Raw genomic sequence first — 72,089 nt, 5'->3', positions numbered from 1 at the left:
TCCCTGGGTTATAGTTTGATTAACCTAGGTATAGAACTGTTCAGCTATGCTGATGATATCACAATTGTCATACCTTGTGCTACAGTATTATCTCATATCTCTCATAAAATTGAGTCTGTGTTGAAATTGATGAACTCTTGGATTCAGGATTTCAAACTCAAGCTTAACCCTGATAAGACAAAGTTCTTTGTTGTGTCACCACATAAGATTATTCACGAGCCATTGATTAGTATAAATTCTACCTTGTATATAATTCACTTGGATTTCTGTGATGGGTTTGAATTCTTCCATATTAAGAAACTACTGAGAAGAGTGAAACTAGACCCACCAACCCTCAACATCTGCCTGATTCAACTGATAAGAGAGTTCGAAGGCCCAGGACTCTCTTACCTTATGGACTCATCAACAACTCATTACTGTCCGGACAAGTTTCACTTAAATGGAAACTCTCAGTCATCAAACCCATTCTGAAGAGGAAAAAGACCTAGAAAATCTCTCTAACTGCAGACCGGTAGCTAACCAGCCATGGATATCCAAACTAGTAGACAAACTAGCATGCCAACAAATATCAGACTTCCTGAAAACTCATCGAAGCTGGACCAAGCCCAATCAGGATTCAGAAGACACCTGAGCATGGATACCATTCTAATAGCAGTCCTTAAATGCCAGGCTAATGGAGAAAACGTGCTTCCGGGCTTCCTAGACCTCTCAGCAGCTTTCAACTTAGTCCAACACACACTGCTAAAATCACAATGCAGAGAAGTAGGCTTAAAAGGAAAAGCCATGGCATGGCAGGGGGATACCAGCAACTGGAAAGAAACAGACCTAGGGATACCACAAGGATCTGCTAAGTCACCCTTGCTGTTCAACATCTTCCTCCAACCACTGGGAAAATTCATCAGAAAACTGGGAAAGTTATATGTACGCAGATTATGTCTAACTGTTTATCCCACTGAAGAGACAGGATATGAAGAGTAAACAGACGATCAAGACAAGTCTAGAGAAAATCTATGGATGGTTTCAAGCAAACAGACTGGTTGCTAACAAAGAAACACAGAACTACTCAAAAATAAAAGGGGCGGAAACAGACACAGTTTCCAACTAACACTAAATGGCAATGCCATAGAATCAGCCAAGAATGGGGTAAGAAGCCTAGGAGTATGGCCTAGACATGACAACACAGATCCAACGCATTGTGAAAAATGATTATGGCAGAGAGTGGGGGTAAATGGACAATACTCGGACTGGAAAAGCATCACTAGTGGAGTGCTGCAGGGTTCAGTGCTTGGACCCGTGCTCTTCAACATATTTATAAACGATCTGGAAATTGGTACGACGAGTGAGGTGATTAAATTTGCAGACAACACAAAGTTATTCAGAGTAGGAGTAGTTATTCAGGAGGAATGCAAAGACCTGCAACGTGACATAAACACGCTAGAGAAATGGGCCACGACATAGCAAATAAGGTTCAACGTGGATAAGTGTAAGGTGATGCATGTCGGTAACAAAAATCATATACACGAATATAGGATGTCCGGTGCGGTACTTGGAGAGACCACCCCAGGAAAGAGACTTGGGAGTACTGGTCGACAAGTCGATGAAGCCATCCACACAATGTGCGGTGGCAGCAAAAAGGGTAAACAGAATGCTAGGAATGATTAAGAAGGGGATCACGAACAGATCGGAGAAGGTTATCATGCCGATATACTGGGCCATGGTACGCCCTCACATGAAATACTGCATCCAGCACTGGTCGCCATTCATGAAGACGGACATAGTACTACTCGAAAGGGTCCAGAGAAGAGTGACTAAAATGGTTAAGGGGCTGGAGGAGTTGCCGTACAGTGAGAGATTAAAGAAACTGGGCCTCTTCTCCCTTGAAAAGAGGAGACTGAGAGGGGACATGATTGAAACATTCAGAAACCTGAACGTAAGGCTAATCTCAGTTAGGGCACTGATCTTTGACCTAAGGGCCGCCGCGTGAGCGGACTGCTGGGCATGATGGACCACTGGTCTGACCCAGCAGCGGCAATTCTTATGTTCTTATTAAATACAAAAGCACAAGGGCAAGAATGTTCTCTGTAATGGCTCTAATATGGTGGAATGCCCTACCAAAGGAATTAAAGTTAGAAAAGGATTCCAGAAAATTCAAGAAAGAGATAAAGATTATCATTTCCTCAGACTACTTCAATTGAAAATGTGAATTAGAGAATGATACGGGGAAACATTCTGTCCCCGTCACTGCCTCGTCCCCGGACCACCATCCTCTTCACCGCCCAATCCCCGCCGTCCCCTTCACCACCCCGTCCCCGTCTCCACCGTCCCCTTCACTGCCCCGTCCCCGTCCTCGCAGCATTCATACAAGCCTCAGTACTGCAATATTTAGCTTATTCCTTCCTTATAAATCAAAGTTCTGGCTGCTGAACTAGAGAAAGAGATGTTCAGCTGGCAGGGCTTTGTTTATAAATTTTTATAAGCACAATATACTACTTTATCCTATAGCAAAATAAATAAATACAAATTTTTTTTTCTACCTTTGTTGTCTGGTTTCTGCTTCCCTCATCTTCTCATTTAATTCCTTCCATCTACTGTCTGCCGTCTCTTTACATCTTCCATTTGCTCTGTTACTGTGCCTCTCCCTTCACCCCCCCCCCCCCAAATTGGTCTGGCACCCATCTTCTTCCCTACACTCCCCCATAGTCTGGCATCTCTGTCTTTTTCCCTTCCAGTGTCTTCTCCCCACTCTCTGTTCCCCATTTCCCTTTAGTGTCTTCTCCCCAATCTCTCTTCCCCATTTCCCTGCGTCTTCTCCCTACTCTCTCTTCCCCATTTCCCAGCGTCTTCTCCCCCTCTCTTTTCCCCATTTCCCAGCGTCTTCTCCCCTCTCTTTCTTCCCCAGTTCCCTTCAAGCTGCTTCAACGTCTTTTCCTCTCCATCCCCCCCCTCCCACACTCTTTGCGCGGTCCATCAGCTCCCTCTCGCCGGCCAGCCATGCATCTCCCTCCCTCCCTTTCCCTTACCTTCTCTTGGTGGAGAAACTGGTAATTTCTATAAGGCTATGCGCTGTATTACAGCTGGAGCCGTGAAGTCACGTCGCGTTACCTGCTGGAAAAGTCTCCTCCGATGCAACCGGAAACAGGAAGTTGCGTCAGAGGAGACTTTTCCAGCAGGCAACATGACGTGACTTCAAGGCTCCGGCTGTAATACAGTGCATAGCCTTATAGAAATTGCCAGTTTCACCACAAAGAGAAGGTAAGAAAAAGGGAGGGAGGGAGATGCAAGGCCGGCCGGTCGGCAGGAGAGAGGAGGCTGCCAGACCGCACACTCGTTCACCGCACTTGCTCACCATTCACCGCTCCACGGGGCGGTGAATGGCCTTGTCCCCGATCTCGCTGTGACCTAGTCTTTTTTTTGGTCACCATTTCGGCGGGTTACCACCGTGTCATTCTCTAATGTGAATCAACAGAGGGAGAAAGCAATATAGAGGAAAATAGCAGGCTCCCCGCCCCCCTCTCACTAGGAACACGATAGGAGGATAGGATAGGACAAGTATGCATATAGTATATCTTTCCAGAAATGTTTAAGATATGATAAATATAGTAAATTGAGCTAAAATAAATTAGGATGAGTGTAACTAGAATTATCTAGGAAAAGAGTAAATAAGATGAATATAGTACACATTGCTAGAGCTATATAGGATGCATGTAAATATAGATTACTTAGTTGTAATGGTCAACCTATTTAGGAGGGTGTAAATATAGCATACTTAGAATGGTCAACTGTAATCTTGTGTAAACATAGTATACATATATAATAGTGTAATAATGCAAATGCAAACATGATACCCTAGCCATGCAGCTAGGAGGCTGACAGCTATCACAGTGGAATCCATCTGAATCTGTATTTAAAATCCATTACAGATGTCTTTGAAAATCACTCTGAATTGACTCCCCAGTCATTAGTAGTGGTATAGAAGCTTCCAATAAAGATATGAGCACAGTTTGCACATAAAAAGTAAAATATAAGAGAGTCTGGGGATGTTATTGAACTTAGCTTGGAATACCCACAACATTTGTGGAGTGCTCTAATAAGTGAGGCTATTGTTATAAGGTACCTAGGCATTGAGGGAGATATGCCGGGCATCAATGACTGAAGCCACTCTTATTTCTAGAAATTTATTGCAAAGTATCCATCAAGGTTTTTTCATAGGAAATGAATTAATAAGTATAGCATAAGCATATCATTTAGCATTTTTGTGCTGCATATTGATTTTCAGAAAGGTTTTTGAATGCACACTATTTGAGATTCAAGCACATTTAAGTAAATACTTTTTAAACTTAAATGAGCTTCATTTTCACATTAATGTGAGGGAAAATTGAAGTGAGATATGAACTGCATTTATGATTTTATATGTGAACATATTGAATAATTGTTATCACACAGTAACAGTTGCTATTCATTTATGTACCTCTAAAAATCTGGAAAGCAGAACTATCCTGCCAGGATTTGAAACTAGAAGGAACTCCAGATCTACAGAGCTGTTGTAAGCAAGTACCTTGGAGAAATTAAACTGCCCTTCAAGGTTATAAGAATAAATGCTGAAGGCCAGCTTCCAGTAATAGTGGGTAAAAAAATCCCCAAGAGGACATGAATTATTGTTATGAGGTGGTAAGGTCAGAAAGCATGTGAAAAAAATTACCTCACATGTAAGACTGTGGAATAAATGACCAGGTAGTGTGGAAAAGGATGGCAGTTTTAATGGATTCAATAATGGAGTGGATAAGTAGAGTACTTCGAGAGAACATTAGGCCTGGATATGACTCCTGAGATAGCAGGAAGATGGACGGTAAGGGCTGTATAGTCTTCATCCATCTAAAACATTTCATGTCTCTATAAATAAAGTTCTGTATTTTTCAAGATACTATTTACATTAATGTGTGTTGATATGAAGATAATAGATACCTTATGTAGATATTGACAATTTATCATGTAACAGCAATAAACGTGAGATGTGGTAAAATGATTAAATCAAGTTACCGTCAGATAAAGAGTGAAGATCAAAGATCTTAAGGGCCATTTAAACAGTTTTCAAGAATATCTGGCAGCAGTGATTTAGCAGTTTGAACAGAGATAATTAGGCAGACTGGATGTTGAAGGTTGATCTTTTTCTGCTGTCATCCTCCATATAACTATGTAACGAGGGGGTTAATATTTAGGTGATTTAAACAGTCAGGAGAGGTCCTGGCCTTTTAAATTGCTTGTGTAGGGATATCCTTGGATATTTGGCGGTACTTAACTAGATAGTGCTGCTGAATATCCCCTCAAACCACCAATGCTAAAACAGCCTGATTTGTGGAAGATTCATGGGTAGATCTTTCCAAAAATACTGGGACTAGGGGCCATGTAATGAAGCTATTAAGTAGTAGATATAAAACTGGAGAAAATATTTCTTCACTCAATGTATAATTAAACTCAATATTTGTTGCCAGAAAATGTGGTAAAAACAGCTTAGCAGGGTTTAAAAAAAAGGTCTGGATAAATTCCTATAAAAGAAGTCCATAACCCATTATTAAGATGGATTTGGGATGGATTTGCTTGTTCCTAGAATAATCAGCATAAAATATGTTTTACTATTTAGGATCTTGCCAGATACTTGTGTTCTGGGTTAGCCACTGTTGGAAGCAGTATGGCAGCTCTCATGTTTTTATGGTGTCGGCGCGGATGCAGTTACTGGTTTCAATTTCTCTGGAAGGTTTATACACCAAACAGAGCTCTGAGATCAGAAGGTGGCATGAGACTAATAGCAAAACATAAGAACATAACAATTGCCGCTGCTGGGTCAGACCAGTGGTCCATCATGCCCAGCAGTCCGCTAACGCGGCGGCCCTCTGGTCAAAGACCAGGGCCCTGAGACCAACCCTACCTGCGCACATTTTTGCTTCCAGCATATCTCAAACTAAAGAAGGTGTGAGATATGTGACCACAAAATCAAAAATATTTTCAATTGCTGGAGTGTCTCTCTGGAATAAGCTGTGCCCCTCTCTCCTTTTTACATGATTCATTCCAGTTTCACTGCTCTCTTCATCTTTATCTCTCCTATACCAGATCTAGCATCTTTGTCCCTCTCTCCTTATTTCTCTGCTGACCCCCCTTCCCAGCATCAATCTCTCCCTACTTTCTCATTCCCCTTTCCCTCATCTATCTCTCCAATCCACCCTGATTCCTTCCCCTCCTCTAATCTCCCTGTTTCCTTCCTTTTATCCTCCTCCCCTGTCCAGAAGTAACTCTCTTCCCTTCCCTGTCCCTCTTCCCCTCCCAGCAGCATCTCTCCTTCTCCCTCCCTCCATGTCTAGTAGCAGCTTTCCCTTTAATTTCCCTTGTCCAACAGCTTCCCAGGCTCCAACAGTGGCTTTCTCCCCTTCCCTCCGCTCTCATCCCAGCAGCTCTCAGTACATGCATGTAGCACCGATTCACTAAGGCAGCCTTGGGTCCTTTGATGGGTCGCGCTGCCTCTGAGGAAAGAGGAAGTTGCATCATCAGAGGTGGGCCGTGACTCAGCAAAAGCCTCAAGGCTGCCAAAGTGAATTGCTGCGCTGCTGCACCAATCTCGCTGGCCCTGCACGGACTAGCAGGAAATTTCTGCGGACCAGCGCTTGAAGAACATTGATATATGTTATAAATAGATTGTTTGTAGGATTTTTTAATGTTGTGAATTGGTTGTCTGTGGAGAGTGAGTGAAGTTTGTAATTTTAGTTAGTAGTGACTGGAAGTCTGTCAATTTTATGTTCTGAATTTATAATTATGCATGTCTATTTTATGGACACCGCTTAGATTGGCGGCATATACATTTTTTTAAATAAATAAATAATATATTCAGCACTTAGGATCCTTTTGCTAAGGTGCACTGGCCCTTTTTAGTGCACACTGCATTGCTGCGTGCGCTAACCCTGCGCTATGTGCCAAGAACTAATGCCAGCTAAATGCTGGCATTAGCATCTAGTGTGCACAACTTAGTAAAAGCACAGCTTAGTGGTCATTTTACTAAGCTGTGATAAACAGTGGCCTTAGCACACCCTTACATGGGTTTTTCCTGCATGCTATGGCCATTTATTTGTACTGTAGGCATAAAATGACGGACTTTTTTGTATTAATATCTATATGCTAATGTTGACATTAATGAGCGGCTCTACTGGGGGTCTATCTTATCTCCCCTAATCTTTAATATCTTCCTTGCTCCTCTGATTACTCTTCGACAATCGATTGGCTTTACTGTCTTCACTTATGCTGATGATATTCAGCTCTCTCTAAATCACTAACTATTCTCTGTACTCTTTTAAATCTCTAATCTAATAAAGCTATATGGTGCCTATTTACATATTGCGGCCCCATATACACTGTAATTAGAAGGGCTTGAGCATGCGCAGATGCATGCTCAAAGCCGGCAGAGACTGGGAAGAAGAAGATCTTCAAGCGGCACCGGCACTTGTGGGCTGTGTGCCGGTGCCAAACGGGGGGTGAGTTAAAGTTGGTCGGGCGGGGGGTTCCTGTTCTTGCGGTGGGGTGCCGATTCGAGCGGGGGGGGGGCCTTTGCGAGCGGGGGGGAGCGGTTCCCGTGCTGGTGCCAGACGGGGGGGTGAGTTAAAGTTGGTTGGGAGAGGGGTGCCTGTTCTTGCGGTGGGGTGCCGATTCGAGCAGGGGGGGGGCCTTTGCGAGCGGGGGGGAGCAGTTCCCGTGCTGGTGCCAGACGGGGGGGTGAGTTAAAGTTGGTTGGGAGGGGGATGCCTGTTCTCACGGGGGGTGCCGGATCACGCGGGGGGAGGGACTTTGCGAGCAGGGGGGGAGCAGCGCCCTGGCCTCAGGGGGGGGGATGTATCAAAGCGAGTTTCCATTATTTCCTATGGGGAAACTCGCTTTGATAAACGAGCATTTTGGATTACGAGCATGCTCCTGGAACGGATTATGCTCGTAATCCAAGGTAGCACTGTATATAAATTCTTCCTTTTTTCATTTGTATGGACCTTCGGATATTAACTGGATCATGAGTAATGCCCAGCAATCTCTTGTCTTCATCAGTCCACTTTATTGTTTATTTAATCAAAACTCTAAAATTCATTTAGTTTCATACTTATTCTTAATTTCATAACTCCATAACTATTTCTTCATTATATTTCGTTTTAGTTCACTTCATTTCCTTACTTAATGTCTTTTTCTTCTAATTTAATCTTATTAATTAGCTACTTAGCTTCGAGGTTAGCTTTCAAACGTTCATCAATGCCACCTCTCCCGACATGCATGTTTCAAACAACATTTTTCTTCAGGGAAGAGGGGAACTGAAAAACATACAAACTTTTTTAAAAATCCAACTTTCTACTTAGTTTTTGCTTTTTTTTAAGAAATCATTCACACCTTGCAAACGCTAGTGAAGATTTATCAAGATGATATTCAGCTAACACATCCAATCGATTTGAATAACCCCGATGACATATCAGCTATCAACCAAAAGTTGGAAAAAATAAGTAGGTGGCTTAAGTCCAACATGCTTTCACATAATATATAAAAAAACTAAATCCATGGTCTTTCCATTCAAAAAGGGTCAAGCATTGCTTTCACCTATAGAATTCAGATCCATACCCTGTAAGAACTATTAAACAATCTGTAAGAACTATTAAACTTCTGGGAATTATCCCAGACAATACACTCTCATTTCATGATCAAATCAGTTCAGTGGTACAAAAATGTTTCTTCCGTCTATGAATGATACATTCACTCGATAAATTTCTAGATCAATTATCTCTCAACATGGTTATTCACTCACTAGTCATCTCCTGTCTAGACTACGGAAACACCCTGTACAACAGAATTACAAAAAAGAAGTCAGACGCTTACAGTTAATTCAGAACACAGCCATCAAAATAATCTATACTGCAAAAAAATTTGATCATGTAACACCTTTACTGATTAAGTCCCATTGGCTCCCAATCTCACATCGTATCACTTATAAAATAATATTGTTGACATTTAAAACTAGACAAACCGGGCAGCCAGAATTCATTAATAGACTCCTTATATCCCACTCCATCCAACGTACACTCCGTTCAACTTACCAGAATTTACACCGTAATCCCATCATTTAAGGTTATTAATACTATGAGAAATTGCATTTTCTCCGTCACTGCCCCCACACTATGGAACTCAGCACCAGCTTATATTCGAGAAATTAATTCATTAGACAAATTTAAATCCAGCTTAAAAACTAATCAAAAAATAAAAACGTCTAAAAAGTGTCCTAAATGGCTACATGGACGATCAAAAAGCCTGATCGTCCAAGTACCCATAACCAAAGCTGGTTTTTAGACGTATCTAAAACCAACTTAGGCCTTTCCCCTGCCACTAAATGCACAGAGAGAAAAGAGGCGTGTTTGGAGGAGGGGAAAGGGCGGGAGGTGGGCCGACCTACACCTAGGCGTGCAGCAGGTAAAATCAAAATCTTAGGCAGGTTGCCTAGTTGGCACTTATACGTTTTTGACTTAGACCAAGTCAAAACAGGTCTAAGTGCCGAAAAAGGGGCCGCTGAGCTCATCGTGGCTGCTGCGATCAGCTCAGCGGCCCCACAGCAATGATCGCGGCAAGAGAGATGCCTCATCTCCCCTACCGCGATGCCATCACTCCTCTACCTGAACTGCTGCGACTCCTGCCGCAATCCATCACCCCCCCCACACACACACACAACATCAAGGCAAGAGGGAGCCCAAGCCCTCTTGCCCCGCGGCACATATCCCCCCCTGATTACATTCGGGGCAAGAGGGAGCCCAAGCCCTGTTGCCCCACGGCACCCCCCGACCTCCCTGATGACATCGGGGCAAGAGTAAGCCCAAGCCCTCCTGCCCCGCGCCACCGACGACCCCCCCCTGCAGCACCGACGGCCCCAGCAACCTGCCTACCCCCTACAGCAATGATTGCGGCAGGAGAGATGCCTCATCTCCCCTACCGCGATGCCATCACTCCTCTATCTGAACTGCTGTGACTCCTGCCGCGATCCATCACCCCCCCACACACAACATCGGGGCATGAGGGAGCCCAACCCCTCCTGCCCCATGGCACCGACGACCCCCATGACGATATCGGGACAGGAGGGAGCCCAACCCCTCTTGCCCAGGCGGACGCCCTACCCCCCACTCCCCACTACAATACGGGCAGGAGGGATCCCAGGCCCTCCTGCCCTCGACACAACTCTCCCCCCAACGACCGCCCCTCCTATTCTGTTTTAAAGTTTAGATTTTTTGCTGTTGTTGCTTTTTAAAACTTTGATTTTTTTTTTTTTTTTATATTTGATGTCATTCTGTTATTCTGTCTTAATTGTCTTTACCCTACTCAAATGTAATATGAATGTTAGCCGCTTAGAAACTTTGAAAAGGCGGAATAACAAAATTTAAATAAACTTGAAACTTGATGCCCTCTATTTTGTTAAGGTGTTAAGGTCTCATGTGGTATTATTGCATTAACCAGTATGCATGCACTAATGTAGATGCACTCTCTGACCTCTGGATATGCCCCCTAAAAAAAAATAAAAAAATAAAAATAAAATTAGTACATGCTTAGTGAGCACACATTTGACAATTACTATAGGATGTCAGAGCACATCCTATGGTACGCTATTATAAGCTTTGGGGATCTTTTACTAAGGCACGCTAACCGATTTAGCACATGCTAAATGCTAATGCGTCCATTGAATGCAATGGGTGTGTTAGCGTTTAGCATGTGCTAACCATTAGCGTGCGCTACATCGGCGAGCACTCCTTGGTAAAATAGGAGGTTTGTTAGGTATGCATTGCACAGCTTAGAAAAATGACTCCTTAACCACCTAAGTCAGCCAGATAAACTGGACTGCATAAATCACAATTCTATCTTTATCCAGTTTCATTTAGGCGGGACTGTAAGTGTTGACTATGACATTTAACCATATAACTCGTTCTTCCCACAGATGGTCTCAAAATGTTTTATAACATCTACACTCGGATGATAGTACATACATTAATTCTTCATCAAACATCCGAGTCCCTCTACTCAACTCAATCTGGTTTAGCTCAATTCTTATTCATAAATTTTTATGTATTTAGGAAAGGCCTCAGAAACACCTCCTCTGCCCTTGATAATTAATGCTATCCGGCAGGGACTACTGAGTCATGTATTCCTCACCGGCCTTGGCTTCTCACTTTTTATATATATTATTTAATTTGTTTATTTATCCATTCTTATTAAGGTACTGGAATATAAATATCTAATCGATTAATTTTATACTTAGCTTAATTCATCTCAACTCAGATTCAACCTGGGAGCTGCGGATCCAACATGTTTGACAGCGAGGGATTGTCTGGGGCCTGCCGTCTCCCTTTGGCCTGCTCCCTCTGCCCAAAGAAAGCACACTACTACACATTGTTCTTTGATGCTGTAATCTTGCAATGGAGCATTCAGGTTTCTGATCTCATGGCTGCCACACGACTAGAGGCCAAGCGCTACACTGCATGGGCAAACTATCCAACAGGCAACGTACAAGTGCATATGCTGCATTTCACTAGCTTTGTTCCGGTAATCATGTAATTTAAAAATTGCCTTTAATTTTTTATTCATCCTCATAAATTTCTGCATGTATTTTAGAAAAAACTCTATGTTGGCTGATCTTTTTCTAAACTACTACCAGTGCATGTCCCAACCTTGCCGAGCTGAATGTACCAATTCTGATTTCTATGTTCTGTCTAAAAAGTGCCATCATGTCTGTTAAGCCTCAGTTGTTTGGACAATTTGCCATTGATTCCGACAGGGAATGGATGCTTAAGATTTTTTTCAAATGTAAGGATGTTCCATTTATGCCTAAAGTAGTGAGAATGTATCCAGACATGTCACGTTTAACCCAGAGGAGAAGAAAACAGTTTCTTATTTTGAGACCCCCAGGCCGTGCAGTTGGGTGCAACATTTGTTTTGAGATACCCCTGAAAATGTGTAATGTTCTATCAAGGAAATAGATATGTACTGTATTTTTTTGAACCTCAGCAGTTGTCAAAATTTATTTCCGCCAAAGGGAAAACTGTAGATACCAAGAAGAGACCTGCTACTTGTATATTAGCTCAAGGAAGTTAAGTTCGAAGTAGAGAGTTGCGCGGGGACAGAAATCCCACCCGTCCCCACCCGTCCCCGCCAAAATCCCACCCATCCCCACCCGTCCCCGTGAGGAATCCCTCCGTCCCCACCCGTCCCCGTGAGGAATCCCTCCGTCCCCACCCGTCCCCGCGAGGAATCCCCTCCGTCCCCACCCGTCCCCGCGAGGAATCCCCTCCGTCCCCACCCGTCCCCGCGAGGAATCCCCTCCGTCACCATCCTTCCCTATAAACTTCAGAAATAGTTATTTTATTTAATTATGCTACTGAATTAAAGGCTCTGGTAGAGACCCATTTACAAATAAGCAAAGAGACTATTAATTTGGAAATATTAATTGGGAAGAATACATACTTTGTAAATGGGTTTCTACCAGAACCTCTAATGTAAATATAAAATATAAATACTCAGCTGATGAGAACCCACAAACTGTCAGCTGAGGACTTCCTTTGCAGTTGGCCTGGGGTCCCTTTTGCCAAGCTTGGCAGGCAGCAGTAGCGTCCCTGAGTCACAGATGCTGGCACCTCAGTGGCTCATGGATGCTGCCAGCGACTGCTGCGCTTGGTGGAGGGGAGTTCTGACCATCTCTAGAGGAGGTCCTCTGCTGGCGGTGCTTGGGGATCCCCACCAGTCACAGCAAGGGCCAACAAGTACTTCAACACTGTAGAAATAAAACCAGAAATGCATTTCCTTTTCTTTTGAACACAAAACAAAGATATCTGCCATATACATTTCCCAAGGCAGATGACTCTATGCAATGTCACCTCGGTAACAAAATACAAAAATAGACAAATACACCCCCTCCCTTTTTACTAAACCACAATAGTAGGTTTTAGCACAGGGAGTTACGCTGAATGCCTCGCGCTGCTCTCAATGCTCATAGGCTCCCTGCGCTAAAAAACAATATTGCGGTTTAGTAAAAGGGAGCCATAGTGCAAAATATAGACAACAGATATAAATTCTCAAAACAGACACATTTTGATCACTAAATTGAAAATAAAATCATTTTTCCTACCTTTGCTGTTTGGTGATTTCATGAGTCTCTGGTTGCACTTTCTTCTTCTGACTGTGCATCCAATCTTTCTTCCTTTCTTTCAGCCTCCTGTATGTTTCCTCTCCTCCAGACCTCATTCTCTCCCCCAACTTTTTCTTTCTGTCTCCCTGTTCCCCCTTCTTTCTGTCTCTCTGTCTGCCCCCTTTCTTTCTTTCTCCGTGCCCTCCCCCAAGCCACTCGGTTTGCTGCCACCGCCATCGGGGAATAGTCCCCAAGCCACCGCTGTCCCAAGCTTTCCCTGCAGAAGCGTCGCGCTGACCAGCATTCCGCTCCCTGACGTCAATTCTGACGTAGGAGAGGAAGTTCCGGGCCAACAAGGCATTTCTCCTCATTCCATCCAGCCTGAGCCCCATCTCTCCTTGATCCAGCATTTCCCTTCTGTGTCTGTCAGAATTACCATTCCACCTATTTTCCAGCATCACCCTTCTTTGTGTCCATCTCACCTATATCCCTATCTCACCACTTTTTCAGAATCTTCATTTGTCTCTGTCCTTGTCTTTACCCCATATTCACCATTTGCCCTTTCAATGTCTTTATCTCCCCCCCACACACACACTTTTTCAGCATTACTTCTATGTCTCTATTTCACCTCCTCTTCATGTCCCCTCTGTATCTCTATCCTTATTCAGAAGGTCCTGCTTACCCTTTCTCTTCTTTGTGTCACTATCTCCATTTTCAGCTTTCCCCCTTTTTCCTTTGTTAATGCACCCTGTAGCCAGAATCTTTCCACCCTCTCTCCACTCCGGCCCAGCCCAGTATGAAATATTTCCTTTTGTTTCTCTCCCCTCTCTCTTCTCCTCCCTCACCCACGAGTCCTGCATCTGGCCCTCTCCCTTCTACCTGCACCTGGCAACACCCCCCTGCTCTCTTAAGCAACTCGTCAGCAGCGGTGATCAAGACAAGCTGCCGACATCGAGGCCTTCCCTCTACGAGTCCCACCTTTGTGGAAAAAGGAAGTTGAAACAAGCGGGACTCGCAGAGGGTAGGCCCCGACGCCAGAAGCTTGTGTCGATCGTTGCTGCTAAGTTGCCGAAGAGAGCCGCAGGTAGAAGGGAGAGGGAGATAGGAAGGCTGTAGAAGCTCCGGAGCATGACACCGAACCCGGCCAGGATGATTTCTTTTTCAGGCTGCTGCTGCCGCTACCATCCCCCACCCGAAATGACAAAAAACAGCCTAATGCCCGCGTCGGGAAATAGCCATGCTGAGCAGTGAGCTCAGCACGTACACAGATGAAAGCCTTGCTTGCTGATTGGTCCGGCGGCACGGTGGGGCGGGGCCGCCGGACCAATCAGCAAGCAAGGCTTTCATCTGTGTACGTGCTGAGCTCACTGCTCAACATGGCTATTTCCCGACGCGACGCCAGACTTGCATCGCCAGAATTTAGGTAGGTTGTTTTCATCCCCGTGGGAGTCCCGTGGGCAAGGGGGCGTCCCCGTGGGAGTCCCGTGGGTCAGGGGGGCATCCCCGTGGGAGTCCCGTGGGCCAGGGGGCGTCCCCGTGGGAGTCCCGTGGGCCAGGGGGGGAACCCGCGGGATCCCCGCGGGACCCGCGGGATCCCCGCGATCCCCGTTCCCGTGCAGACCTCTAGTTCGAAGCCCACCCAGCCACATCATTGTTTTCTTCTTTAATAATTATTTTGGAAATATTTCAGCATTGTTCTTTTTCCTGGTAAATGGTAATATATTTCTTTTTTAGTATAATTGTTAAACTAGCATTGTATATATTTCTTTCTTTTTTATCATGTTTTTGTCAAAAGTTTTAAAACATAAATAAAGAATTAAAAAAAAAAATATCTGTTAAGCCTCCTTTCATAAGCGAGTTACCCTAACCCCTATATCACTTGAATTGTCATTCTCTGTACGTTTTTCTAGTTCTGCTATATTTTTACTGAGGTGGCACAACCAGGACTGCACACAGTACTCAAATTGTGTTTGCATACTGTATCAGTACAGAGTAGAGAATGACACGGTGAAAAAATTGGTCCCCGTCACCGCCCCGTCCCCGTCTCACCATCCTCTGCACCGCCCCGTCACCGCCATTCCCTTCACCGCCCCGTCACCGCCACTGCCACCCCATTCACCGCCCCGTCACCGCCACTGCAACCCCATTCACCGCCCCGTCACCGTCACCGCTGCATACATAAAAGCCTCAAACGGGTACGATTTTATATACTTTTCTTTATTTACGTATAAAGGAAACATTCTTTAAAACTTTAAAACTTAGTTAAATATTAGTTAATAACTATACAAAAACAAAACACGCAGAGAAAAAATTAATTAATATAAATTCTCAAAACTGACACATTTTGATCACTAAATTTAAAATAGTTATTTTTCATACAGTTTTTCAATCACTAATCTTCCACCACCCCTGGGGCTAGCAATGCAAAAACAAACACGACATGTACTTTAAATGCTTACAATGTTAGCCTACATGGTAAGTAGACGCGGCCGCTGTACCTAATCGCGGCAAAGATCTCCCTGCCGTGATTAGCATAGTGACCGCGGCTACGGCTGCAAGTCTCCCCCCCCCCCAGCGATCACGGCAGGAGGGCACCCAACCCCTCCTGTAGACCCCCCCCAACGGCCCTCCCGACAATCGCAGCAGAAGGGTACCCAACCCCTCCTGCCGGTCCTCCCAATGGCCTCCCCTAAGATCGCCGGCAGGAGGGTACCCAACCCCTCCTGCTGGACCCCCCCCCAACGAACCCTCCCACCCCCTTAGTCTTACTTTCCAAGTTGGACCGGACGGCTCCTCACACGTATGGCCAGCAGGCTTGCCTCCGTCCAAATGAGGCGGGCCCGCCCCTACCCTGCCCAACCCACAGGATCCTAGGGCCTGATTGGTCTAGGCACCTAAAGCCACTCCCGCTATAGGAGGGGCCTTAGGTGCTTGGGCCAATCAGGCCCTAGGATCCTGTGGGTTAGGCAGGGGAGGGGCGGGCCCGCCTCATTTGGACGGAGGCAGGCCTGCTGGCCAGACGAGCGAGGAGCTGTCCGGTCCAACTTGGAAAGTAAGACTAAGGGTGGTGTTTCGGGATGGCGGGGTTTGTTGGGGGAGGGTCCGGCAGGAGGGGTTGGGCACCCTCCTATTGGCGATATAGGGGGCCGTTGGGGGTGCCGGCAGGAGGGGTTGGGCACCCTCCTACCAGTGATCATAGGGGGGCTGTTGGGGAGCTGGCAGGAGGGGTTGGATATCCTCCTGCTGCGATCGTCGGGGGGGCTGTTGGGGTAGGCAGGAGGGGATGGGTACCCTCCTGCCGCGATCGTTGGGGAGGGCTGGTTCTGTCGGCATGAAGGGCTGAGGGCGATCGTCGGGGGGGGGGGGCGGGTTCTATTGGCAGGAAGGGTTGATCTGACAAATGAGGAGCACGGTGAAACACAGGTAAATAGCGGTTCCTAGAAGGGGGGACATTGGCCTGCGGGGACAAATCTATTCACCGTTTTTGCGGGCGGTGAAAGGATTTGTCCCCGCGTCTGCGGCGATTTGCTAATGAGGTCACCATAACCCGCAGCCAAACCGCAGCCACGCAGCGGTTCGCTGCGGGGATCGCTCCCCGTGTCATTCTCTAGTACAGAGGCATATGATATTCTCTATCTTATTCTCTGTGCCTCTGCAGATAATTCAAAATATTCTGGTCACCTTTTTAGTTCCTGCTGCACACTAACCGCCAGATTATGTATGGATTGTCCAAAGTATAGCACCCAAAATTTGGATGTGCAGGGCAGATGCGCGTGCAAATTAATATTAATTGGCACTGATTTGGATTTGTGCATGGATCTGGCTGCATGCTACTTTATAACACCGCTTTCAATTTTATTGTAAATCACTTGGATTTTAACTCTGGATTTATATTGACGGTATATCAAATAAATTGAACGGGAACTGGAACACATCTAAATTGTCTTGACAATGAAGTGTGTGACAATGAAAGACGCATTGGTGTGACAGAGGTATTCCCAGAATTTTGGCACAGAATACTGTGTGACAGGATTGACACCAGGTTTCAGCAGGCATAAATTCTCACATTCAAATTAGGTGCTAGAATCCATGCTAAGTGCTATTCTATAAAGATCACCCAGCTCGGAGCACCCTTTATGGAATAACAGTATGTATTGTAAAATTCAGCACAAGAAGAAAGCACAACAGGCCCCCAGAGTTGATGTGAAGGAACACTCTTGATTTGCAGACCCAAAACAGGCCATGTTTCTTCTATGTGCCTGCTTCAGGGGTCATTTAAGTGCAAAGTGATGCACATTGGGAAGAATAACCCAAATGAGAGTTATCAGATGCTAGGGTACACTTTAGGGGTCAGCACCCTAGAAAAAGATCTGGAAGTCATTGTAAATAATACAGTGAAACATTCCCCAGCTGTACTGGTGGTAGCCCCCCACCCCCCCCAAAGGGCCTCCCTCAAATTATGTGCACTAGAGCAGCCCCACCGTCCGTGTGTTGTTCCCCCGTGTTATGGGTTGTGACTGCATTGCGCTCCTCAGGGGCCTTACCCGGCTGCTGGTTCTCAGATGTGTTCTCGGATATAGCAGGTAGGATGGTATCCCTTGCCGCTGGAATGCCTGTAGGAATCAAACTGGGTGCCAGAACTAGACTGGAAGCCGAGGGGCTATCGGCCCCCGGCACAGCCACTGTTGCATTCTCTTCTTGCATGTCCAGAAGTCGCTAACGGACCGCTTGTGCGCCGTGCTGTTCCAGCTGCTTCTTCATCACCGACATCAAGTCCTCCAATTCACGCTTCGCCTGTCATGCCGAGATGTCCTCGCGCACGGTGCCTTTGCGGGCTTCCTTGCCGATTTCCTCTGTGTACCTTGCCATGTACCCTGAGCAGCCTACGTAGGTTTTCTCTTGCACTGTGCAGGCATATTGGACAACTAACATGTGTCATTAATACTGAGTAATAGAGAAAGCAAAATGGACCGCAGAGAAAAAATATATATATATTTTGCTCCCCAAGCCCCCCCCCCCCCTACCTAACCCTCCCCTCGCGGTCCTCATAAGAATGTGAGTAGTGACTGCTATGCGTCGCAATATCTTACCTTAAGTTTAATTGCAAATTGTACATGGGCATGCTGAGGGATTTTTTTTTTGGATTGCAGATAAAGGCCAAATGATTCCTCCAGTCTGTGGATACACTATCTCCTCCAAGGGCTCACAGACTTCGGGCCATTCCTGCTATGCCCTGCCATTTCCAACACCCCCCCCCCCCCCTGCGTTATTCCCCTGGCACGGGGGACGTTGGATCAGCACTGCTATGCCCTGATCCTCCACGTGTAACCGTCCCCAACATGCTCCAGGCACTTCCGCCGGTGCCATTGATAAGGCTCACACTCTTCCCCTTCAGCTGCATCCCTGCTGCATGCCGCTAAGCCCCCATCCGCCTTCCCAATGCTGCCCTAGCAGGCTTGCATGCTCTGCTCCACACACTCCCTGCAGAGACTGTACTTTCGGCCAGACAATGAAATCCGCTAGGCCCCCCCGCTAGGCTCTCCACCCTACTGAACTCCCCGATGCCGCCCTAGCAGTGTTGCAGGCAGCGGCCGCCACCGCCGCCGAAGTAGCCCTTTTTGCTTACCGGACGCTGTGCACCGACTGTGCTTTCGGTGACCCCACTGGGGTTGCTAATGGTGCTTCGCTTGCGGCATGGAAACACGCTGGACGGCAATACGCTGGCGGCACGGAACCACGCCGCACGCGTACTAAATCGGTTAGCGCACCTTAATAAAAGTACCCCAATGTTTTTTTTGCTTTATAATGTATAGTCCCCAAGCACTACTTTTCCTGAGTGATAATTACTAAAGTGAATCCTAGGACAAATATGAATATAATCTATCATTTCATAACTTGGCACCTAAATTTAAACACCATTTGCATGCTTAAATTATAGAATACTAGCACTTAAATATGCACTTGATGAAGACAGGACTTGATAGACTGCCTTTCTTTGGTTATAATCAAAGCAGTTTACATATTATCTATAGGTACTTCTTTTGTACCCGAAGTAATGGAAGGTTACGAGGGACCACTGAAAAATTCTCAGCCCAACCAACAAATTTGGACAGTCTCTATCGAGGGCTATACCCTTATTCCAGCGATTTTCCACTTTTTTGTTCTGTATTTTTCTGATGGAATGGACAAAATGGAAAATCATTGGAATAAGTGTATAGCCCTCGATGGAGACTGCTCCAGATTTGTCAGTCGGGCTGAGAACTTTTCAGCAACCCCTCGTAATTTAACCACAGTCACAAGGAGCTGCAATGGGAATCAAACTCAGCTCTGTGGGTTTTCAGGCCACTACACTAACCATTAGGCTACTCCTCTAATCCTTATTCTTATACAGACAAGTGTAATTGAGGTGCTCAACTTGTTTAGCGTATAAATACAAAGGGGACATTCACAGAAGAGGAGCATGGCCAGGGTATAGGTGGATCCAACAGTATACAGTAGTTTATGCACTAAAGTGCCACATTTGGGTGCATGCATTTATGACTGCTCCCGCCATGGCATCCTATATAATAAAACGCTAGCCGCGCATGCGCACTCCTATCTGCGTGTTCCGTATGTCTGTGGCCGCAGAGTACGCATGCGCGCTTAACAGACCCCACGCTCGCGGCAGCAGAAATCACTCCTTTGCCAGCTCCTCACTCGGTAAGGTTTTTTCGCCGGTCTGACCCTCCCATCCCTTCCCGGCTCACTTAGTCCTTTGCCGCCTCCCCTTCCCTTCCCGCGGTCCCAACTACGAACCTGGCGATTCCAGCAGCGTGTGTAGCAGTCTTCACACGCTGCTTTGGGCCCTTCTACTGCCCTGATTTGCTCTGCCGCATCTCTGATGATGTCATCAGGGACGTGCCAGAGTAAATCAGGGCAGTAGAAGGACCCGAAGTAGCGTGTGAAGACTGCTGCACACGCTGCTGGAATCGCCAGGTTCATAGTTGGGACCGCAGGAAGGGAAGGGAAGGCGGGGGCGGTAAGGGACTAAGGGAGCCGGACAGACCGCGGGAAGGGAAAGGGGGTAGAGGAAACGCTACTGCTGCTGCACAGGGAAGTGGTGTGGGGGGAGGGAACTGGAGGGGGAGGGAATACTGCTTTGGCTGCTGCACAGGGAAGTGGTGGGAGAGAAATGCTGCTGCATAGGAGGCAGGGAGAGAGACAGATAGATAGAAAGACAGACAGACAGACAGGGGGAGGAAGGGAGACAGAAAGAAAAGAAGAAAGACACAGGGGCAGGAAGATACACAGAAAGACAGACAGACAAAGGAGGCCAGGGACAGAGACAGACAGAAAGAAAGACAGCGGGAGGGAGAGAGAGACAGAAATAAAGACAGGCAGACATATATTCTAGCACCTGTTAATGTAACAGGCTAAAATACTAGTGAGGAATAATTTGCCACTCTTGCTAAGAAGCTTAGGCCCCTTCTTATCTTTCAGGAAGGCTCTGAAGACAGTCTTGTTCGCCACACATTTTGGAAATTAATTATTCTACTTTTTCCAAATTAGATTTCTTTTGCTCTGTTCTTTTGTATTACTCTATTCTTAATGTTAATCGAGTCGCGCTCCAAATTGGTTGATGACCCCGTGTATAAAACTTGCCCACTCTATTACTAAGGTGCGCTAATCGAATTAGCGCACGCTAAATACTAACGCATCCATAGACTAACATGGACATGTTAGCATTTTGTGTGCGCTAATTCAATTAGCATGCGCTAATCGGCTAACGTACCTTAGTAAAAGAGGGCCTAAGTTTTAGTTTAGTTTAGTAGGTATGAAAATGCTATCTTAGTATTCTATGAGTATAACAGAATCCTGTTGCTTAGATACCGTCATAGAATTAGTGCTCAGTGCACTGCTTCTAGGCACCTAGCTTTTGGTGATGTCATTGAATTGTCCCCATTTTGTATAAAATCTTGTGCAGTTTTCAATTGTGTGCACTGCTTTGCTTTTGCAAGTGCCCATTTCTGCGCATGAAGTATCTATTCACATCACATTACATTTCATATTACGTTAAGATACACAGGTCCCTAGTCTCTCAGATTCTATAAATGGTGCTGGCGGCGGCCACCTAAAAAGGCCACCGATCATGTGTCAGTCACACAATGGCGTCGTTTATAGAATCGCTGCTTCGTGAAAGGGGTTTTCAAGGCCTACATTTCCGACACCTACCTTTCACGTGAATCATCTACAGAGGCATTTTACGATGTCTAATGCCTTTTCTAAAACTTCTAGACCGCCTATCCCTAAGCAGTTAACAATAAAAACATTCACAATAGTACAGTTACAGTACAATCACATATTAGCGTAACTCCTCAAAGACTAGAGGAAGCAATATATTATCAATCTGCACTATATTAAATCATCATGACCACAGTTCAAGGTTTCCTGAATTACTCTACAACACAGATTCAGAATAAAGCCTCAACATATAGTTCAGTCTTTAACATTTTCCTAAACTTTAGTCGGTCAGAACAGGTCCTCAGGATGCCAGGGAGATGATTCCATAGTTTCACTCCCGCCACAGACATCATTGCTGTTCTAAATTTAATATACCGAACAGTATTTTCCTTCATAGAAGTCAGTCTCATAGAACCTTCTGACCTCAATGCACTCCTCAGCTGGTGCATCTCCCACAAAGTTTGAAAATTTGCGGGCACACCTACAGTGGTATTAGGAGTCATAAAGCACCTCTGTAGCTGTGATACAGGCACCTTTTTTATGCACCTATATTTTTTTTTTAAATAGCATTTTCCACTTAAGTTAGGTGCCGATAGGGTGCCCACCAGTGCCTAACTTAAGATGCCATTTATAGAATATGGCCTCAAAGTCCTCCTTCAGTTCATCCCAATTTAAACTATTTGGAATAAGCAATCTGCAAAATTGATTGCCATCATCTTTGCCTCTTAAGCAAAACTATGTTTCCCTGTTTTGCCCTAGGATTTGGCCTTCCCCAAAATGAACTCTTACCCTTTCCAAGCCATGTAAGCAACATCCAGAGTTTGGCAATGTTCTGGCAGGTCTCCTTTGTATCAGTCAGGGCAGAAGAGAATAAACTTGTCTCATTGATTCAACAAAGAGGCATTTTCTGCTTATCCTTGAAGGTTATTAGTTATATCATAAAGTGTATGAATGATTTAGTTTTGAAGATTTGCTGGTACAAGCATATGGAAACTATGCATATATTATTTACATGTGCACACAGCTCTAAAATTAGGACCCAAAATAATTTTTTTTTTTTTTTTTTAAACAAGCCAGGTAACCTGAAAAGCAGGTATGAGCCCAGGATATGCTATTTGTCAAAGGGAAAAGATTCATGCTTTTCTTTAACTCAATGAAACCACACACACATACCTGCTGTTTAGTACGTGCAGAAAGTTTAGTACATGAGAAAATTTATGCACCAAGCTTTTAAAAATCCAAACGTATGTCACAGATCCAAAACCCAACCCAACTTCGCCTCCAGGGATAGCTCTAGCTATCACTGGTAAAAGAATTCTAAAAAGGACCTTACCCCCAGATTTTCAGGGCAATTTCATAACAAGCTATTTTGATGCATAAACTTCTGTTTTATGTGCATAAATGACTTTTTAAAATTACCCCAAATTTGAAAAAGCATTTTGGCTCTGGATTTTGATTTTATATGGCTAACAATTTAACCTTATCATGATGTGCCTCGGGTACCAATGCATACAAAATATGGAACACCCCTTTTCTTATTACCAGGAAACTGTAAAATCCATGACAGTCATAAAACTTTATGACTAGCAATAAAACTCAATAGTAACTGCAACAATACAACAGGAAAGCAAAACTGGAGGCTATTATGTTCTTTTCAGTGTAATTTGCTTTAGCTATAGCCAAAGTAAAGGAATCGGAAAGAGAAGTGGAAATGAAAAATAGGAAACTATTACTGAGATTCCAAATATACTGTATACTTGTCACAAATGTGTTGAGTTCCAATGTGTCTGACCTCTTAAACAACTAAAAATTCCCCATCTTTTTTGCTATGTAACCCAGCATATGTATAACAATGCTTTAATAAAGCCAGTGCTTGCCCTGGATCGGAGCATGGAATGTTGCCACCACTGTTCCCTCTAAGATGAACAGAAGTCCTCCAACTGCATGGCTGCCACTGGGTGGTGCTAGTGCTTAAGTATTGTGTTTTCAGTCTCTAGGGCAGTGTCCTGCAAACCTTTTGATGCTGCGGCACACTAAACTCGGGGCTGCAGCTAGAGGGCATCCGGAAATGCGTGGGTGTCGATGCGACAACATCACGCGTGTGTGTGATGTCATCGCATTGATGTCCGTGCATGTGCGGAGGCCCTCCAGATTGGGCTCTGAGCCTGCTATTACTAAGCTGGTGGGGAGTGTTGGAGGAGGAGAGGCACCGGCGAGGAACAGAGGAACCGGCTGACTGCCAGAGTCCGTGCCAGCGCTGGTACCTCTCCTTCTCGCCGGCGTCTTGTGGCGCGCAGTTTGCAACATACTGCTCTAGGGACAGGCAGGTGCTCTGGAGTTCTGCAGAGCTTTCCTGTCTCTCACTTTTGAAAATGTGAAAGTGAAACAGCACCCCCTACTGGCAGGACTATAGGCGGAGGACTCCTGCTCAGCTTACAGGGAACAATGGTTGCCACTCCTTGGGTTTTGGCCCGGTATTAGTGACCTGGATTGGCTACCGTGAGAACGGGCTACCGGGCTTGAATGACCCTTGGACTGACCCAGTAAGGCTATTCTTATGTTCTGATGTTCATATTTAATATACAAGTTTATAATAGTTGGATGGCAATTATAGAGAAATAGGCATGAATCTAGGAACAATAGCACTTAGGCCTAACGTTGCCATTTGCATTCCTCATTCTCATAATTCCCCAACACAAAACACCAACCACCAAATGTACGCCAGGACCAGCTTAATTAATATTTTCAAAAACAGACATAATTTCAAACCATGAAGTCAACAATGCTATCCTCCAGTTGGCCCCTAAACCTCAAATAGCAGTTACCTACCTTAACCTATTCCATCCATTTCATCATTCCCACTATCCATATCTACATTAGGAAACCTGGTCATTTGGTGACAATCTAACCATAGTTGAGGCACATAAAGTATCTTTCGATAGGCTTTCCAACTGGCATGGTCTGTAGTAACCCCAAACCATGCTCAAATCTTCATAGAGCATATGACAATGCCAGTGACAGACATGGACTCCACTGATCCCCATTCCAACTGAAACTTCAAACTTTTCTATATTCTCAACAGGCCAAATTAGAGAGATGACTAAACAAAAAGTTGCTGTGACCCCAACCTCCCCTCCCTACCCCTTTTCTTTTATTGAACATACTCTAACCTCCACAGGGTAGGTAATAAGGTCAACCTCCCTTGCTTTCATAGAATGCCCACCAATCTCCTGCCTATTTCCTTAGCCTATCTCTTAAACCAGCTCTTTAATTGGTGCATATAACATCAGGTGCACCAGTCAAATTCCTCTGGTCATTTCCTGCTTGCTCTTCTTTGTTTCCAGGTAACATGTGTCTGGTCATATGTTAAGAAAGTACTTTTCTTTGATAGCAGAAAACATCTTTAAGTCATCTACCTTTATTTGAATGTAATAGCATTTTTCTCTGATTTATATTCAGCTAGTGATGGCCAGCATTTTTTTTAAACACTGCTTTGAGCTGAATTAGACTCGGATATTCAGTATCAGGCCTAATCCAGGTGTGAGCATTGAATATTTAGAACTTTTACAATCACTGAAAGTTACCTGGATTACCTAGGATTGGTGATCAGTTAACTAAAGGAGCTTAGTTAAGAGTGTTTTTCATGTGGCCCTACCAGTGATATAGCTATGGGTGGGCATGGGTAGGCAAAGGCCTACCTATTCCTGGCTCAGGCCCACCCAGCAGTGGCACCACACTTTCCTCTTTCACTGTTTTCCATGGTGGCCCGGTATCATCCCCTGTCTGAACTCTCTCCCTGGTGTACCTTGGAGGCATTCCTGGTGGCTGTAGCAATTCATTTCTGTCGCCTGTGCTGGATCCACAGCCTTCCCTTTACTATGTACCACCAGTGAGGGAACAGGAAGTGATGTCAGCAAGAGCAGCAGAAGGAAGACTGTGGGGCTGATGCAGGCAGTAAAATGGAATCGCTATGGCCTTCAGGAGCACCTCTAAGGTACACTATGGTGGTCTGTGGGTAAAAGATTGGGGAGAGAGGGAGAGATGTTAGATGTATTGGGGGGGGGGGGTTCTGAGGGGTAGATTTAAAAAAAACCCTGTATTTTGTATATCCATAGGGGGGTGGCATCTAAGTTAACTCTGGGACCACCTAAAATACTAGGTTTGGCTACACCACCGGGTCCTACTTACCCAGTCAGTTATTCAGATGCTGGCATTGAATATCAATAAGACCTAAGTAACTTCTGGATCTGTCCTTCCTCCACTCCTAGACCACCCCAGCAGCTGATATTCAGTGACACTGTCTGATTAAGTGCTATTGAATATAAATGCCTGAACTTAGCACTATTTAACTGGCTAGGACAAATATTGACCCCTGTTTTTATTGAAATGCAAATTTGTAACAGTTTGAACATGTTTTTTTCCTAATACTAATTATCCTATGGAAAACTAACATAAACTAATAGCAGCAATAGCAACCCAAACTCTCTCTGCTATTCATGCTGTAGGACTATATTTTCTTTTCTAAATTAATTCCAGCCATTTTATATAAGGAATGTTTCAATGCATTCTTCTGACAGGTAGGAAATTAACTCCATGGTAGCACTCATTGAATTCAACTTTAACAGTATCAATAAACATTTCTGATTAAATTATGAAATTGATTTTATAATTTTGACCATTATGCTGTTACATCAATATCATCCAATGACAGTAAATGTAGTTACTGCTTCCTTATTGATCTGAGATATGGCACTCTAAAGTACTCATTTGACTACGTTATAAAATCAAACTTGATTTCCTGTACTACATGAGCAACTTCAGGTCATAACCTGATCTGAAGAACCAAGAGCACATGAATTATTCAGTTATTAACAGATATGTATCCCCTTGGAAACACTGGAACAATTTTGCCAACTTCTGCTGAATGGCAAGACATTGAGCGACCATATTTTGCAGGTCCATTGTCTTTGAAATTATGCAAAAATAAAAAATCATTCTTGTTTTCCAAAAATTATGCATTTTGACTTAAAAAACATGCACATGAAAAACAGCCATATGTCCCTCTTCTGAATATAACTACTAATTATTACATTACATTACATTACAGATTTCTATTCCGCCATTACCTTTCGGTTCAAAGCGGATTACAAAAAGAGTTATGGAAGAAGGGTTACAAAGTTAGATCAGAGATCATTTCCAAAAGAGGGATAAGAAGGATCAGGAGTTGGGAGGGGATGGTAAGAAGGGGTAATCATGGTATTAAGCTTTATTAAGGGATTTCTTGAAGAGTATAGTTTTTACTTCCTTATCTTTAACAAGTTGGGAGGGGGGGGGGTGATGGTGTTGAACAAAGGAAAGCATCCGGTCAACTGGTGTCACTGGCTGCCTGTGAGCAAGCTGGACAATATTAACTGAGGGTATTTCCTGACCCCAACTGAATTTGGTTAAACAATGGATGGGGCGCAATTAGCCTCCTTTATTTCTACAAAGAAAGTTTGTGAAATTCACTGTATATCTCCAGTTGTCTCATGGCTCTTGCTTAGGAAAACAAGCCTTGAGTGTCTGTTTCCTTTTGGGGTTTATTTGAAATCATTTTAACGGCCTCTTTTACAAAGCCGCACGGCAACAGCCCCGAAGCCCTTTAAATCTTTATGGGCTTCGGGGCTGTTAGCGCACTGCAGCCGCTAGCGCGGCTTTGTAAAAAAGGCCGTAAGTCTTGGGACTTGGAACCTCTCTACTTGTGGACTTTAGTGAGCTCAGTGATTGATTAATTTTCCTTTGGATAGATTGCTTTCTTGCTTGGGTTTCATGTCTTTTTGTTGCCTTTTTAAAAATATTTTGTTGTGCTTACGAGGGGCAGCCGAAAAGTTCTCAGCCTAACCAACAAAGTTGTGGCAGTCTCCATCGAGGGCTGTACATCTATACCCCCACTGTTACAAAACCGTAGCACAGTTTTAAGCGCCGGCCACAGCGGTAACAGCTCCAACGCTCATAGGAATTCTATGAACGTCGGAGCTATTACCGCCATGGCTGGCACTTGTAAAAAATACGCTACGGATTTGTAAAAGGGGGGAGGGGGTTTAGTTCAGTAATTTTCCTTTTTTTCACTCCATCGGAAAAATATGGAACAAAAAAATGGTAAATCACTAGATAAGTGTAATAGCCGTAAAACTACCTGAACTTTGTTGGCTGGGCTCAGAACTTTTCAGCGGCCCCTTGAATTTTGTTTCATTTTTCTTTTCTGCACAGATGTTTCAATTGCTTCTAATTGGCAATATCTTAAAATAAAAATTCTGACAATATTTTTGGTTTCTTGGTTATCTGATCATTTTCTCAATTTGAGATAGTTCTGGTCTCTTTTTATTATTTCTTCTGGGTAGTTTTCTATTTCTTATCTTCTTCCCTTCCTCTCCTACATCTGCTTTTGATCTTTTTACTTTATCATTTGCATCCATCTGTGCCATCTGCCTAGATTTAATTCCCTCTTTTCCTATCAAGTACCCAGCCTCCTTCTTTTTACCGTTCAGCAACTTAACAGCTTTCCATTTCCTACTCTTATTTCCCTAGTTTACCCGTTCCCCACCTCTGTATCATTTCTTCCATAACCCTCCAATTCTATTTGTCTTTCACTCATGTTCTAGCCTCCCATTTCCATCCTGTAAACAAATTTCTTCTTCAGCCTCATCTAACTTCTTCTGCCACTCATCACCTCAGGAACTTCAGCTTCTTCCCTGTCAGTCATCCTCTTTCTATTATGAGTCTCTTTCTTAAGTTCTACCCCAGGATCCCATTCCCCTCTTTTCCTCTCCCATTTCTAACCTTTCTCACTTCCTTCAAAATCCTTCCTTTGTCTCTCACCATTTTGCCTCCCCTTATTTTTGTACTCAGACTAGTGCTGTCTGATTCAGGAAAAAAAATTTTTGATTTGATTTGATTTAGCCTATTGAATTGATTTTTCGATTCAATTCAATTTTCCTGCCCAATTGGGTGTTTTTTTAAACATCCTGGTGGGTTTATTTTATAGCCTCTTCACCCCCTTTGCCTTATTCTAACCACACTGGCGCTGTGGTGTAAACAAAATAAACAAACAAAAAAGACTTTTCCGCTCTCTCTGTTAAATCCTAGCTCATGTTTGTGGTCTAACACCAGCTCAGGCAGGATACACATTTCAAATCTGACATATTGTAATCACAAAACAGAAAATAAAATTATTTTTTTCTACCTTTTGTTGTCTGGTCATTATTCAAATCTTGTTGGTTCCAGGCTCTGGTTGACTTCTGCTAACTTACTTGCTGGGGTCTCCTTCTTTCTTCTTTCTCCATGCTAACCATCCATTTTCTATCTCTGTCCTCCCCTTCCGTTTCCCTTCCCTCCCCCGGAGGTCTGGCATCTTTCCATTTTTTCGTCTCCATCCACAGATCCACCTTTTCTCAACTACCCTTTCATCCAGCATCTCTCCCTCCTTCCCCACCACCCCAGGGTCCACCATTTCTTCCTTTCTTTTCCCAAGTACCCTCCTATCCAGTATCTCTATCCCCCCTCCATACCATCCCTTGTGTCCAACTTCTCTTCCTTTCTGTTCCTTCCCTCCCTAAATCCCATTGTCCACCATCTCTCTCTCTATCCTCTGTTTTGAGACCATTATTTCTTTCCCCCTCCAAAGTCCGGCATACGCATGTCTCTTTGAACTCCCCTTCCCTCCCTGTACTTCTACACCAGGGCCCCCCTCCCCTGAAGGTGTGCCCCCAAAGGCCTGCACCACTCCTCCTGAAGGCCTGCCTGTCCCCCTTGAAGGCCTGTACCACCATCCCTGAAGGCCTATGCCACCACCTCTTGAAGGCCTGCACCCCACTGAAGGCCTTTCCCCCCTGAAGGCCTGCACCCCACCCCTGAAGGCCTGCCTGTCCCTCCTGAAGGCCTGTACCAGCATCCCGAAGGACTGCACCCCCCCTCCCGGAAGTCCTGTGTATTCCCCCTGACCTCCCACGCATCCATTTACCTCATTTCAGCAGCCTACAGAGAGAATTGCTTGTGCTAGTGATATCTGCAAGCTGCTATAGGCCTTGGGAGCTATCTTCTCTCTGCCACGGTCCCGCCCCTATTATGACATCAGAGGCAGGATCGCGGCAGAGGAAACAGCTCTGAAGGCCCATAGCAACTTCCAGAGATCACTAGCACAAGCAATCCTCTTTGCAAGCTGCTGGAATGAGGTAAATGGATTCACAGAAGGCCAGGGGGAAAGCTGGACACCAGTACTTCCCAACTGACCCTCCTTCCTCGCCCTCTAAAGCAGGTGCGGTAGCAGCCAGCCAGCAAGAGACAGCGCTGCTGCTCCTGCTTTAGGGGGCGAGGGGAGAGGGTCAGTTACCAAATTGGGAGGCCGATTTTTTAAAGTTTTAAATCGATTTGAATTGATTCACCCGAAGTGAATCGGTGAACCGATTCGAATCGTGAATAGGGCAGCACTAACTCAGGCAGCCTTACTCATACCCCTCATCCAGTCATATAGTCCTCATTACTCATCTAATCCTAGCTCAGTTTCTTAATCCCCCACATTAAATCCTAAATCATCACTATTTCACCTGCCCAAATTCCTAAGTGTTCCCTTAAAGGCCTGCTTAAGTTTAGAGTCTCTACTTACATTTACCAAATCATTATTTTTCTGGTCTTCTATGCGATCCTATAGTCTCTGCCTAAAGTTTGAGTACCTGCTGTATCACAGCTCTCCAGTATCTGTTCACCTGTTTCTTTCTCCCTGCTTTCCCATCATCCACTCTACTGCCAGTCCTCCATTCTGCCTTCCCCAGCATCCACCCCTCTACTTTCTTCTTCAATATTCTTTACCCTGCCATTCTTCTCCTCGTTACAGCATCCATCCATCTGCCCCCTCCACTTTCCCCTGTATACGTGCTTACTTCTTTCTCTCTTAACCTTAGTACCAGCTGAAGACACTTTCTCCCAGCCTCAGAATCATCTTCAGCATCCATCTTCTATCCCTAGCTTTAGCCCCATCCCTTCTCCCAGTATAGCCTAGCCTAGTGGTTAGTGCAGCAATCAGGGAAACTGGGTTCAATTCCCATTCCTGCTCTCTGTGATGCTGGGCAAGTCACTTAACCCTCCTTTGTCCCGTATTGTATAATACGTAAACTGCTTTGATTGTAAAGGCAGTAAATCATGTCTTATTCCAATCCCTCTCAGACTCCTCTTTCCAGCTTCATCTCCATCCTTTCTCCCAGCCCCAGTATCAGTTTCAGTCCTCCTTTTCTCCCAGTCCAGGAACATTTTGAACCTTCTCATTCTCTCAGCCCCAGCATCAGCTTCAGAGGGTCCCTACAGGAGTACCTAGGTTGAAGAAAAACTGTAGCACAAAGTGCAAAAACCTAGACCTTTTATCAACCACCCACACAAAATGAAGTTGCAAATAACATAAACTCTTTTACCATATGTACTTCACATTTCAGAGGGAAAATGCATCTCTGTGTACAAAAAAGATCAACATTGGGATTTGTGTTGTGCTTTGCTCCACTGGAAGGAATAGGACAGGAGTGACTGGTGGTCATTTCTGCCTGGAGAAGAACCCTTAGACAACCAGGGTTTCTACTTACTGACACTGGGGTGAGGGAGTCCTTTGGAGATGGGTGAGGCTTTATAAGGATGGCCCGGATCAGGGGTCTTGATTGGTGTGGTTTTGATCAGGGAGAGGGGTCCGGATTAGGGAGTTCTTGATCAGGAAGGGGGCCTGATTCAGAGGGGGGCTTAATCAGGGAGATTTGGATTGTGGGGAAGGCTTTGGATTGAGGGGACGGGGGTGGTGGTGAGCCTAGAATGGAAGTAATGGATGATGCTCTTGGCCACTAGAATAACACTGCCTGCTAATCCAGTCATTCTCAAATCTTGAGAGACAGATAAATTTGCTAATGATAGTTCAAAAGTTGCTTCCATTACCACTCACATAATTTGGAAATAAAATTGTTATTGAAAAATGAAAAAAAATCTATTTTAAAGCCAAATTTGCTGTTGTCACCAAGAAATATGTATATGGTCTAAGATATGACTAAGTATAACAAATAACATCCAGTGCCTCACCCTGAGGTATGGATGAGATAATATCCAGTGTGACCCTTGGAAAAGGGAACTGATTCTCATCTGTACAAAATTAGTATGTGCTAAGACAAGTTAGTGTGTATTATCCTTTGAATTAATGCATGCATAATTGATTTGGCCACATAAACAATTCCTGATGCATATTAAACATTTAAACCAGATGTTTAAAATAAACTGAAAATGTACCCCAAGAATGAAAAAGTTCCCATAAGTTCCAAACATGAATAAATAACTTACGGCTGTGCACAAAATTTTAAATTGAAATCAAGAGTGAGATGGGATTTTTTTAAGTGCCTTCTGTGCCTTTTTAAGGTTCATGATTCCACTTTCCCTAGTTTTCAAACTTATCGTCTGATCTTCAAAGAAAAAAAAAATGTGAAACTGTTTTAATGGATCCCTTTCCATTGCTGGGCAATGTGGCAGTTCAATGATCACAACCGTTTGCAGCCAGCTCCAGATTTTGAACTAAGGGTAGCATGTGCTCCCACAGGGAATGTTGAGGTTAAACAGGTGTTTTTGGTAAGGATTGTAGTTACACTTTGATTACAGGAACCCAGGTTCTTACTTGACATTGTGTAAGATGATACACCCACACAGAGTCTTTAGTGCCAGAGCACAGCCTCAAGGATTATTTTCATATTAGCTTTTGCTTCATTAATCTCAATAACCTTACTAAAATCCATATAATGTATATTGTGCCTGTATGCATTCGTGCACAAAGACACAGGAGCCCTCAAGTCACTGAGTCCAAGCAGCAGGGCGTTGAGACTTGACAAAACTTGTAGTTGTGGTTTCGATACGATCAAAGTTTTTCTGATTAAGAGAACCTGTGAGGCTCAGCTCTGTGATTAATATCACACTACTAGTTGCCTAATATCTGTTCTCTAGAAGTGCAAATGATCAGTGAAAAGTATTTCTTTGAACACACTAACAGAAAGTAGAAAAGTATGATACTGTATAGTTTTACAAACAATGCATTTGCAATGTACTAAGGAGATGTTTCTTGAAGAACTTTTCCAAAATATAATCGATCAGGAGGAAGTGACGTCATCGGGAGCGATGGTGGCTTAAAATTGAAGCTCCTCCGAATCGCGCTAAACTTTTAGCTTTCAGTTTGCGATACGAGGCTAGTATCTTGCATTTTTTGCAGAATTGAGTGTGGAAACCTAGCGGGCTGCAGATGGCTTCGAAAAAAGGGCGAGCAGATTTGAAATCCTATGCTTACCAGCCATCGGATAATTCTGAGGCCTGTGAGACTGATGAACCACAACGCGGTAAGGGCGTTGTCCAGCTGAGTACCGAGTCTGATGCTCGATCGGCCACTTGTGGGGAAATGCGTGCATGGATGGCAGATTTAAAATCTACAATGCTTTCTATCCAAAGCACTTTGCAATCGGAGGTGGCTAAGATTGGGCAGTCAGTGCATGATATGGGGGCTCGGCTGCAGGAGTTTGAAGAACGCGTTATTGACCATGATACGGATCTAGTGGCCCTGCAAGCGCGGTGCGCTCATTTGGAACGCAGACAGGAAGATTTTCAACTTCGCCTAGAAGATGGTGAGAATCGCAGCCGACGGAGTAATGTGCGTGCTAGAGGGGTTCCTGAATCTTTGGCTGCATCGGAGTTACAGGCTCATTTGTTGGAAATCTGCAAGCGCTTTCTTCAGGCAGCTGACCCAGAGGCTCCAATACCTGTGATCGAGTTTGAAAGAGTGCATCGGGCTCTGGGTCCCCGGGTAGGTGACAGGCCCCGGGATGTGGTAGCCTGTTTCACGCGCTATCCAGTTAAAAATCAAGTTCTTCAAGCTGCTCGAAAAGTGGGACATATTACATGGGAAAATTCTAAAGTGGAATTATTTGCGGATTTGTCCGCAATTACTTTACGAAAGCGCCGAGATTTTCGGGAGATTACTCACTGCTTACAATCCCATGCTATCAGCTATCGATGGCTTTTTCCTTTTGGACTTTCCTTTCAAGTGGCTTCTCAACAGCATAAGGTTACTTTAGTGGAGGAAGCTGCAGCTATATTACGTGATGCTCAACTTTATGCATCCTTGGAAGAGCCGACTACATCATCGGGAACTGGTGCTTCATCGCAGCGCTGGAAACGGGTCCCTACTAGTAGCAAGCGCTTGCAGCGGAGATCTGGCCTGGAGCAGAACTCGGCCTCTGGACCTACCTGAATTTTTAAGATGCTTTGTTTGGTTCTTGGTTGAATGATATGCGATTCTTGCTAGTTCTTGTTTATTATTGGCATATATGATCTCTTCTCGTACTATTTTTCCTATGTTTGGTGTGATTTGGGGTATGTTGGGATGTCACTTTCTCTTTTAGCCCACCATGAGGAGGGCCTATGGTTAGTTTGGGGATGGGAGGGGAGGGAGGTGGGGGGGGGAATGGAGAAGGGTTTTTTTCTTTTTTCTTGCTGTTGGTTTCTACAGTGGGGTTGGTTATTCTGGATTGTGAAGGGTTGTTTGCGGGAGTATGGTTGCGTGTAGGTATGTTTGAATGAATGGCTCCTGAAGGTATTAGTTTCTTTACTTTAAATGTACGGGGTCTGAATGTACCTCGAAAGAGGCAATTGCTTTTTAAAGAGGCTGATAGGTTGAAGGCTGGGGTGGGTTTCTTTCAGGAGACCCATCTTAAGCCTCAATATGAAACGCTAGTGAAGCATCCTCGTTATCCCCATATATATTTTGCTTCAAATGAGGATGGGTCTAAAAAACATGGAGTAGGGATTCTTTTTGCAAAGCACCTTGACCCTCAGATTAAACAGGTGGTACGAGACCCGAAGGGTCGTTATTTGATATTGAAAGTTGAATTGCAGCAGGTGCTATATACTTTTTGTAATATTTATGCTCCTAATTCTGAGCAAAAAGATTTTTTGGTAACTTTAGACCAGGTGTTGCGAGGGGTTGTAGAGGGTTCTTTATTAGTAGGGGGGGATTTTAATTTGACCTACGATGTGGGATTGGATAATTCGTCACAATCGATTCATTATGGAAAATCTGATAGAAAGCAATTGCACTCTTTCTTTATGACCTGGGATCTGATTGATCCTTGGAGACATCTATATCCAACTACCAAAGATTATACTTATTTTTCAACAGTACATGATTCATATTCTCGTATTGATTTTTGGGGCATTGATAAGGCTTTACTTTCCCAGGTGTCAGATGTTGGAATTGCTCAGCGTGTGTGGTCAGATCATGCTGCGGTATACTTTATTTTACATCCTCATATGGCTTCCTTTGGGCGGCGATTCTGGCGATTTTGTGATAGCCTATTGACGGATCCTATAATAGTGTCTCGAATAGAACAGAATTTGAAGGATTATATTCAGTTTAATACTAGTGATGAGATTTCTCCTTTGATATTTTGGGAAGGTATGAAGGCAGTTTTACGTGGTCATATTATTTCTATTGGAGTACATCGACGGCGAGAACGTGGGCGAAAACAGGAAGCTTTGCGCCAACAATTGCATTATCTAGAACAAAAGCATAAGCGGGATCTTTCTTCTGCTTTGCTGACGCGTCTAGATAAGGTGCGAAAAGATCTTCAGATGATGCAATTGGACGAATTATCAGACCAATTACAGTCGGTCCAACAAAAACATTTTGAATATGGTAATCGGGCGAGCCGTCAGTTGGCTTATAAGTTGAAAGCTCAAAAATTGAGGAATGTGATTACTAAGGTGACAGCCACTGATGGTTCAGCCTGTTATACGCCGGAATCTATTGCAGGTGCTTTCCTTTCATTTTACCAACATCTATATACTCCTGAACAAGATGTGTCTCAAGTTCAAATTGATAATTATTTGGCACAGACACAGCTTCCTAAATTGTCATCTGAAGAAGCAGAGTGTCTGTCAGCCCCTATTTCGGAAGCTGAAACTCAATGGGCGATTTCCACTTTGGTTTATGGGAAAGCACCTGGGTTAGATGGCTTTACGAATAGATTTTATAAATGTTTTAGACATTTGCTTGTAGGCCCTCTTACTCGGGCCTTTAATAGTCTAGAAATGGGTATGGAGTTGCCTCATTCATGGAGATTGGCGGGTATAACACTTATTTTGAAACCGGGAAAAAATTCTATGCTTTGTGGATCATATCGTCCAATTTCATTGTTAGACACTGATTACAAAATTTTTACAAAAATATTGGCTCGTAGGTTGCAATGTTATATGACTTATTTAGTACAGGATGACCAAGCGGGTTTTATTGCAGGGAGGCAAACATATGATAATATTCGTAGATTACTTCATTTGATTTGGTTTGTACAACATGAAAAGATGCCAGCATTGCTGTTGAGTGCTGACGCTGAAAAGGCCTTTGATAGGGTGTCGTGGCCATTTTTGTTGAGCACTTTATCAGCTATGGGAATTAGAGGGCAGTTTTTTATGTGGATTCAGATTCTATATACTAAGCCTTTAGCAGCTCTCCGGATTAATGGGGGGTATACAGATTCATTTCAGTTAGCCAGAGGAACGAGACAAGGTTGTGCGCTTTCGCCACTACTTTTTGCGTTGGTGATGGAGCCTTTTGCTTCTCATGTTCGAGCCCAGCAGAATATTCATGGCATGGTTTGTAATGGACTTTCCACAAAGTTATTAATGTTTGCTGATGATGTTATTTTTACTGTAACTGATCCCTGTGTTACTCTCCCGGGTATTATAGGCGAATTGTCTGCCTATGGCGCTGTATCTGGATTTCGGACCAATATGGATAAGTCTGAGATATTGAATTTGTCAGTACATCCACGGGATTGTGCTTTTTTGAAAGCTACTTATTCTTTTAAATGGGCATCTAAATTTATACGTTATTTAGGAATCAATGTGCCAGCGCGGCTTTGCTCTTTGTTTGAAGTTAATTATCCAGCGATTTTGCAATCTCTTTGGGTTGATTTGGATAGATGGGAGAATGTCTCCTTATCATGGTTTGGTCGCATACAAAGTGTAAAGATGATGGTATTGCCGAAGCTACTTTATCTTTTTCAGGCTTTACCAATTCCTTTGTCTGCTGCTTTCTTTCGTGGGGTGGCTAGAAAAATTTTTAAATATATTTGGAAGAGTCGACCCCCACGAGTGCCTAGGAATGTGTTGTATCAATTACGCTCTCAGGGGGGTATGGCTGTACCCTGTTTGAGGCGTTATTATGAGGCTGCTCAACTGAAGTCTTTTTTGAGCTGGTGTAAGGATAGATCAAAAAGCTGGGTTCGAGGGGAAAAAATTTTGGGATCGGAAGAGCTTTGTCGGGTGATCCCTTGGTTAAAGGTGGAAGAGGCTCGACAAATGTTTAAGGGGGCTAACCCTTTTTTGCAACATACGTTTGTGATGTGGATTAGGTTGCGTAATAGGTTTTTCCCCTCTCGATTGTATTTTCGTAGTACCCCGTTGTGGGTTGCGTGGGGTTTTGCACCAGGAAGATCTGATTATCGTTTTCGGGTTTGGGCTCAAATGGGTCTTATGGATTTGGGAGATTTTGTGGAAGAGGGGCGATTATTATCATTTTTGGAATTGAGGGAAGCTTATGATTTGTCGCCGACTGATTATTTTCGCTATCTTCAAGCAATAGATTTTATTAGGCGCAGGGCTTTTGATGATATTTGTTTGGAAGAAACCACCCTAGAGTGGGCAATTATGGGTAGTAGTGGTAAGGGGTGTATTACTAGATTCTATAAAGCTCTTATTCAACAACAAGCTCCCCCGGTAAAATATCTATCTCTTTGGGAGGGACTTTTACGCCCAGTGCCACCGATTGTTAAATGGGAGCGGGTGTTTAGTCGCCTGCTTAGAGTTTCTATAGCCAGTTCTTTGGTGGAAAATGGATATAAGATGCTTTATCAATGGTACCTAACACCCCAGCGTCTTCATCTCATGTATCCTCAAGTATCTAATTTATATTGGAGACGCTGTGGTTGTTTGGGTACCTTCCTTCATATCTGGTGGGATTGTCCGAAGGTAATCCCATATTGGGAAATGGTATTTGAACTGTTATCTGATATTTTACATACCACGATTTCTCGAGCTATGGGTAGTGCTCTTTTACATCTACCTTTGGTTCCATTGTCTTCTAATACACATAAATTGGCTTGTTATATTTTCACTGCTGCTCGTCTTTTGTTAGCGGCATATTGGAAACAGGCCTTTCCCCCAGGTCGACTACACTTACTACGAAAAATAGATTTTATTTTTCGTATGTCTAAATTGACGGCATTGACAAAATCTCGTCTTACACCCTTTTTTAAGGTGTGGAATCCTTATATTCGGTGGTGTGAATGTCCTTCATGATCTGAGTGTTTAGCTACATTTGTGTAACCCTATGTGAAAGCTGATTTTGGGGTGGGTTAGGGGGGGGGGTTATTTTGATTTATATGATTCTTTTTTTGCATTGTGCTGAAAATTCAAGTACAACTTTATCTTTTTACTAATTTGGGGGGAAGAGGTTGGAGAAAATGTGACACTGTAGATATCTGTTTGCTTAACCTCTGTGTTTTTTGTTTTGTATATTTGAAAAATTATTAATAAACAATTTACAAAAAAAAATATATATATATAATCGATCAAAGGACATATTTTAATCTAAAAAACAATTCTATAACTCTGTTGTACATGTTTCTTTTACATGAATAATAACATCTTTCCTGTAATACAGTATATAGTTCAAAATAATTCTAGTATACAGTATATAATGTATACAGTATACTGTAATACTGTATATATACTGTATACAGTATATAGTATACTGTATACAGTATACTGTATATATACTATAATACAGTATATACTGTATATACTATAATACAGTATATAGTTCAAAAGAATATAACTCGGTGTACTCTGTTGTACATGTTTCTTTTACATGAATAATAACATCTTTCTTGTTATACAGTATATAATTCAAAAGAAAATAAATGTGGCAATATAGCTTATCTAGATCTGTATACATGAATAATGCTACTAGTTACAATGAACTGCTGGGAAAAAGGAAAGAGAAAAAGAAAAGTTTACAGATCTACTTTTGTCAGCTTTTCATTTTCTTTTTTTTTTTTTAAGTTCAGTAAAGATTTTATTGATCTTAGCAAAAACAATTAACAAAAACACACAATTATAAATTGTAAATACAGAGTGGTATAGAACATGAAATCAGCATCATATTGACGTATCCAAAATAATATCAACTAAATGACAAATAGGTAGCTGAAAAGAAATGGGAACAACTAATTCTAAATCATATCAAAATAAAAAGACAGGCAGCTTTTCCTTTTCTAATTCTTTTATTTTCTCTTACACAGAAATGTTTCAACTGCAGTCAAAGTTCCAATGGAGAATAAATACAGAGAATAAAATCAAAAGGTCAAAGTGATAAGAAAAGTACTGTAATACAAAACATGACTTTGAGGAATTCCCAGCAAATTTTGCTAGCTTCCACATTTGCCTTACTTTAACCTTCATACCTTAGGTACGTATTCACGCCAGATGGTGTGACTAACATGAAGAAAGACCTGGCGAAGCTTGAAGAATAGTCTGAAATTTGGCAGCTAAAATTTAATGCTAAGAAATGCAAGGTCATGCATTTGGACTGCAAAAACCCGAGGGAACAGTACAGATTAGGGAGTGAAGAGCTTGTGTGCACGACAGAAGAGCAGGACTTGGGTGTGATTGTATCTGATGATCTTAAGGTGGCCAAACAGGTTGAAAAGGTGACGGCGAAAGCTAGAAGGATGTTCGGTTGCATAGGGAAAGGTATGGCTAGTAGGAAAAAGGAGGTATTGATGCCCCTGTATAAGACTTTGGTGAGACCTCATTTAGAATATTGTGTACAATTCTGGAGGCCGCACCTTCAAAAGGATATAAAAAGGATGGAGTCGGTCCAGAGGAAGGTTACTAAAATGGTATGTGGTCTTCATAATAAGGCGTATGGGGAAAGACTTAAAGATCTCAATCTGTATACTTTGGAGGAAAGGCAGGAGAGGAGAGATATGATAGAGACGTTTAAATACCTACGTAATGTAAATGTGTGTGAGTCTTGCCTCTTTCATTTGAAAGGAAACTCTGCAATGAGAGGGCATAGGATGAAGTTAAGAGGTGATAGGCTCCGGAGTAATCTAAGGAAATACTTTTTTTACAGAAATGGTGGTAGATGCATGGCACAGTCTCCCAGAAAAGGTGGTGGAGACAGAGACTGTGTCTGAATTCAAAAGGGCCTGGGATAGGCACATGAGATCTCTTGGAGAGAGAAAGAAATAATGGTTACTGCGGATGGGCAGACCAGATGGGCCATTTTTCTATGTTTCTACCAAACACATTTTATTTGTTCTTCCCCTAGAGCACTCACAATATATCCGGTCACCCTTGTCACTCTCCAGATTATGTCCCCTTGTTAGGACACATTTTTCCTGTCTTCTTTGTGACTCTGTACAGTGCTGTGTATGTCGGGTAGTGCTATAGAAATAATTAATAGTAACAGTAGAAGTATTTTGAGATTTTAAACCTATGTCTAATCATTATTTTTACTATGATTTGTGATGTTATAACTGATTTTGAATGCATGATATCAGCTTTGCAGGTGATCGAGGCAAACAGCGTGCAAGAATTTAAGAGCAAATGGGATGCCCAGTGGGATCCCTTAGAGGGTTAAGCCAAGGGAACCTGTCACCAGGAGTGGGATCCCTAGGATAGTAGACTTGGGGGTGGGTCAGTAGAGTGGGCAGACCTGATGGGCTATGGCCCTTATCTGCTGTCATCTTCTATGTTTCTATGTTTCTGTTTCTATATACTTTGAAATTAAGCTCCTTTCTGTACTATAGGGTGAGTAGAAAATGTCTATGCAATTTTTTCATAACTTTATATTACAGAGATATTAAGGGCCTGTTTTACAAAGTTGTGCTAGCGGCTGCAGCGCGGTAACGGCCCTGAAGCCCATAGAGATTTTAAAGGGCTTCGGGGCTGTTGCCGCGTGGCTTTGTAAAAGAGGCCCTGAGTTTTTAAATAAATAAATTTAAAAAATGTTTCAGTTTGTTCGTAGTCCATATCTGAAGAACTTTTTATAAATCTACACGTGCAAGGGAGCAATTGTAAATACCTGTGTTGACAGATCAGGACATATACGTGCATTCATTATCTGACATGTATAGATTTTAGCTCTGCCCAAGCCCTGCCCAGACCACACACCCTTGCAACCTACAGGTAATACAAATTCACACATGTCAACACAGGCTTTCAGAAATCTGGTTTGATATGACTTTATGATATTCACGTATAAATGCCATCATTTATAGATGTAAATCAAAAATAGAGCTTCTAATATAATGGCTTAGAGCTCTTAAACGTGCAGCAGAGACAGCTAAGCAAAGAAATATGAAAGAAGTTTATAAAATCAGAAGTGGGGGAGGAACAGATAAATAAGGGACAATCATTTAGGTTTTATGAGTAGTACAGAGACTATCCCCCTCTTCTACGAAACTACAATAGCAGTTTCTAGCTTGGGGGGGTCAAGCTGAATGGTCTGCGCTGCTCCCAATGCTCATAGGAACTCAATGAGCATCGGGACCAGCACGGCTCTCTGCGCTAGAAACTGCTATCGCAGTTTCGTAGAAGAGGGGTATGAGACACTCTACGAGGTTAGGTAGGAGAGGATTTTAAATAAATGTAAGTAATTCTCCAGAGGATATAGTCAAGGTTGGTAATACAATTGGATTTGAAAAAATAAAGTCTACTTTCCTATAGAAGAATTTGTACCTAGATAGGCGTGATTAATGCTACATTTTACTGCTTAGAACAAATACCCTAGATTGGACCTCCCCAATAGAATCTATAGGGCAGGTAGGGATTAAGGATTTCAGGACTTGAGTGCCATGAACAAGCACTCTCAAACCACATAACCTTCCAATTTAAATATAGTATAGATTTATGTGTAAATAGCTGGTTTCTGAAAATAGGGCTTGTACAATAAAATGCGCCTACAGCCTGGCTCCCTGGGTAAGCCTGCTCTTGCCATTGTTAGCTAAGCAGGGTCAGACTTGGCTAGTACCCAGCTGGGGAATCACTGGGGAATACCAGGCTCTGTGAATAAACAAAAAACACAGACCCCCCTTTTTGCAAAGCCACGGTAGAGGTTTCTTCTGCAGGCCAATGAGGTGAATGCTCCAACACTCATAGGAACCCAATGAGCATTGGAGCTTTATCTTGCTGGCTCATGGTAGAAACCTCTACCGCGGCTTTATAAAAGCCAGCATTAATTATCATAAAAATGAATAAATTATTGTCAGGTATTTCAACATCAATGAATAAATATCTCAAATATTTTGAAAAGTCATTTATCAATAATAAATCTAATTACATAATTAGATTTGACTCTTTGGAATAAGTTGAAACAATATCTAATAAATAACGGAAAACTAAGCCCCCCTTTTACTAAACTGCGATAGCTGTTATTAGCGCAGGGAGCCGCGCTGAATGCTCTGCGCAGCTCCCAATGCTCATAGAGTTCCTATGGCATTAGGAGCACTCTGCACAGCTCCCTGCGCTAACAACTGCTATCGCTGTTTAGTAAAATGGGGGACGGGGGAATGCAGCTTGATTATAAGACCTACTAAAATATATTCTGGAATATCAAATAATATAGATTAACTATATACAAATTTACCAGTTAAACTGCCCAGGCAGTGATTGGTAAAAAAAAAAAAAAAAGGCATTACCTGTCTCTTATTTATTTTAAAATATTCAAAGGATCAGCAAGTTCCACATCAAAATCTTTCAGTTTATTCAAACTATTAAATCTGAATGGTCGTAGCATCGATGTACTGTACCACCACACCCCAGTGGCTGTATAAAAAGCCAGATTGCTTAGACAACTGTTCTTTTAAACTTCTAGGTTCATAGGCTTCATTTGGGATCCCTTTTGTAAAGCTGTGGTAGTGATGCTGCCGTGGTAAATGCACTCAAGCCCGTTAGACTCGAATGGGCTTCGGTGCATTTACCGTGTGGTTCAGTGGTTAAACTACAACCTCAGCACTCTGAGGTTGTGGGTTTCAACCCACACTGCTCCTTGTGATTCGGGCAAGTCACTTAACCCCCGCCTCCCCCCTCCCCCCCACACACTTTTACAAAACCACCAAAGTTGTTTTTAGCACCAGCCAGCATGCTGAATATTCCATGCTGCTCCCGCCGCTCATAGGAGCTCTATGAATGCTGGGAGCAGCGCAGAACCAGGCACATTAGATAGATTGTGAGTCCACCAGGATAGACAGGGAAAAATGCTTGAGTTTCTGAATAAATTCATGTAAACCATTCTGAGCTCCATTGGGAGAATGGTATAGAAAACTGAATAAATAAATAAATATGGCAGCAGCATCTCTAGCGCGGCTTTGTAAGAGAGGCTCTTTGATTGATATAACAATTCCCTTTATTTTTTTATTCACCCTGATATAAGGCTTAACTGGGTTTTGAATTAACATCCATCTGACAGCTGATTTTGGAAACAAATCTCTTTTTTTTTTTTTTTTTAAATCTTTATTGATTTTCCATTACTAACAAAAAGTGCAACACAATATTCATATCAGTAACAATAACAAATAATCGCTTAAATTCAGGTGAATGACAAACACACTTTTCATTTCAACAATTAATTACACTAGTAGATAACAATAATTCTACTGGAAATGTCCAGATTCATCTTTATTGTAATCCGCCTAGAACCGCAAGGCACAGGCGGAATAGAAATCCCTAATGTAATGTAATGTAATATCCTATGTCCATGTGAAACTATAGCTCATTTTTTTTGCTGAAAGTAGACTTAGCGGGTTTTGGAAATAAGCCCTTCAATATGGGCTTATTAAAGAGGTTTTGAAGTTGGGGCAATGTTTTGTTGTTATATTGTGTCCTTATGCCATTTTAGTTTAAGATAATAATTAATATGGCTGCTGTCCTTTTTTTTTTTTGCTATTAAACTTTCTTAGATGCGCAGTGTGACTGCTTATGTTATGATTCCAAGATATTTTTCTTCAGTGGTCACTCAGAATCCAGAATTTTGCATCTGTAGATGAGATTTTTTTTTTTTTTTCCAGTGCACATCCCTTTGCCCTCACCCACACTAAATTTCATCTGACATTTAAATGCCCCCATCTCTCATAAGATTCTCTTTGCAGCTCCTCAGAATCCTCTGAGGTTTTAGTGACTTTGAATAATTTTCTGTCATTTGCAAATTTGATCGCCTCACTCATTGCTCCTTCTAGATCATTTATAAAAAAAAAAAAAGTTAAACAGCAAAGGTCAAGTACAAACCCTTGGGGCACTCCACTATTGATCTTTCCGTATTTGGAAAACTAGCCAGCTAGTACAAATATCTGTTTCCTGACTTTTAGCCACTTTCCAATTGACAATATTAGCTCATACACCAAAACTTTTAAATTTCACAAGGAGTTTCACATGACTTTCAAATATCTTATGAAAAAAACAAAAACACTAAGGCACAGATTCTACAAAAGGCGTGGTAAAAAGCAGCCACTTACAAAAATGACGCCAATTGTGTGTTAATCACGTTACATTTGCAGAAATTTTCCCCTAACTGTCTCTGTGGGCTCCCATTCTATCTAATGTATCTGGGGCAATGGGGATTAAGTGACTTGTCCAAGGTCACAAGGAGCAGTGCAGGATTCAAACCCACAACCTCAGGTTGCCGAGGCTGTAGCTCTAACCACTGCACACACTCCCACGAATTGCTTCTCCTGTTCTAGGTAGGTGCCGGTAATGTAGGCCAGGGTTTTAAAAGGCTTTTAAAATCCTGGCCTACATTACCGGCACTAGATATTCTCCCAGGGTTTCCGCAGCTGGCATTGTGCTTGTTGCAGGTTTTTACCTGACAAAGAAGCAGAGAGACCCGGAAACCTGCAGCAAGTACATTACCAACCCCTACCTTTGACAGAGAATCAGGCCTAATGGTATCTAAGGTCATTTCTGTACCAAACCATGCCTACTTTGAGCTTAGGCGCAGTTAGGTGCCTCTGTAGACGTTAGGTACCTGATGGCGTCTACATTTTTTTAACAAGGTTTTAATTGGATTTTAATTGGCACAGTCAATTATTGCGATGATTTAAAACAATTAAGTATGATTGCGGTAGGGCATTTACTGCCACCTAACTTACGGCGCCATTTGCAGAATCTGCCTCTAAAAGCCTCTATTTTGTGCAGGTGCTCAATGTGGGAAAAGCTACGTCACTAAGTAGCTCTTAGGAACACGGAGCATTTTGTAACGTGAATAAGGACGTTGACAAATGGATGTGTATTTGCTGGGCACACAGAGTGCAAAAAGAGATTTCAGAAAAATACACATAGAAAGAGTGGCAGCTTCTGTGTATAAAGGCCAGCAATTATATACATAGAGTGCAATTTTATAAAGGCTTTTTTGACACATATATAACATCGTAGCACAATAAATGATGGCAGAAAAAGACCTTCACAGCTCAAGTTGGCTAGAGCCACTCCCATCACTCAATGTAGGCCCCAGTCATCCATGCTTAAATGCTGACTGTGAATTCATCACCATGCCAACCATTTAGGCAGCCAAACATGATGGGGATGACATGTGATTATAATCAAGACTCCAAGTATTGCTAACTGTATTCAGCTTACCGTCAAAATGCCTTCCCATGCCCCCTAAGCTGAACAGCACCCCCACATGCAGTGGAGTTGTCAAGTTTTCAAGTTTTATTTTAATTTGATGAATCGCTTATTTAGTTTTACTAAGCGAGATATACCATTAATAATAAAAAAGGCATATATTTAAACATTTCGTTTAAAATTTAATATAATGGGTTGGGACCAGGGGTAGGGAACTCCGGTCCTCGAGAGCCGTATTCCAGTCGGGTTTTCAGGATTTCCCCAATAAATATGCATGAGATCTATTTGCATGCACTGCTTTCAATGCATATTCATTGGGGAAATCCTGAAAAGCCGACTGGAATACGGCTCTCGAGGACCGGAGTTCCCTACCCCTGGGTTAGACTGACAGACTTATAGACTAATCAATACACAAAGAGGGACAGAACTACAGGGTGTTTAGGGAGTTGAGAGATGTACTGGCGGAACCGTTATCCGCGCTCTTCAATCTTTCCCTAAGTACAAGAAGAGTCCCATTGGACTGGAAAACAGCTAACGTCATTCCACTCCACAAAAAGGGATGCAGGACAGAGGCCGCGAATTACAGACAGGTGAGACTCACATCGATAGTGAGTAAACTTATGGAAACACTAATCAAACACAAATTAGACACGATCCTGGATGATGAGAATCTACGAGATCCCCATCAACATGGATTTACAAAGGGAAGGTCCTGCCAATCCAATCTAATCAGATTCTTTACCTGGGTAACGAAAAAGCTGGATATGGGGGAGTCCATGGACATCGTGTACTTGGACTTCAGTAAGGCTTTTGATAGTGTCCCACACCGCAGGTTATTAAGCAGGATGAGTTCGATGGGATTAGGAGGAACATTAACTGCATGGGTTAAAGACTGGCTCAGAGGTAGACTTCAGAGGGTGGTGGTAAACGGTACTCTCTCCGAAATATCGGAAGTGATCAGTGGAGTGCCGCAGGGTTCGGTCTTGGGTCCGATCCTATTTAATATCACTCGAGGAACTCAGAGAGAGGGGAGACACGATTGAGACGTTCAAATATGTCACAGGCCGTATTGAGGTAGAATAAAATATATTTTTTCTTAAAGGACCTACAGTAACAAGAGGGCATCCATTGAAAATCAGGGGTGGGAGATTTCATAGCGTCACCAGGAAGTATTTCTTCACCGAAAGAGTCATTGATCATTGGAATGATCTTCCACTGCAGGTAGTTGAGGCCAGCAGCGTGCTAGATTTTAAGAAAAAATGGGATAAGCATGTGGGATCACTTCAAGGAAGAAATTAGGGGGGGTGGGTCATTAGAGTGGGTAGACTTGTTGGGCCGTGGCTCTTTTCTGCTATCATTTTCTATGTTTCTATGTTTCTTCATTTCAATATTTTAAAGTACAGCAAAGAACCATAAAAGGAGAGAACATTAGGGAGGGTAAAATAGAAACCTGAAAGAAACTAATGAAAAATTTAAACATAATTTAAAGATTAAAAGCATCTTTAAAAAGAAAATTCTTTGAGTTACTTTTAAAACGATTCAAATTATTTTCCTCTCTTACATGCTGAGGTAAAGTGTTCCAAAGTTGCGGAGCCATCACTGAAAACATATCATATCATTGAGTTCCAATAATTTTCAGAGAGGGGACTACCATAAGTTTTTGATTAGTGGACCGGAGAGAGCGCGATGTACTATAAGGAATGAGTAAATTATTAATAAATTGGGGTTCATTAGTGGAAAGGGATTTGAATACTAGAAGTAAAATTTTAAAAATAATACGGTGGTTAATTGGAAGCCAGTGAGATTTAGTCAGAAAAGGAGTGACGTGATCGTATTTTTTACCGTTATGAATGAGTTTAATGGCAGTGTTCTGGATTATCTGAAAACGCTTCTTTTCTTTTTGCGTGACATTTATTAATAAAGAATTACAAAACTTCACTTGTCTCATGCCATATGTGGGACACAGACCATAGAAGTCTAACTCATCGGCCTCAGTTCCCCCATGCTGGATTTGCCTAATCTTTTTTTAATCTCTTCCCATTTGTGAGAGACAGACCAAAGAAGTCTTATCTGGCATCGGACTCCTTTCCCAACACTCCTGCCCGGAAAACACCTCAATAGCCATGTTGTTTTTTCCATTCTCTTTTTATTTAGGCATCACCAGTGTTTATCCCACAACCTCATCCAATTAAATAATGATGATATGGACCCAACACGGTCTGTGTTTCAGCTAGAGACACCTTCCTCAGGGGTCCCAAACTATTGGCGCCTGATGATAAAGAACACTAAATAAGGATGAAAAAAAATGTAACGCTAAAAACCAGCACAGTTCCGGCGTAAACCATGAAAGAAAACTGACCAGCATCTGCAATGCAGGGGCTGAAACCAAATCCACCCAGAGTGCTCTTCTAGAAATGGTGCCCCGAACTGGGTGTCCCAAATTGCTTAGAGCTGATTTCTATGACAAACTTCGGGTGCAAGGATTTGTACCAACTGAAACCTGGTATAAATCCTGGCATGTAAATTAGGTGCAGATCCCCAGTATTCAGTAATACTGTGCGCATCTTTAGTGAATGTCCCTGATCCACAATGCCTATCTAGTTAAAGTTGTGCACTATAAAATTTGGGTGTGGATCTTTATAGAATAGTGTTTAGCAAGATGCAAGTGCAAAATGTTGTTGCCAATTAACAGCAATAATTGTTAGCACCCAACTTTTTTGGGAGGAGGGGCTCATTAGCTGATTTAGAGCCCTTTTTACAAAGCCACAGTAGCAAGTCCCAGTGTGGCAAATGCAACACAGTCCATAGGAATCTAATGGGCTGCGTTGCATTTGCTGTGCCAGGAAATGTTATTGGAGTTTTGTAAAAAGGGGCCCTTAGCTGTATGTGCATAACAGAATCATGCACAATTTTGCATGTAGAAATTTTCACATCATTTATAGAATCAGGGGGTTAACACTGGATTACTTCAGGACACAGCAAAGCTTTTTGCACATGCTAACCCATGCATAATTGATTTTTGACAAATATTTTTAAGAGGGGGTGAGTCATAGGAATTTCCCCATTATCCAGTCAGCACATGATCATTAGCACATGCTAACTAGATAACACAGAATTAATACAGGAACAGTTAAAGCCTAAATAGGATGCAGTAAGTGCTCCCATGTTAATTCTTTGCAGATACCACACGCTAATGGAAACATTAGCACCCGACCTGCAATTTAAAGAAAAGAAAAAGCTCTGAAAAATGCCATGTTCCATCTAGGCTTAGCGCAAAGGACAGTCCCGCTTTAACGCATATTAAGCCCTGATTTTACCATATGTGTGCAGAAAAAGCTGCTTATGTAATTACCTCTATACATATGTATGTACTGTGGCAAAATGCACATGGCTCCGTGAATTTGGGGATAATTTTCAGCAGAGAATGAGTGGCATTCATGATTTATGTACATACTCTATGTGCTGTCACATGCACTGTACACATGAATATTCACACCTGTTCCTGAGCAAATGTAAATGTAGAAATTTTCATTTTAGCTGCCATTTTGACTGCTGTTGTGTGCATTGTTTTATAAAGACCTATTAATATCTATATTGTTTTATAAAATAGGCATCTACCAGCCCTCCATTTAGTCTGATTTAAAAAAACAAAACAAAAAAACTATAGGCCATATTCACCAAGGTTTAAGCGGGCGGGGGGATGTTCCCGCCTGCTTAAATTACACTGAGAGGGCCACCCCCAGATTTTCAGCAGCATTTAACCACATTTGACCTCACTTTACCACCTCACTACATCTGGTTCTTTCACAGAGATGTGCTCTATTTCGACACATGGAAAACTTTTCATACGCTGACAGGTTAGAAAAGCTGGGGATTTTCTCCCTGGAAAAGCGGAGACTTAGAGGAGACATGATAGAAACTTTCAAAATTATGAAAGGCATAGAGAAGGTAGACAGGGACAGATTCTTCAGACTGTGGGGAACCACAAGCACAAGGGGGCACTCGGAGAAACTGAAAGGGGACAAGTTTAGAACCAATGCCAGGAAGTTCTTCTTCACTAAGAGGGTGGTGGACACATGGAACACGCTCCTGGAGGTTGTGATAGGGCAGAGCATGCTACGGGGATTCAAAGAAGGATTGGATAAATTCCTGAACGATAGGGGGATTGAGGGGTACAGATACAAGTAGAGATAGGTTAGGAAGAGTATAGATAGAAGAAGAAGGGGATTATAGGGCTAAGTCAAGGAACAGCTGACAGGTCATAGACCTGATGGGCCGCCGCAGGTACGGGCTACTGGGTGCGATGAACCTTTGGTCTGACCCAGTGGAGGCAACTTCTTATGTTCTTATCGCTGCCTCTGCCTCACTTTCTTTTCATCCAGCTCCCATACATCCATCGTCCTCCTTTCTACCATTTCACTTGCATCCCCCTCACTATCTCTTGGGCCCCTGTGCTTTCTTCTCACTACGTTCGCACACAACTCCCTCTCCTGTAGGTTTCTCTCGTACCCCCTCTATTCTGTGGCCATAATCCCCAATAGAACAAATCATTCGGCAACCTGGCCATGAGGGAGGATAATGTTGCAAAACAGTCCAAGTTTGCTTTTCTGGCTTCAGGAACACGGGGAGAAGGCAACATTTACCTGGATTTAATCCCCACCAACATCACTCTCTTCTCAGTATTTACATTATCACCCTCCCTGTAAATTACCCACAGGAGTTACTGCGGTGGCCTTGCAATGCTTTTCTTCCAGTTCTTCTCCTCTTGTCTCTGCTGGCAACAGATAGCTCCTGAAGAGGAAGGAGAAAAAGGAATGGAGGTGATTTAGCTCTCTGCTCTAATCGTTCCCCTCCTCTTCTGTCCTACTCACAGTACATTTTGGACTCCTTTTATCAAGCAGCGATAGAGCGTTTTACTGTGGGCCAGTGTCAGAGCATTTATCTTGCCGGCCCATGGTAAAATGCTATACTGCTGCTTGATAAAAGAAGCCCTTTGACTCTAAAGTATGGTTACCATATTTGGATTGGTAAAACCCACAGACACATGGCCCCGCCCTGTTCTGCCTCTGGTCCCGCCTTTTTCCACCCTACCCAGTTCTACCTTCAGCCCCGCCCCATTCCACCCCAGCCACAACTCCACAACACCTCCTCTTGTCTTCCCCGACAAGTTCTGGCTGTGTCTGGAGGCTCTGGAGCATGCGCGAATGTGTATGATGTCATCTGCACATGCTCAGAGGCCCTCCAGATGAAGCCAGAGCCTGTCAGGGCTTTCCAAAACCCAGTTAAACTGCCAGGTTTTGAAAAGCCCATCCGGGAACCCAGATAGTCCTCTAAAAAGAGGACATATCTGGATTTTCCCCAGACCTCTGATAACCCTTCTCTAAAGAAAGAGAATGAAGCAGTGAGATTAGGGGCTTAGTAGGTGTGCTAGCGTTTTTAGTGCACGCACAAAATTACCATGCACTAAACCGCATGGTATGCTTCCAGAATAACGCCAGCTCAATGCTATTCCACGCGTTAAGGCCCTAACGCACCTTAGTAAAAGGAGCCCTAGGTTTTTTTCTTTGCGGTGCAGTATTTCCTGAATGACAGGGGGAGAGACAAATAAGGGAGCGGAGAGGTTCTTTGTTTTATCTGCTCCAGGCTCATCCCCTGCATACTTCCTGAAAAGGATGAAGCAGGTAGCAGAGGGCTCATCCCCATGGCACTGTCCAATAAAGATGGAACAAGAGACTCATAAACCCATGCTTTGTCATGCACACGCAGTGGAGTTGTCAAAACCTCACTTGTCATCAACCCCAGTTTCCCCATTCTGGTTTTGACTAATCTTCTTTCAGTCTCTTGCCATTTGTGAGAGACAGACCGAAGAAGTCTGTCTGGCATCGGACTCCATTCCCAATACTCCTGACCAAGATAACATCTCAATAGCCATGTTGTGCTTCCATCCTCTTTTTATTTAGGCATTATCAGTGTCAATCCCACAACCTCATCCAATTAAACAATGATGATGTGACCCCAACATGGTCTGTGTTTCAGCTAGAGGCGCCTTCCTCAGGAGATGATAAAGAATGCCAAATATGGATGAAAAATATATAACACTAAAAACCAGTACAGTTTCGGTATAAACCATGAAAGAAAACTGACCAGCGTCTACAATGCAGGGGCTGAAACCAAATTCACCCAGAGTGCTCTTCTCTAAATGGTGTCCCGAACTGGGTGTCCCGAATTGCTTAGAAATTATTTCTATGACAAACTTTGGGTGCAAGGATTTATACCAACTGAAACCTGGTATAATTTCTGGTATGTAAATTAGGTGCAGGTCCCCAGTATTCAGTAATACTGCGGGCATCTTTAGTGAATGTCGTGAAGGACGTCTTTAGTGAAGGACATTTCACTGGTTGAAGAGCACTGATCTCTGGTACAGTAATCTATATGGCATTTTCAATTGGCCAGTCCTATAAACTTTTCTTTCTGATATTTCATTTAAGATGTACAGGTATTTTTTTTATATATATAGCATAGTGCAGTGAGCATTTAGCAGTAAAGATAGCAATCGCCTCACCTCAACAGCCACTATCAAACAGACGTCATTGTCCATAAGAACATAAGAATTGCTGCTGCTGGGTCAGATCAGTGGTCCATCGTGCCCAGCAGGCCGATCACGCGGCGGCCCTTAGTTCAAAGACCAGTGTCCTAATTGAGTCTAGCCTTACCTGCTTATGTTTTGGTTCAGCAAGAACTTGTCTAACTTTTTCTTGAATCCTTGGAGGGTGTTTTCCCCTATAACAGCCTCCGGAAGAACGTTGCAGTTTTCTACCACTCTCTGGGTGAAGAAGAACTTCCTTACATTTGTACAGAATCTATCCCCTTTTAACTTTAGAGAGTGCCCTCTTGTTTTCTCTGCCTTGGAGAGGGTGAACAACCTGTCTTTATCTAGTAAGTCTATTCCCTACAAAGCATTTCCTGAATTTTTTTTTTTTTTTAATGTTTTTTGTTTAGGAAAAAAAAAATACTTGGATTCCAGAGATATTTTCCAGGTATAAAGAAGTTAACAACATACATTTGCTATAAATGTTAACTTGGTCCTCCATTAAAGAAATCCAGTTATTTGGTCAATTATACATAGTTAGAGGCCAGAAGATTAATGAGTTGAGATACTAACTGAGACAGTAATTAGGTTTCAAAAACATAACACAATCCATCACTGCTTGTGATCATAACAACATTAGGGAAGAGTCCTCTTGCAGCTGAAGTCATTATCTTCTGATTGGTGAAGACTGGACTCGAACAAAGATCTTACCCCAGGGTTTTATAATAAGATGAAAGAGGAATCTTAAATAAGGAAAAACTATGTCTTTGACCCTTTGTCCTTTGCCTGTATAGGCATTGATACTGTACTTAGAATTTAGTCTGGGGTAATAGGGCACTGGGGAATCATGGCATTTCAAAAAAGACAGTTGGTATTTCACTTTAAGCATGACTGTACTTGACACCTATTCAGTATAGCAATACCAAGATATGTCTTTTACATTCATCTCCTGCCTCTTTCAACTGCCTCATGTAGGCTGTATTCTTATCATTATTATTTTGTATTTCACTGATTGTCCAGTTTTTCTCTTTTGTGGATATCACCTAGAATTCTTTTGATTAAGGTGGTATAGAAAAATAAAGTTATGTTATGTTATGTGTCTGCTCTCATTTTTTTTAATGTCTACAATCCCCCCTTTTACAAAACCGTGATAGCGTTTTGTAGCATAGGCCGGCGCGCTGAATGTTCTGCGCTGCTCCCGACACATATAGAGTTCCTATGAGCATCGGAAGCAGCACAGAGCATTCAGCACGCTGGCCTGCGCTTGAAAACGCTATCGCGGTTTTGTAAATGGAGGGAATGTAAGGAAATAAATAAATGATCCTGAAAATTCACTGAGTGGAAAATATTGCTGAAATATGTCAGTTGATATTTGTTCTCAAAAGTGTGTTTCTGTTTACAAAAAAAAATTGCAAACACAATCCTCCTGACATTGAACCCATGACAGTCTGAGGTTGTTGTTTTTTTTCTCATAAAACTGACTGCCCTTGGCGAAAAAAAAATTGTCTTGATATTCAGTGGCAGCATCTACCTGTATTATGGTCCTAAATTATCTGGATAGTGGAGTTGAAAAATTGTCATATCTAAGTAACTTGTGTTTCCACCCTGACCCTGGCACTATCTGGATAGTCACAAGAAGAAAAAGTGTAGTGGGCCACAAGAAGGGATAAAAGAAGCAAGTTTATAAAGGACCTGACACGGCCCGTGTTTTGGTGAATTGTTTGCATCAGGAGTCTGCATAGAATACATTAAAAAATGAGTCAGAAATATACATAAATATGTAAATATATATAATAAGAAAAATTAATGTAGAAAATATTAAATATGGCATACATAAATATTAACAATTGATGAATTAAATAAATATGAATATAAATTGCTTACAATGAGAAATATAATAAATATGGATAAGCATCTAAGAAAGATTATACAGTTAAAACATTACAGGAAATATAAACATATAAATAAATGTAAATGACTATGTATAAACAGAGGGCTCAGTTTAAATATAATCTGTTATACAATTTGCAGTAGTAAAAGATGCCATTTCTATGAAGTCTTTTTACCAAACTGTGGTAAATGGTGGCTAAATGCTCTGAGGCCATTTTTAGTGAAGTAGTAAAATAGCTAAAAATCCTATTTTCGGCATTAATGGCAATGCATTAAGGCCCCCTTTTATCAAGCCGCTCATAGAATTGTTATGAACATTGGAGATTTCACCGCAGCGGCCGACAAAAAAATCTCCTAACACAGGTTGATAAAAGGGGGCCTAATTTTTCTATCGGCTTGTGGTCATTAGTGCCTGAGCCCCTAATGACACCCAATATGTAGGTGGTAAGGGCTCATGCTCAAACCAAGAACTAATCAGTTAGCATGTGACAATGTAGCTGCATTATTGCAAAAAGAGAGACAAGTGAGATGTCAAGACCAACAAATAGTTACATTTATTATGATCAAGTCTATATAAAACTCATAAATAAAATACCAAGCAAAGACAGTCAGTTGAGGTTAGGTTTTGGTCCGACACTTAAAGTTGGCACCTACTGGTACCTAACTCAGTTCATGCCCAAACTCTACCCCAAATCTGCCCCTAATCACACCTACTTGCCAGTAGGTGTCACTAGGTTTCAGTAGGTGCCTTGGTGAAGACACCTGCATCAAAGTGGTAGACACCTACCAGCAAAATAACTTCTAATGCATGCTTAGGAATAAAATAGTCCCTGTGGCAGATAACATGTTGCCTAGTGGGCTCATAATCAGAAAACATAGATATCCAAAAAGCATTCTAAATCGACACTTGGACATCCTGATCCCCAGGATGTCCAAATGTTGATAATCAAAAATGCTTTTCTGGATGTCTAGTGAGGTGTCCCAGCCTCTTGTGTTCAGAGCTCATGATGGGCATGGTGGAGGCATGCTAGGTGCAGGCTTCGGGCATTCCCAAGGGCGGGTTAGACATGGACGTCTTGCAGTGATAATCAAACATTTTGCAAGACATCCTGGCGGAACTAGACCTGTTTTGTTAAGTGCACAAAGGTGCCCAGACTGACCAGATGATCACTGCATGCATCAAAGTAAGACATCTCCACACTCACCTAGTGCTCAGTGACCCCCTTCCACCACACAAAAATGAGAATAAAAAGTTATATACCTGTCTCTAAAACAGCAGCATCTGGTATGGGGAAGCCTATTAGAGCTGCACACAGGTGTCTTATAGACCTCTAAACGCCACTATTGGTGGAAGAGATGTTAGGAAGCCTAACATGCCTACATAGGCACGATTCATGACAAAGATAGGCGCAGGAAATGTAGGCCTGGAAAATCCTGGCCTACATTTCTGGCGCTTATCTTTCACGGAGGCACGATTATCTAAAGGGCACTGTTGCGTGACTGACACGAGATAGGCAACTGCTTTTTTGCAGCCACCAATATTGGTGACCTATAGATAATCTGGGCCTAGGTAGTGTACAGAAAGAATAAGTCAAATATGAGCAATAGACAGCTACAGCAGTAAAAAAAATATTGATTATAATACAAAGTATGGCATAGTATGTTACATTGCAATGCCAACACAATGCATGGTAAACATTTTAATACACAGCATTGGGTATATTCAAAGGAGTATATAGATAGAAACATAGAAACATGATGGTAAATAAAAGCAAAATGGCTTATCTAGTCTGCTTAACTACAGTATCAACGGAAATGATAATAATACAGCTCTTACTTCGCTCATGCTTTTCTTCTTATTTACTCTAGCCTTAATTACATGTGAACTGAGTCAAGCTCCATTGGGAGATGACCCGGTATATAAATCGAAGACTAGACTAGATTAGATTAGATTAACCATTATCTCTTTCTCTCTCTGAGAGATCCCACGTGCCTATCCCAGGCCCTTTTGACATCAGACACAGTCTCTATCTCCACCTCCTCTTCTGGGAGACTGTTCCATGTATCTACCACCCTTTCTGTAAAAAAGTATTTCCTTAGAAACGAGAGATAGAGTAACAGAGGTTAGAATATAAAGGACTAATTTGAAGAAAGTTACACATGAGGTCAGACTGGTGCTTGAAAATTATCTCATCTAGGATAGGAATGAATAAACATGTCCTGTTATACTATATGCAGCCAGGTGTATCTCCTTGGGTATGTGACTAGCAAGTTAGTTATTTCTTCCATTAAAGGCCTAGGTGAAGAGCCAAGCTTTCACCTGCTTCCTGAAGTAGAGATTGTCTTGTGTTAAGCAAAGCCATTCAGGAAGTTCATTCCAGAGTATGGGGGCTACTCTGGAGAAGGCTCGCTATCAGGTATCACACCATATTATGTCCTTCAGAGAGGATGTGGTTAGGGATACTCTTTGGAGGACCTTAAGGATCTTGAAGGTGTGTAGAGAGAGAAACTGTTCTTCAAGTACTCTGGACCATTTCCTTTGAGGGTCTTGAAGATCAGACATAGAGCTTTAAATTTAACTCTGTATTGTACTGGTAGCCAATGAGGATTTTTTTGCAAACATGGTATGATGTGGTCATGTCATTTAAAGTTTCATTAGTCTTGCTACAGCATTAAGAATCAATTGGAGCTGGTACAGACCCTTTGTAGTCAGACCAATGTAGAGTGCATTACAATAATTCAATCTTGGGGTTATCATGGCATGCACAACTATGGGATTAGTATGGCTTTTGGAAGGCCCACATACAAGTCTTCCACCATAGGTGTAGTAGTTAGAGTGGGATATGGGCCTGAGTCCCTATCTCTTTGGTTGATTACACCTAGGATTACCAGATTTCCTCTTGTAAAAAAGAGGACATTTGGCCCTGCCCTGTTCTGCCCTGGCCCCACCCCATTATGCCGCCCTAGCTCCACGTGTTCTACCTCCCCATCCCCACCCCATTATGCCCCTAGCCCCGCCCCAGCACGAACCTCATGTTTCCTTCCCCGAGCTCTGGGCCATATCAGACCAATGGTCCATCTAGCCCAGTATCCCAACTTTGTGGAGGCCAATCCAAGTCACAAGTACCTGGCAAAAACCCAAATAGTAGCAACATTCCATACTACCATCCCATGTCTGTCTCAACAGCAGACTATGGACTTTTCCTCCAGGAACTTATCCAAACCTTTTTTTAAACCAGCTATATTAACTGTTCTTACCACATCCTCTGGCAATGCTTAACTGTTCTCTGAGTGAAAAAATATTTCCTCCTATTGGTTTTAATTTAAAAATATTATTCTGTAACTTCATCAAATGTCCCCAGACCACAAAGGGGGGAGAAGAGGAAGGAGGGGAGAGAGATGCCAGCCTATGGGAAGGAGAGGATAAAGATCCCAGACAATAAGAGAGAGAAAGGGGGAAGGCAGATATCAGACCATAGGAGAGGGAAAGAGAGGGAGGAGATGATACACAGGGATGGAGATGAAGGGAAGAGAGAGGGAGGACATGCTGCACAGGAGTGTGAGGAGTGGAGAAGAAGGGGAGAGCGAAGGAAGAGATGGTGCATATGGATGGGAGGAGTGGGGAAGGGAAGAAAATGGAAGAAATGCTGTTTATAGATAGATGGGAATAGGGAAGAAGAAAGAGGAAGAAGATGGTACATATGGATAGATGGGAAGGGGAGTCATGGAAAAGTAGATAAATTTGAGGAGGAAGCAGAAAAATGGAAGAAAGTTGAATGTTAAAAGTTAATGCCAAATATGGATATAGTGCAGCATTTCGGTCAAAAGACCTGCCTTGGGGGATTCCACTACCATACACGTTTTTCGCTTTTTCACACACAGCTTTGCATGCTTGTACCTTCACTTCACCATGCGGAATAGTTCCACATGGCAGGCAGGTCTTTTGACCAAGGCATTTTGACCCGAGGCAGGTCTTTTGACCAAAACACTAGGAGGGTCCATGCGACGACTGTCTTTTTTGTATCAGCATCATTATTCCTGTGTGTCAGCGTTGAGAGTTTTCAATTGCAAACAGTACTGGGGTCCTGCGGACCAGGTAAGTGGAACCTTACAAGTTGGTGTTGATATTGTTTAGAAACATTTCCAACTATTTTTACAATATATGATTGCCTTGAGACATCTAGAAAAGAATTTTAAAATAACTTGTAATAAAGTTTATTTACAATAGGAAGGGTGGGGAAGAAGCAGATGATTATATTAGATGAGGATCGGTGAAGCGGGTACTGCAATAGCAGGAGCTATAAAAGGCCCCATGATCCCTTTCCAGTCAAAATTCTGATGCTTCTTTCCCTTGGGTGCTAGTTAAAAACTCTTGCTTTAATTTGTAAACAAAACAAGCAGAAAATTTGTCTTGAATATTTTTTATAAATATATATTGCTTTACATGGATTAGTGATTTTTATTTGAATAATGATTCTTTGGGACATTTTATTACATTCCAAAGAAGATATTACTACCTATGTACTATCTATGACATATATAATTTCATATGGTAGTTGACATTATTATCTAATGATTTAAGATCTCCTACATTCTCTTTTTGCAACCCTACTATGCAGTCCTGCTTCAATGAATTAGAGAATATAAATGGCATAGCTTTCATTTAATCAACAATGAATATATAGTGGTACATGAGTATATGTACCACTATATAAGACCAAAACCTTGAGTATATGTACCACTATATAAGACCAAAACCTTATGTACAATATTTTTGGTTGTTAAATAAAAGACATAAGAACATTGAAAGACACCGACTTTCTTTTGTAGTAAAAAAAAGAAGAAGTTATTGAAAACTCAATAACCCCCACCTTTTACAAAACCAAAGTGCTCCAATGCTCATCGAATTCCTATGAGCGTCAGAGTTGGTACGGCGATGGCCGGCGCTAAAAACCGTGCCATGGTTTTGTAAAAGGGGGGATAAAAGAGAAAAATCATCAGAAATTTGAAAAAGAAGCCTGAAACATTGGTATTAAATATTCTGTAATTGATAAAAATAAACAGTCATGGGTATGATTTGTTAAAAAATATGTTTGAACTGGGATCGGTTAAATTATACTTTTTGGTGGAAATCTCTATGTCACACTTTTAAAATGGAAAGTATGATGGCCATACAACAGGGACATTACAAGAAGTTTATGGATATTTGGGAGCCATTGACAAAATTCTGTAAGGAGTGATTGTTGATCTTGCCTTTTGATGATATATGTCTAGGGTGGATGGGTAAGATATTTTTTTTAATTTGAGTGCAATTTTTGGATACGTAGACGGGGGGGGGGGGGTGATATATGCGTATGTTATAAAATATAATTTTGATTGAATTTAAGTGCTGTTATAGTGTAAAATGACTGAATATATATGTTGCACTTATTTTTGGCTTTAGAATGAATAAAGATAAATTTAAAAAAATATATGTTTGAAGGAAAACTAAAACTGATAACCTGCTGCATACATTAGAAATGGAATAATCATTATTTCTTTACAATTTATATCATAGCTCCTAGTGAGGAACAAAGCAAGACCAAGAGGAGGAAAACAGAAAGGGAAGGGGATTGGGACATGCATACCTCCTTTTCGTAGTTTTACAACTATCCTCAAGGTGGTTTACATATAGGTACTTCAAGCATTTTTGCTATCTGTCCCGGTAGGCTCACAATCGAATGTACCTGGGGCAGTGGAGGTAAACTCAATACAAAATAAATCCCACTGAAGGGTATACGAAAACGATCATGGAGTAAAATGGAGTTTGTATGTATCGAGTATGTTTTAAATAGAAGTTAGAACACAGTTTAAGGGTGTTGATAATGAGATTATTAATTATTGGTTTGTGTTTTATATTTTGTCAGAGTATCCTGAGAACCCTTGAAAAAGCCACGGTTGCGGCAAAATGGGTCCCCGTTGGGCTTGTCAATACTCTGCACACTATAAAGATAAGTGTTGGCTTGCTATGTATAAGTAAAATGAATTTATGATACAGTAAAAATTGGTTACACAAAAAAGATGGTGGAGGTAATTTGGTCAGTGATGGTAATCTTTAAACCTGAATAACTTGGCATTGATGGAAATATCATGGGATCCCTATCCAAGTGGGTTACTGAGACCATTTTACTCCATGTTCGTTTTCAAATACCCTTCAGTGGAATTTATTTTGTATTGAGGTTATTCCTGAAAAATCCCACTTTTCATCTTCTGTGTTTTATTGAGCAATGTAGGTAACCCACCCTCCCCCCCCCCCATTCCCCACACACCCCTTTTATCAAACTGTGCTAGAGGTTTTTTAGCATGGATCGGCGAGGTAAGTGCTCTGATACTCATAGGAATTCAATGAGTGTTGGAGCATTTACCGTGCCAGCTCGTGCTAAAAATCTCTAGAACAGGTGGATAAAAGAGGCCCTAAGTGACTTGCCCAGGATCACAAGGAGCAGCATGGGATCTGAACCCACAGTCTCAGGTTGCTGAGGCTGTAACTAACCACTATGCCATACTCTCCTAAAAAAAAGGCAAACGGTAGGGATGAGGTCAGTCAGGAAGATACATGTAGTTATGCATCTAGAGCTCTTGGACCACCATGACATGCGTTCTACATTTGAAAACAAGATTCCAGAAATAGCAGATCTCATAAAAACACTGTTGACCTTTATGCTTCTAGACATTTATAAACCTTGTACATGTGTTCAACGCTCAATGTGTAATTATGAGCAGCAGAGCTACACCTTTACAAACAGTGCAGCTACAATCTTTGTGCAGGATATAATATTCAGAAGCCTCAGTGGTGACTAGTTTCACATGAGCCGTTCTGCCCGTGATTCCCCTAACTCTTCATTGGCTTCAAATAATGTTTAGTTAAATACTCACAAAACACACGTTTTTAAAAAAATCTTTCACAATAATCCATATCCAAAAGGTACTTTAGTTTGAGAAAGTGTGTCTCTTATTAGAGGCTTGGGCCAGATAGCCTCTGTATTTAACATGGGCCATGGTCCCAACATTCTAAAACAATAGACAATGATCTGGAATCTGCCGCGGCACATAGTTTGTGATACACTGCCATAAGGATCTAAAAAAGAGATCCAACACTGTTTCTTTGTAGTTAAGTAGGGAATCTATATCTCCACCCTCTACGCCCATATTTTATCTATGACTCTCTAATGCAGATCTTGCTCTGTTTGATGCTGTTGAATCCAATGGTTAACAAGTGAGGCAATTATATTTATTAAAAACTTTATATACTGCATAATAGCCAAGAAAGGATCCAAGCGGTTTACAATATATATTTCAGAACAATTTTGAAAAGAACTCCATTCGAGAATAGAAAAGGAAAGAAAAAAGAAGAGATTGTTTGTTTATTTTTTATGCATAAAATTCTATAAAAATCAAAATATCAATAATAAAACTTAACTAATTAATACAAACTAAAAATTTTCTTAAAAATCAGTAACTACATAAATACATATTGCAGTCCCAAACTCATTTCTTCAATTTGAAAAAGCCAATTAAAAAAAAAAGAAGTGCTTTTAGATGTCTTTTAAAATTTATATACAATTTTTCTTTTCTCAATTCTATCGGCAAACACAATTAATGGGTCTAGAAGATTGACCCACATACAGCAACCCACAGGGTCACTATGTAACATAGATGACAGCCTCTAGTTCCGCCCATCCTTGCCCTTTAATGCCCTAGTCCCGCCCCCCTGTCCTGCCCTATCCAAGCTCCCCGATCTTGTCGGGCAGGGAGGAAGTCCGTGGACAAAGTGTAGGGTTTTGAAAAGCCGTCCGGACCCCCGGGCATGTCCTCAAAAGGAGGACATGTCCGGGAAAATCCGGACGTCTGGTAACCCTACATTAGCTGTATCGCAAAAAGTATTTACTCAAGCTACTAAAGGTTTCTGATTGCCTCCTGGATCCTACTGAACACCCTCGATAGGGAGCGGGCACCGCTGGCAATGACCACATTGTACATGGCCCTTCAGTTTTTCCAACTGAGCACCATAATCCATTCACTTGTAAGATAATATTTCCCTTATTGATTTGCCACATTTATATGCTGTTATCGGGTGCTGTTGATAACAGCAATGAATAGAGAGCATCCCCCCAGTGATCAAAAATCAAAAATACCACAGCTGGAGGATTTAAGGTGTAAGGTGTTACCATTGCAATGTTATCCTGATCTTGGAACATTGCCGTATCTTAATAGCAAATCTCTTTGTGACACAATGTAAAGGGTAGCCAATAGTGTCGTCTTTATGGATTTAGGAAGCCTTGCACTTCAATAAATTGGAAAGCATTTGTGGTGCTTTCTCTTCAAGCTGTTTCTTGATGTTTTATGCTTTAATATTTTAAGCCAGGTTTATTATGACAAGCCAGTGACAGTGCTTTTACTATGCCAATAAATCCCAGCTCTGTCATAACTCTAGATGACAGCTCCGAAAAAGCACTAGAGGAAATCTGATCACATTTTGACAAAATAACAATTCAAGTCACTTGGCATTAATCACAAAGTACATGCACATTAATTACATTTACTTAGAGAATAGAAAAAAAATGGTTTTTTCTTAATTAGCAAATTCTTAGAATGAAATTTACTCTCCCTGACATCATTACTTTTACATGTTATTGTGATTTTTTTTTTCCCCCTTAATAATTGTGTTTTCATTTCATTTATATTCTGCTTACTGTAAGATTACTGGCTGGATTACAAAATAGAGGCCTCCTTTTACAAAGCCTCACAGCCGAGTGCCACACAGCAAATGCTCCAACGCACATTCAATTCCTATGGGCGTCGGAGCATTTACTGCGCTGGCCCATACTGCCAGCTTTTGTAAAAGAGGAGGAGAATGCTTAAAATTATGTGACACAAATATGCATGGCAATACAACAAATCATTAAATTGACCATTTTACAAGGCTATTCCACATTAAATATCCCAATCTCAGTAAATTGTAAATTTTTTTGACCAAAATGTATATGACAGTATTTTTCAAAAGGGCAGAACAAAATGTATAAGCCATGAAAATGCCAGTGGAGGCATGTCAGAGCAGTACAGGGACATGCCAAGGGCTGTGCAGTGTTTTCTATATCCTTACCCAATTCTAGGTAGCACATTGATGTACAGGAAAAGTAAAATCTATATTGGTTCTTAGATCACTCTTATATCACAAATAAGTGCCAGCACAGTATTTTCCTGTGACTGTTTGTATTGGTGCTGACTATGAGAAAGCTGAGAGAGAAAGCCTACAAGCTCGAATGTCATTTTTTGTCATTCCAGATCTGTCGTCTGAAATGGCTCTATTTCCATACCTGCTACCCACGCTTCCAATATGATGCCAACCACTTGTCATCTCTCACTTGTCCCTTTTCTATCTCCTTTTGGGGTGCAGCAGGTCCTTTTTGTGATCCTGACTTGTTTTCAGTATGTACATCACTCTGCTTACAGCTCCTTGTACAGTCTATTGCACTAGAACAGTTCTCCATCACCATTGCAGATCCAAACCCATTCCTTTTGTGTGGTGCAGGCACTGAACCTTTGCCCTGCCACAACATAAAAAGATGTTTATAGCATAGGTGTTGGAATTGGGGAGGGCACAGGGGTCATGGTCTCCCCCCAAAAATTAGTGGTAGGACTTCTTGTTTGGCTCACAGCTCCCTGTCGGGTTACAAGGCTCCCCTCACCTCAAAAACTGCAAGGAGGGCACTGGTGCGGCATCGATTCTTCTGCACTGCCAGGGTCCTTCTCTGTATTGTTTTTCAGACACGGCCCACCTCCACAGTGAAGCAACTTCCTGTTTCCATTTGGATGGACTGTGGAAAAAGAAATGTGCAGAAAATCACCAATCTCATTGTAGTTTTTGAGGTGAGAGGAGCTTAGGAACTGGGTGGGATGCGTTATTTGGTGGAACGTGGGGGTGGGGTAGAAGGAAGGAAGAAAGGAGAGATGCTGAATGGGAGGGGCAGAAAGGAGAGAAACAGGGGACACATGGATAGAGGGGAGGAGAAGGAGATAATGGAACATAGATGGAGGGTAAGGCAAGAGGGGAGGGAAAGGAGATGGTGCACATGGATGGAGGAAAGTGTTGCAAGATGGTGCACATGGATGGAGGGAAGTGGAAGAGGAAGGAAGAGATGGTGCACATGGATGGAGGGAAGAGGAAGAAATGTTGCACAAAGATGGAGGAGAAGGGAAGAGGAGGGAAAAGAGAGAGGAGATGGTGCACATGGATGGAGGGTGGGGAAGAAGAGAGAGGGAAGAGATAGTGTACATGAATGGAGGGATGGGGAAGAGAGGAGAGGGAAAAGATGATGCACATGGATGGAGGAGTGGGAAAGAGAGGAGGTGGATGAGATGGTGCATAGTGCACATGGATGGAGGGCAGAGAACAGAGAGAAGAGATAGTGCACATAGCTGGAGGAGAGATCGATTTGAGATGGAGGCAGAAAAATGGAAGAAAACTGAATATGAAAATCAGTGGCAAAGATGGGTAGTGCAAAGAGTGAAGAAGGAGAGGAAAAAAACAGTAAATGCCTAAGGAGGCCTTGGAAACAGAATTAAGAGCCCATAAGGAGCAAGATGGATGATGTCAACGAGTGTTTTGGGGTGATTTTCTAAGGGCTGCAGAGCAGGGATAGTGTGCATCTATCAAAGAAGGGAAGAAGTGTCTTTAGCAGCAGGCTGGCTAATCTATTAAAGAGGGCTTTAAACTAGAAGTGATGAGCAGGGTGATCAAAGCCCCTGGGTGAGTATAAGCCCTCAGGTAAGCAAATCACTGAATACCTCTATACAGATGGGAAAAGGGAGCAATGTCTGGAAAGTAGTATATACTAATGCTCGAAGTATGGGAAACAAGATTCTGGATCTAGAAGAAAATGAGTTGGATATAGTAGCGATCATGGAGAACCATGACTAGGATGTAGTTATATCAGGCTATAATCTGTTCAGGAAAGACAGGGTAGGAAGAAAAGGAGGAGGCAAAGCGTTATATGTTTAAGATCATATTAAAGCCACACAATTGCAGGATATGCAGGGTAAGGAAGAGGCACTGTGGATCAATTTGGAAAGAGGGAATGCTGAATATATCTACATTGTGTGTTATACAGGCCTCCTTCACAGATGGAAGAAGTAGAAAGAGATTTAATAGTAGACATTCAGAATATATCTAAGAAAGGGGAAGTTTTACTAATAGGTGATTTTAACATGCTGGATATTGATTGGCATATCCCTATTGTGGGGTCTTCTAGAAGTAGGGAGATGCTGGAATCTCTACAAGGAGAACTGTTTCAGCAGTTGGTAATGGAACCCACATGGGATGGGGTCATACTGGACTTAGTGCTTTCAAACAGGGAAAGTATTTTTGATGTTAGAGTGGGTGAGCATCTGGCATCCAGTGATCACTGCATGATACGGTTTAATATTAAGATGGGTATAGAGAGGGCTCATTCAAAAGCAAAGGTTCTAGACTTAAACAAAACTAACTTTGTTCAGATGGGGGATTACATCAAGGAATTGTCTGGATGGGAACGTCTGGAACGAGTAGAAATGCAGTGGATAAAACTGAAAGGAGTAATTGTAAGAACGACAAACCTTTTTGTGAAGCAAGTAAGTAAAAGTAGGAGGAAAAGAAGGCTGCTTTGGTTCTCAAAAGTAGTAGCTGAGAAGGTAAGGAATAAGAGGTTAGCTTTCATAAACTACAAAAGATCACAGAAAGAGGAAGACAGGCAAAAATATCTAGAAAAGTTAAGGGAGGCTGGTCGTGTAGTCAGGAAAGCAAAGATGCAAATGGAAGAAAAAATAGCTCACACAGTAAAACATGGAGACAAGACAATTTTTAGATATATTAGTGATAGGAAGAAGTGCAAAAGTGACATTGTGAGACTCAAAGGTGAAGGGGAGAATCATATGTCGAAGCTGATAAAGAAAAGGCTGAATTGCTTAACAAATATTTCTGTTCTGTTCTCACGCCTGAAACGCCGGAAGCAGGACCACAGAAGATAAATGTGAATAGGGAGGAGTGGAAGACCCTGATCAATTTTTAGAGGGTTGTGTTCGTGAGGAGCTAGCTAAAATAAAGGTAGACAAAGTGATTGGGCCAGATGGTGTATCTCGATTGAAGGTGTAGATATTATGCATACTCCAGAGCAGGCATAAATGTTGGCATGTATCAGGGGAGACTGACCATTGAGACAATAGGGCAGTGCCCAAGGGTACACAGCAATAGGAGACCCATTCTTCCCTAGTATGTTTAATAGGTGGTTAGAGGTCCATGACCCATAGTGCTTGGGGACCCAAATCATTGTCAGTACAACCCTGCCTAGGCATGAATTGTAAACCCACTCATGCTCTGCTACAATGCATCTTCTAGTACATTTACTGTGCAAGCAAATGTCAGCCTATACTATGCAGACTTTTAGGCGTGAGCTGATATTATACGAGGCCTTTTCTACACATACACTATATCATTGTTTTATATGTGAAGGTTTATAATGTTGCCTATTCCAAAACATTTTTATAAATAGAATCCATGGGTAATATTCAGCCCACAGCAGTCAGTAGTTTAATGCTGCTGATGACCATGGGCAGAATTGGTCCTTGATATTGATTGCTGGGCCATATACTGAATATCCTGATCACAGCAGGCAACCAGAAGCTAACTGTGAACTGGTTGATATTCAGATCAGAGTGCAGTTAGCTGGGGATAGTTAAGAGAGCCTTTTTGCTGTTCTAACTTTGCTTACCTAACTGGCTGGTGGGTTGATTATTGCCCCTATATAGGGTTACCAGACATCTGGATTTCCTTGGACATATTCTCCTTTTGAGGACATGTCCAGGGATCCAGATGGCTTTTCAAAACCTGGCACTTTGCACGGGTTTTGAAAAGCTTCCAACAAAATGCCATCGGGCAGCGGAGGGCAGGGCTTGGGCGTGACTGGGGTGTAATGGGGCGGGGATTAGTAGAACTGGGTGGGCCTGGTGGCGGGTCTAGGGGTCTGGATTTTCCATTTGGAAAATATGGTAACCCTGCCCCCTATCAAGTACTGGCTTCATCCAACCTCTGCCCACAGACCGTACCAGTACTAACTAGACAATACTGCAGCATTCAGAGCCAAAATTTAATGGAACTGCCCAGTTGTGACCCTAAATATCATAATCCAGGGAAATGAAGCCTGGATTCTGTATAGGACACCTACATTGGGTGCCACTAGGCACCCTAATCAAGGATGCCTAGTGATGCCTAACTTCAGATCCTGCTCGCAACTTGTTTTTTTTAATTGGCTTAACTACGACAATTTTCTGCCAATCAAAAAAAAAAATTAAATTTCCAATTAAGAGTTTCACGCAGAACACTTAGGACACCTAACGATGCCTATGTTAAGGCGCCTAATGATGCCTACCTGAAAAGTAAGTGTGGCTAGGGGAGGAAAATAGGCATGGTAAATGGAGGCATCGCTAGGTAATAATAATAATAACTTTATTCTTATATACCGCCAACAATCTTGCGACTTCTAGGCGGTTTACAATGAAGAGAAACTGTACAGACAGCGAATTACAGAGTATAGCATTGAACATCTAGTGATAGTAAGTTAGGTGGCAATGAATTAGGCCAGATAAAACCTGGCCCAATTTACCAGCACCTAGCAATGCCCAAGTATGCTTAGGTGCCACTAGGCGTGATTCTTTAAGCGGCGCCTAATAGTTGATTGACAGCCATGTGGAGCGATGCCTACCATATTGGTGTGCTCAGGCACCATTTATAGAATCTGGTCCCGAGTGTCAATTAACTGGGCAGAGGTCTCCTTTGCTCAGTTAAATAAGGAGCAAAAGGATCAATCAACATTGCTGCATATATTGCTCAATGAAGTTGTGGTCTTCATCATAAGGCACATAGGGACAGACTTAAAGATCTCAATCTGTTTACTTTGGAGGAAAGGCAGGATAGGGGAGATATGATAGAGACGTTTAAATACCTACGTAATGTAAATGCACATGAGTCGAGTCTCATTTGAAAGGAAACTCTGCAATGAGAGGGCATAGGATGAAGTTAAGAAGTGATAGGCTCAGGAGTAATCTAACAAATTACTTTTTTACAGAAAGGGTGGTAGATGCATGGAACAGTCTCCCAGAAGAGGTGATGGAGACAGAGACTGTGTCTGAATTCAAATGGGCCTGGGATAGGCACGTGGGATTTCTTGGAGAGAAAAAGAGATAATGCTTACTGCAGATGGACAGACTAGATGGGCCATTTGGCCTTTTTCTGCCATCATGTTTCTATGTTTCTAAGTTCAGACTCTCCACCATAAATAACTGAAAATCGCCTCAGTTTATGGTGAATCTAGTGTACTGTAACTCTATTCATTGCACATCATAAGCATAAAAAACTTTCATCTATCAAACACTGCAAGGAAAATTCTACTGCTAAATTATTTTAAGTTTCTTAAGCAAATAATTTAACAGTATATTTTTCCTCACGGTGTCTGGTAGACAAAAGTTTTTATGCCTATGATAAGCAATGAGTAGAGTTACAGTACACTAGACTCATCGCAAACTGAGGCTTAGCATTTTTTTGCTACTTCTGCTTGTCTGCGGTGTTCTTTGCTCACATTTAAAGACAATAGATTGTTTTCAGTTCAATTCTTTATATGTGAGGTTGCAAACCATTGGACCCCTGAAGAAGGCGTGTTCGCCGAAACACGGACCGTGTAGGGTCCAGTTGGATTTTTATCACAGTATTTTTTATCATTGTACTTTTTTAATTGAATTTTTATGGTTTTATATGTCAGTGTTTAATAAATTATCTCCAGAACATCTGTATCCACAGTTTTTGTTTTTGTTGGTTTGTGTACAAATATTACTTCACATGGGCTACTTAATGATAAGCAGCTGATATACACTGTCTCAATAACCAAGATAAAGTATAGAAAAAAGCCTCAGCAGGAAAGCACAGTGCAGGTACAGCAGCTAACATCACTTCATATGGTTGTTCTCATGCGGTTGATATTACACTTATCTTGTGATGATCCAGCTTGCAATCCTCAGTCTGAATCCTGTCATACTGATGCACATCAAATCATTCCATATAAAGGAACTTTAAGATAAGGCTCCTTGTTTTGCCAGACCACCTGGCAGCATCAAGGGAGACTACCTTGTTTTGCCAGACCACCTGGCAGCATCAACAACCTTATCTTGGGTATTGACACAGTGTGGGTTGGCTGCTTATTACTAAATTGACACATGGAACAATTTTATATATATATATATATATATATATATATATATATATATACACTAGATGATCACCCAGCATTGCCCGGATATCCCAATCTCAGCAGCAAGAATGGCCCTCTCTATGGGACTGAACTTGGACTTAAACGGCATTGGAAGTGTCTCAGTGAGCCTGAAAACTATGGATAGCCATGTAGCTTTCATATCCTGTAGTCGGGCCTCATGCTGTTGTACTGTCTCTGAAGCTCTAGATGTAGCTGTTGGAACCTTGCCACACGTTTCCTTGGAGGCATTGTTACAGCAATGACAGCACAGCACAGTGTGACATCATTCCCCAAGCTTTACACAATTGGTCAAAGCAATATCTGTCTTTTTCGATGATTCTTTACACCCTTCCCACTCCCACAGTATTTTTACCCAGATAGTAATTGATATGTATACCAAGTTTGGTTGAAATCTGTCCATGTGTTTCTAAGTTATGCTGGAACATACATACAGCCACAAAAAAAGGGAAGAATGGAGAGAAATGTAATACAAAAAACCAAAAATATCATTCCAAGACAAAAGCACCACACAAGCCAAGAAATCTCACTTATTACTTAATCAAAAGAAAAGCCTCAGACAAATGGAGAGGTGTACCCACACTCTTCACCCAAGCATCATAAGCAAAAAAACTTTTGCACTAGTTTAAAGTTAGCAGGTGGGAGCAAAAAAATAGCCGAGAATGATTAATGGTAAAAACTACTGAACACAAACAGGCCAGGTGGACGATTGTTTCGTGGCCGGTAACCACTGCTTCAGGGCCTTAGCGCCAAATCCAGGCTATCCTATAACACAAAACACAAACCCAAAAGAGAAATGAAAATGCTCACCTGCTGAATGCTTTACCATTAATCATTCTCGACTATTTTTTGCTCCCACCTGCTAACTTTAAACTTGTGCGAAAGTTTTTTGCCTATGATGCTTGGGTGGAATAATGTGGGTACACCTCTCCGTTTGTCTGAGGCTTTTCTTTCGCTTAAGTAATAAGCTAGCTTTCTTGGATTGTGTGGTGCTTTTGTCTTGGAGTGATATTTTTTGAACATACATACATCCGATTATATAATAATAATAATAACTTTATTTTTCTATACCGCCATAGTCAGGCGACTTCTAGGCGGTTCACATTGAAAGAAGGCTGGACAGTCAGTTAATGATAAGGAGCCTAAAATAAAAAAATTACATAAACAAGGTACATACTAATTTAAGTTCCATGGGTAAAGAATATATGAAAATTGGAGCTTCCTGAGAGATTGAATAGCGTTTATGGGGCGTTTGTTTTAGTTTAAGGGTAGATATAGATATATAATGCAGTGTCATTTGAATATTGGGGTCCCTATGCCTACAAGCCTGCAATGCACATGTAATCATGTCTGTCTTTTTTTCTTTTTTTTACATCACATTTAAGTATTTTAATAACTACATTTAAATTTGGCATTATACCCATACAGTAAATTTGCTAAATTGCTAAATCAGATTCAAAGCTCCTGCAGCTTTCCTACAAGAGCCTCTCTGTTTTCAAAGGCTAAGTCCGAATTTTCTTTATGTCAAGCGGAAACTATAATACTTTCTAACGCTGCTTCTAAGTACAGCTGGGCTCTGCATGCCGTGGAGCTGTGCAACACTAGATGTGACCCTCTGCGGCAATTACTCTGCAAGCCAGCAGGCAGCGATAATGGCGATCCTAAAATACAGAGAAGCATGACTGAAAAAAAAAAAAAAATTAGGGCAAGACAGAAATAAGGGCAGAAGCTGTTCCTCTTCAGAAGGCTCATTATTTATGTGCATTCCATGGCGTGAGTTCAACTGCAACCTCTCAGCTGGCAGCTGTCTTCCGTTGCTTTCCCCTTCCACCTGCCTAGTGAGAAAGCAGGCACCATCTTCGCCAGGATGGATAAATCTGTCATCCTGACTTACACAGTGAACTCTCTGGAGGAAGACTAAAGTAGTCCAGAGAATAAATCTAATCCACAGAAACAGTAGCAAGGTTGTCCAAGTTTAAAACATCTCCTTTTAACCCCTTTGGTATGGACCTTATTGACTATAATTATACACTGCAATGCCTGACAAACTCAAGCGTCCAATCTTTTGCAATATGATAGATGCCCAGCTCAAAACGCAGCAAGGTGGATGTTGAAAACAGCTGGGACAAAGTCAGCTAGGACAATAAAACATCCAGTGGCTAAGGAAGCACTTTTTAGAAGGTTTCCATATGTTAAAAATGCCATTTGCACATACAACTTTGCATCCATGTATAAGCAGGACTTGCAGAAGAGATGCACTGTATATTTGTATGCTCCTAGTATGCACATATTTGAAGGAAGCACATACTGGCACAGAGCTTGTGTTTGCTACTTCACAACAGAAATCTAGGTATACTTCAAAAATTGCCTGGTTGTTATTTATAACTGCTCTGAGGCACCTATAATTGATAAGCTAACTGTTTGTTTGGATCAAGGATTTGGAGGAGTGATTGAGGGGGGAATTGAGTTTATCTCTCTAGTGTTCAAAACCACCTCAAACAGCAATAAAATTGAGATGTGCTGCATCAATTCCCGAAATGGCTGTCCTTGGACATGCAGTTTTGTACAATCCAGAGCTCACGTGTAAGTACCAATAGTATAGACAGGAAAATAATATTCCGTTTCCACATGTATGAGGAGGCCGCTGAAAAGTTCTCAGCCCAAGCAAGAAAAGAATGATGTGGAGCCATGAAACTTACAAGTTATTCCACATGTTCCTTGACACTTTTCAATATCTTTTATATCATTGAAATGAAAAGTATCAAGAGAAGTGTGGAAACTTGTAAGTTTCATGGCTCCACATCATTCAGCCGCCCCTCATAAGCACCAGTATTTACAGGTACCAAGCAGCCACACATGATTCCACTCTGTTTAGATTAGGGGTAGGGAACTCCGGTCCTCAAGAGCCGTATTCCAGTTGGGTTTTCAGGATTTCCCCAATGAATATACATGAGATCTATTTGCATGCACTGCTTTCAATGCATATTCATTGAGGAAATCCTGAAAACCCGACTGGAATACGGCTCTCGAGGACTGGAGTTCTCTACCCCTGGTTTAGATGATCTTATCTTTTGTAAAATGGCTGTGTTCTATGTTCAGCCAGCCTTTTGTAACAAAAACAAAAAACCTACTACAATTTGTAAACCTCCCAACATGGGCATCCGATCTAGAA

The sequence above is a fragment of the Geotrypetes seraphini genome, chromosome 3 (assembly GCF_902459505.1).
Source record: "Geotrypetes seraphini chromosome 3, aGeoSer1.1, whole genome shotgun sequence".
Classification (NCBI taxonomy): domain Eukaryota; kingdom Metazoa; phylum Chordata; class Amphibia; order Gymnophiona; family Dermophiidae; genus Geotrypetes; species Geotrypetes seraphini.
The sequence above is the reverse complement of the archived record's forward strand: the minus strand, read 5'-3'. Positions refer to the sequence as shown.